Source organism: Garra rufa, chromosome 12 (genome assembly GCF_049309525.1).
Source record: "Garra rufa chromosome 12, GarRuf1.0, whole genome shotgun sequence".
Lineage (NCBI taxonomy): Eukaryota > Metazoa > Chordata > Actinopteri > Cypriniformes > Cyprinidae > Garra > Garra rufa.
Genome location: NC_133372.1, coordinates 23565713 through 23637801, shown reverse-complemented (window position 1 = coordinate 23637801; position 72089 = coordinate 23565713).

Sequence of the window (72089 nt, the reverse complement as noted above, 5' to 3'; positions counted from 1 at the left end):
ATGAATTATTATGTTAGAATCTCAAAGCTCTGAAAACAGCGTTTCTGCTCCGGACAAACCTGGTTTGATGCAATGTTACTGAAACTCTGTCAAACATTAAAAGTTTGTCATGTGCATGAATAAAATGCTGTTTGCAATGCAGTAATGCACATCTGAAGGTGTTAGAAGAGTTTTGCATAAATTATTATGTTAGAGTCTCAAAGCTCTGAAAACAGCGTTTCTGCTCCGGACAGACCTGGTTTGATGCAATATTACTGAAACTCTGTCAAACATTAAAAGTTTGTCATGTGCATGAATAAAATGCTGTTTGCAATGCAGTAATGCACATCTGAAGGTGTTAGAAGAGTTTTGCATGAATTATTATGTTAGAGTCTCAAAGCTCTGAAAACAGCGTTTCTGCTCCGGACAGACCTGGTTTGATGCAATATTACTGAAACTCTGTCAAACATTAAAAGTTTGTCATGTGCATGAATAAAATGCTGTTTGCAATGCAGTAATGCACATCTGAAGGTGTTAGTAGAGATTTGCATGAATTATTATGGTAGAGTTTCAAAGCTCTGAAAACAGCGTTTCTGCTCCGGACAAACCTGGTTTGATGCAATGTTACTGAAACTCTGTCAAACATTAAAAGTTTGTCATGTGCATGAATAAAATGCTGTTTGCAATGCAGTAATGCACATCTGAAGGTGTTAGAAGAGTTTTGCATGAATTATTATGTTAGAATCTCAAAGCTCTGAAAACAGCGTTTCTGCTCCGAACAAAACTTGTTTGATGCAATGTTACTGAAACTCTGTCAAACATTAAAAGTTTCTCATGTGCATGAATAAAATGCTGTTTGCAATGCAGTAATGCACATCTGAAGGTGTTAGAAGAGTTTTGCATGAATTATTATGTTAGAGTCTCAAAGCTCTGAAAACAGCGTTTCTGCTCCGGACAAACCTGGTTTGATGCAATGTTACTGAAACTCTGTCAAACATTAAAAGTTTCTCATGTGCATGAATAAAATGCTGTTTGCAATGCAGTAATGCACATCTGAAGGTGTTAGAAGAGTTTTGCATGAATTATTATGTTAGAGTCTCAAAGCTCTGAAAACAGCGTTTCTGCTCCGGACAGACCTGGTTTGATGCAATATTACTGAAACTCTGTCAAACATTAAAAGTTTGTCATGTGCATGAATAAAATGCTGTTTGCCATGCAGTAATGCACATCTGAAGGTGTTAGAAGAGTTCTCTTACGAGAGGTCTCTCCTACTGCGTAGCTTACGCTAGGGGAAAATCCTTTCCGCGAGAGATATTGAAGCCAAAAAATTATCCTTAATTTTGTATTAATGTAAAACGCGTTGCCGCGGTGAGCAGACATAGGCGAGGCGTACTGCGTGCCTATTGGCTGCTCCGCAGCAACTGCAGCACCAATCGAGCGAGGCTTGGCGCGATGTCAGCTCCAATGAGAGCATTTCGCGCCTGATACGTCATCTCCCGCCGAAAGTGGCGTGATCCCAGCCTATAAATATCGCTCGCAGGTAGCTACACTCTGATTTTTTCATCCTTCAAGCGAAGCTCACGCATCGCTGGAGCCGGAGAAGAAGCCGCCGTCGACTGCATGCATCTCAGCGGGACGAGCCATTGGAGCTGCTGGCCACGCCGCCTTCCGTGCCTTCCTGCTGCGCTTTCCGGCGCCTATATCCTTTATAATCTTTTATAATCTACAGTGTGTGTCGCCGCTGCTTTACACACTGTTTCTCTAAGAGAGCAAAGTGTCTTTTTAAAGATGCTTTCATACGGCTCGTGCAGATGCCAATGGCGACTCTGAGGACTTGCCTTGCCTTCTTCACTGAGACTGCTCCCCCGCCCGCGCGGTGTCGCGCCGTAAAAAGCGCTGTGCCCAGCGGGCCCCGGACCCTTCCTCCAGCCGACAAAGCTCGCCGGTTCGCCCGCCTGCTTCATCGACCTCGTCAGCCTCTGTTCCGGACGTAAAGCGGCCGCTGTATGCCACCGCTTCCATCGACGCCGCTGACGAGGGGGGCCATGAAGGAGGAAGAGGATTTCCGTTTCCCGCCAGAGCGGGAACGCGCATTCTGCTCAGACGCAGCGCTGCGTAGCATGGCCTCTCACCGTTGCTGAGAGGCACCCGTGGTTAACGGTTTCTGATGTTTTTCTCGTCCGGCCGCCGCCCCGCCAGACGCGGCCCGCGGCCCAGGATTGAGTTGAAACCTGAGCCTCCGAAATCGTCCTAGCAACTAGGAAAACGACGGTGTACGAGTCCCGCTGTTGCCGGTCCCCCACCAAAGTTATTCGCTCGTCCAGTCCCAGGAAATGTGACTGTTCCAGTGTTTTCTGCAGCCAACAAACCGGCTCCGTCGCCCGTTTGCCTGCACACAAAAGTCGTTCCCACGGCTACACAGATAAACTCCCAATAAAGTGTATTATCTGGTGTCCCGGCCACGGCCGATGGTGTTTCACGTGTTGTAAGAATATGCCCACTAACCAGTGCTCATCTCTACACACAAGCACAGTGCACATAAAATCGACTCAGATCGATTGCGCGTCACACGTGGTAAATGTGCCCGCTTCACAGTGCCTACAGACACCACATTATGCACTGTTGGTTTCTGTAAAAACGAAACCAACAGTGCATTAACTCTATGCTTTGGAGTGTTAAATGTGCCCGCTTCACAGTGCTCACAGACACCTCATTATGCACGTCAACCGGTTTCTGTAAAAACGAAACCAGGAGTGCGTTCGCTCTATGCAGGCGAACGCTGTTTGGAGTGTTGAACGCCGGTGCGCGAGTCCCGCGGCTGCCAGACTCCCACCGAAAGTATTCGCTCGCTCAGCTCCAAGAAATGTGGCTGTTCCAGCGTTATCCGCAGTCGTCAAGCCGGCGCTGCAGCCTGCTTGTCTGCACTCAAGAGCCGTTCTCACGGCTACCCAATTAAATCCTCAAAGGAGTGTATTTTCGGGTATTCCGGCCATAGCCGAAGGTGTTTTGTGTGTAGCTCGCATGCGCATACACATGAGCACATCCTGTCATACAAAACCCGCGCACATAAAGTCGACCCGAATCGGCTGCGCTTCACATGTGATAAATGTGCCCACCCCAGAGTGCCCACACATATCACATCAGGCAGGTCTTACGGTTTCTGTAAAAACGAACCGGACGACGCCCCGTCTACACGGCTAAAGGCTGCGCTGAGTGTGTTGAATGTGCCCGTTACTACGCAACCACATATATACACAAAGATAGCAGTCCCCACGGTCAGTGTACCCCGAGCCTCGAATGTCACAGTCACTCGTGCGTCACAACGCACCGAAGCGACTCCGTTATTGACAGATCGGAGCGCGCTTCGCACCTACCCCCTTGCGTTACAGGTAAATGCATGGGAAAAGCTCCCAGGGGTTTCACAATGGGTGCTGGACATTATTAAAGGAGGCTATTCGCTACAGTTTCACCGACTTCGCATGTGGTATATGTGCCCACCCCAGAGTGCCCACACATATTACATCAGGCAGGTCTTACGGTTTCTGTAAACCGGACGACGCCCAGTCTACGCGGCTAAAAGCTGCATCGAGTGTGTTAAATGTGCCCGTTACCACGCAACCACATATACACACAGAGAAAGCAGTCCCCGCGGTCAGCGTACCCCGAGCCTTGCATGTCACAGACACCGAAGCGGCTCCGTTAGTAACAGATCGGAGCGCGCTTCGCACCTACCCCCTCGCATTACATGCAGATGCATGGGAAAAACTCCCAGGGGTCTCAAAATGGGTGCTGGACATTATAAAGAGAGGCTATTCGCTCCAGTTTCGACGACGCCCTCGCCGTTACACGGCGCGCGTCGAGACCACGATAAAGGCAGATGCACACCTGCTACGAGCCGAAGTGACCACTAGATCTAAGGCAACTGAACAAAGCGCTAGTGAAGCGAAAGTTCAGAATGCTCACAACCAGGAAAATCCTCGCGCAAGTGTGCCGAGGAGACTGGTTTGTGTCAGTGGATCTGAAAGACGCGTATTTTCAAATACAGATAGCGTCGCGTCACAGGCGATTTTTGAGATTCGCCTTCGAGGGCCAAGCTTATCAGTACACAGTCCTGCCATTCGGTTTGTCCTTAGCACCCCGTATATTTACGAAGTGCATGGATGCAGCGCTCGCCCCGCTCAGACAGAAAGGCGTGCGAATACTGAATTATTTGGACGACTGGCTGATTTTAGCGCAATCTCACTCAATGCTCAGGGAACACACGACCATGTTACTCGATCACCTCGAGAACTTGGGTTTGAAAGTCAACTGGGAGAAAAGCTCGCTGAACCCCAGCCAGAATATCTCCTTCCTGGGCATAGAATTAGACTCGCTGGCAATGAAAGCGAAGCTTTCGTCAGTGCGCGCGCTGAGCGTTCAGAGCGCAGTGAGCGCGCTCTGCCGCAGCAAGTCTGCCCCGCTCAAGACCTTTCAAAGAGTGTTAGGTCTTATGGCTTCAGCATCATCAGTTCTACAGTTAGGGGTGCTTTGCATGCGCCCACTGCAGCTCTGGCTGAAAGCGCGCGTGCCGCGCCGAGCATGGGCGTCCGGTCGACTCCGTCTCACGATCGATCAGAGTTGCGTTACAGCCCTGATGCCGTGGAGAGCAGCCGACTGGTACCGAAAAGGTGTCACTCTAGAGAGACCCTCGAGGGTGAAAGTAGTGTCCACGGACGCGTCCACCTTGGGATGGGGGGCACTGCTAGAGGGCAGACCGGCGTTCGGCCTATGGTCAGAACGAGAGAAGTCACTGCACATCAACTGCCTCGAAATGATAGCAGTGGAGAATGCGCTGACATACTTTCTTCCCCTATTGAAGGGAAGTCATGTTTTAGTCCGCTCCGACAACACATCGGTAGTGGCTTACATAAATAAATATAAATGTAAACCATAAATAAATGTTCCGGCGGACGAATGGTCGCTGCACCCTCAGACGGTGCAGCTATTATGGAAAACATTCGGCAGAGCGGAGATAGATCTATTTGCATCTCAGGACAACGCTCATTGGACAACGCTCATTGCCCAGAATTCTTTTCCAAAGCCAAGGACGCGCTAGCCCATACGTGGCCCCGCCGTCCTCTTTATGCTTTTCCCCCAGTCTCTCTCCTACCTCAGGTGATAGAGAGGGTGAAAGAGGAAAGGTGTGCAATACTGCTGATAGCGCCGTTTTGGGGAAACCAGACTTGGTTCCCAGCGCTGATGCAGATGACGAGCATCGCACCGTGGCCAATACCTGTGAGGAGAGACCTCCTCTCGCAGGCGGGCGGTGCGATCTGGCACCCCCATCCCGAGCTGTGGTCCCTTCATGTCTGGGTCACCAGGGAATATATGATGAACTCCCCACAGGAGTGATATCAACGATCACACAGGCTAGAGCTCCATCTACTAGACGGCTCTATGCATCGAAGTGGTCGATATTTGCGGACTGGTGCACAGCCCGCGGATCCACACCCACAGACTGTGGTGTGACAGATGTACTTTCCTTCCTACAAGAGCTACTGGACAAGGGCAGGTCCCCGTCCACGCTCAAAGTTTATGTGGCGGCCATAGCAGCGTTCTCGAGGACAACGCTAGGTCAGTCAATAGGGAGGAACGATTTAATCATACGCTTCCTTAAAGGAGCCAAGAGGTTAAATCCACCCAGACCGCCTTCAGTCCCAACATGGGACCTTTCTGTGGTGTTGGACGCTATGAAGAGCGAACCATTTGAACCACTACAGGCGGCTGAATTAAAATGTCTGTCTCTTAAGGCTATATTCCTACTAGCGCTCGCTTCAGTGAAGCGCGTGGGAGACTTGCATGCGCTTTCCGTGGGCGCGACATGCATGGAGTTTGGACCCAACGACTCAAAAGTCATACTCAAACCCAAGCACGGATACGTGCCAAAGTCTATTAACACACCGTTTCGAGCACAGGTCATCGCACTGTCTGCTCTACCGGCTGTGGATGAAGAGGCTGACGCGAGACTCTTATGTCCAGTTAGAGCGCTAAGAGTCTATGTGTCACGCACGTCTGCTTTTAGACAGACAAAACAGCTGTTTGTTTCGTTTTACGGGCATTCTAAGGGAATGGCTGCGTCAAAACAGACTTTATCCAGATGGATAGTGGATGCTATTGCACTGGCGTACGAGTCCAAGGGCATGCAATGCCCGCTGGGTGTCAGAGCACATTCCACGAGGGGCGTGGCCTCGTCGTGGGCTTGGTCGAGTGGGATCGACTTGCAAGATTTTTGTACGGCGGCAGGCTGGGCCTCTCCGTCTACATTTATAAGATTCTACAACCTGGAGGTTCCTGCCCTACAGGCCAAATTGCTGTCGGTCTAGATATTAGCAGATATCTAGACCCACGTTCCAAGTTTATCCAGGCCGTTTACCTGCCCGGATACACCAGGAGCCAGTGTGTTTAGGGCACTAATCCCCTTATACGTTTAAGCACTGTATGAACCCCGGGCTACGGCCCTAGGGTCTGTGGTATCAGATCTTGGCATGCACGGCGTTTTACAGGGCGTTCCCCTAGCGTAAGCTACGCAGTAGGAGAGACCTCTCGTAAGAGAACGTACTCGGTTACTAACGTAACCTCGGTTCTCTCAGAGAGGGAACGAGTACTGCGTACCTTGCCGTGCAAGCGTGTGCTCTGGGCGCTTTTATGATGAAAAAACCAGAGTGTAGCTACCTGCGAGCGATATTTATAGGCTGCGATCACGCCACTTTCGGCGGGAGATGACGTATCAGGCGCGAAATGCTCTCATTGGAGCTGACATCGCGCCAAGCCTCGCTCGATAGGTGCTGCAGTTGCTGCGGAGCAGTCAATAGGCACGCAGTACGCCTCGCCTATGTCTGCTCACCGCGGCAACGCGTTTTACATTAATACAAAATTAAGGATAATTTTTTGGCTTCAATATCTCTCGTGGAAAGGATTTTCTCCTAGCGTAAGCTACGCAGTACTCGTTCCCTCTCTGAGAGAACCGAGGTTACGTTAGTAACCGAGTACGTTTTGCATAAATTATTATGTTAGAGTTTCAAAGCTCTGAAAACAGCGTTTCTGCTCAGGACAAACCTGGTTTGATGCAATGTTACTGAAACTCTGTCAAACATTAAAAGTGTGTCATGTGCATGAATAAAATGCTGTTTTCAATGCAGTAATGCACATCTGAAGGTGTTAGAAGAGTTTTGCATGAATTATTATGCTAGAGTCTCAAAGCTCTGAAAACAGCGTTTCTGCTCCGGACAAACCTGGTTTGATGCAATATTACTGAAACTCTGTCAAACATTAAAAGTTTGTCATGTGCATGAATAAAATGCTGTTTGCAATGCAGTAATGCACATCTGAAGGTGTTAGAAGAGTTTTGCATGAATTATTATGTTAGAGTCTCAAAGCTCTGAAAACAGCGTTTCTGCTCCGGACAAACCTGGTTTGATGCAATGTTACTGAAACTCTGTCAAACATTAAAAGTTTGTCAAGTGCATGAATAAAATGCTATTTGCAATGCAGTAATGCACATCTGAATGTGTTAGAAGAGTTTTGCATGAATTATTATGTTAGAGTTTCAAAGCTCTGAAAACAGCGTTTCTGCTCCGGACAGACCTGGTTTGATGCAATATTACTGAAACTCTGTCAAACATTAAAAGTTTGTCATGTGCATGAATAAAATGCTGTTTGCAATGCAGTAATGCACATCTGAAGGTGTTAGAAGAGTTTTGCATGAATTATTATGTTAGAGTTCCAAAGCTCTGAAAACAGCGTTTCTGCTCCGGACAAACCTGGTTTGATGCAATGTTACTGAAACTCTGTCAAACATTAAAAGTTTGTCATGTGCATGAATAAAATGCTGTTTGCAATGCAGTAATGCACATCTGAAGGTGTTAGAAGAGTTTTGCATGAATTATTATGTTAGAATCTCAAAGCTCTGAAAACAGCGTTTCTGCTCCGAACAAAACTTGTTTGATGCAATGTTACTGAAACTCTGTCAAACATTAAAAGTTTCTCATGTGCATGAATAAAATGCTGTTTGCAATGCAGTAATGCACATCTGAAGGTGTTAGAAGAGTTTTGCATGAATTATTATGTTAGAGTCTCAAAGCTCTGAAAACAGCGTTTCTGCTCCGGACAGACCTGGTTTGATGCAATATTACTGAAACTCTGTCAAACATTAAAAGTTTGTCATGTGCATGAATAAAATGCTGTTTGCAGCATGCACATCTGAAGGTGCACATCTGAAGGTGTTAGAAGAGTTTTGCATGAATTATTATGTTAGAGTCTCAAAGCTCTGAAAACAGCGTTTCTGCTCCGGACAGATCTGGTTTGATGCAATATTACTGAAACTCTGTCAAACATTAAAAGTTTGTCATGTGCATGAATAAAATGCTATTTGCAATGCAGTAATGCACATCTGAAGGTGTTAGAAGAGTTTTGCATGAATTATTATGTTAGAGTTTCAAAGCTCTGAAAACAGCGTTTCTGCTCCGGACAAACCTGGTTTGATGCAATGTTACTGAAACTCTGTCAAACATTAAAAGTTTGTCATGTTCATGAATAAAATGCTGTTTGCAATGCAGTAATGCACATCTGAAGGTGTTAGAAGAGTTTTGCATGAATTATTATGTTAGAGTCTCAAAGCTCTGAAAACAGCGTTTCTGCTCCGGAAAGACCTGGTTTGATGCAATATTACTGAAACTCTGTCAAACATTAAAAGTTTGTCATGTGCATGAATAAAATGCTGTTTGCAATGCAGTAATGCACATCTGAAGGTATTAGTAGAGATTTGCATGAATTATTATGGTAGAGTTTCAAAGCTCTGAAAACAGCGTTTCTGCTCCGGACAAACCTGGTTTGATGCAATGTTACTGAAACTCTGTCAAACATTAAAAGTTTGTCATGTGCATGAATAAAATGCTGTTTGCAATGCAGTAATGCACATCTGAAGGTGTTAGAAGAGTTTTGCATGAATTATTATGTTAGAATCTCAAAGCTCTGAAAACAGCGTTTCTGCTCCGGACAAACCTGGTTTGATGCAATGTTACTGAAACTCTGTCAAACATTAAAAGTTTGTCATGTGCATGAATAAAATGCTGTTTGCAATGCAGTAATGCACATCTGAAGGTATTAGTAGAGATTTGCATGAATTATTATGGTAGAGTTTCAAAGCTCTGAAAACAGCGTTTCTGCTCCGGACAAACCTGGTTTGATGCAATGTTACTGAAACTCTGTCAAACATTAAAAGTTTGTCATGTGCATGAATAAAATGCTGTTTGCAATGCAGTAATGCACATCTGAAGGTATTAGTAGAGATTTGCATGAATTATTATGGTAGAGTTTCAAAGCTCTGAAAACAGCGTTTCTGCTCCGGACAAACCTGGTTTGATGCAATGTTACTGAAACTCTGTCAAACATTAAAAGTTTGTCATGTGCATGAATAAAATGCTGTTTGCAATGCAGTAATGCACATCTGAAGGTGTTAGAAGAGTTTTGCATGAATTATTATGTTAGAATCTCAAAGCTCTGAAAACAGCGTTTCTGCTCCGGACAAACCTGGTTTGATGCAATGTTACTGAAACTCTGTCAAACATTAAAAGTTTGTCATGTGCATGAATAAAATGCTGTTTGCAATGCAGTAATGCACATCTGAAGGTGTTAGAAGAGTTTTGCATGAATTATTATGTTAGAGTCTCAAAGCTCTGAAAACAGCGTTTCTGCTCCGGACAGACCTGGTTTGATGCAATATTACTGAAACTCTGTCAAACATTAAAAGTTTGTCATGTGCATGAATAAAATGCTGTTTGCAATGCAGTAATGCACATCTGAAGGTATTAGTAGAGATTTGCATGAATTATTATGGTAGAGTTTCAAAGCTCTGAAAACAGCGTTTCTGCTCCGGACAAACCTGGTTTGATGCAATGTTACTGAAACTCTGTCAAACATTAAAAGTTTGTCATGTGCATGAATAAAATGCTGTTTGCAATGCAGTAATGCACATCTGAAGGTGTTAGAAGAGTTTTGCATGAATTATTATGTTAGAATCTCAAAGCTCTGAAAACAGCGTTTCTGCTCCGGACAAACCTGGTTTGATGCAATGTTACTGAAACTCTGTCAAACATTAAAAGTTTGTCATGTGCATGAATAAAATGCTGTTTGCAATGCAGTAATGCACATCTGAAGGTGTTAGAAGAGTTTTGCATAAATTATTATGTTAGAGTCTCAAAGCTCTGAAAACAGCGTTTCTGCTCCGGACAGACCTGGTTTGATGCAATATTACTGAAACTCTGTCAAACATTAAAAGTTTGTCATGTGCATGAATAAAATGCTGTTTGCAGCATGCACATCTGAAGGTGCACATCTGAAGGTGTTAGAAGAGTTTTGCATGAATTATTATGTTAGAGTCTCAAAGCTCTGAAAACAGCGTTTCTGCTCCGGACAGACCTGGTTTGATGCAATATTACTGAAACTCTGTCAAACATTAAAAGTTTGTCATGTGCATGAATAAAATGCTGTTTGCAATGCAGTAATGCACATCTGAAGGTGTTAGAAGAGTTTTGCATTAATTATTATGTTAGAGTTTCAAAGCTCTGAAAACAGCGTTACTGCTCCGGACAAACCTGGTTTGATGCAGTGTTCTGCCACCCCAATGCGCCTTGCATACGTTGACAGACAGATAACTCCTCTACCAATCACCACGCTGAAGCAGATACACAGTTTACTTCGTTTAATGGATGACTGGAAGTAGGGTAAAACTGAAAAGAACAAATTAAATTTTAGTACACTTAGAGAAAAAGGAATATTTCACATACTGTACACATGGCTAGTACAACATAAACACATTATGCGATAACACTGCATATAAGTCTGCACTGATGCATATAGAATAAAGTACTGTACTGAAATCTTACACATTCCAAACTGTATACTAAATAAATAGCAACATACTGCACCAAAATAACTGAATAACAATATGTAACCGCAACACAAGTCACACATTTGTGTATAACACAATTAACACATGGTGACGCACACCTGTATAAAGATTCATATGAAAGTCTGTAAATAACACAAAATACTATCAAATATAGTTGAATTACTCTTTAACATAAACTCACATACCAACGATACTTCCGAAAGACAAGAAATGTAGCAGATGGCTAAGGATGAAAGGAACCACAATAGCAGGCTGCTCTGTTCCATGCAATAGACTGAAGCTGGTCCTATATTGATGACATCATCAGCAAGTTGCAACTCTTAAAGGAGCCAGCACCTATTACTATAATGGCACACATGACAACACACTCCCCGTCTGGTATCACAAGATACCAAACCTACTACCGATAAACTAAGAGAGAAACACGCCAGTCTCTGAATTAGTCTGAAGGAATGAGCATTACCACTTCAGTTATGGGTCTGATGAAAAATTTTGACTCTTCTTTATCCATGACCCTGATCTCCACTTTTCGCACCCTTCCATCTTCACTTGGGAACACTCTAGAGATGCGCCCCAGGGGCCACTGGTTACGTTTGGACTGATGGTCTTTCATAATAACTACACTGCCCTCTGTGATGTCTTGCCTTTTCAATTGCCACTTCTTCCTAGGTTGTAATGTAGAGAGATATTGTTTTCGCCACCTGTCCCAGAAGGTGGAGGCCAGACTTTGTACCTGTTTCCACTGCTTTCTGTAAAGGTCGGCATGATCAAACTCTCCAGGTGGACAAGGACAAAGACCGTACTTATGAGTGAGCAACGTTGAGGGGGTGAGTATGAGAGGGTCCTCCGGGTCCATAGAAACCGGCACCAACGGTCTGGAATTTATTATTGCCGTCGCCTCCGCCATGAATGTTGTGAGAACCTCGTGTGTGATTCTTGATGGTCCCAGCTGCAGCATCATTGAGTCCAAAATCTTCCGAGTTATCCCAATCATCCGCTCCCAGACCCCACCCATGTGGGAAGCGTGAGGAGGGTTGAAAATCCATGAACATCCTTGTTCTGCAAGAAACTTTGTGATCTTAGTTTCATCCAAGTTGGAGGGCATGTCCAGTTCCCTGCACGCTCCTACGAAATTTGTCCCTCGGTCCGAGCGTATCTGCTTTACTGGACCACGAATGGCAATGAAGCGTCTCAGAGCGTTTATGAAACAGGATGTGTCCATAGACTCCATTACCTCGATATGGACAGCTCTGATGGTTAAACAGGTGAACAACACCGCCCATCTCTTGCTGTTCGCAAGTCCTCCTCTAGTACGGCGGGCAGAAATGGTCCAAGGACCAAACACATCGGTCCCTACGTAAGTAAATGGGGGTTCTGTGTTGACTCTGTCCACTGGCAGATCGGCCATCTTCTGTGTTTCAGTTCGTCCACGCAGTTTTCGGCAAATCACACATCCAAAGATAAGGGAACATATGCATCTTTTGGCTCCCACAATCCAAAAGCCTGCCAAACGAATGGCACCTTCCGTGAAGTGTCTCCCTTGGTGTTGAGATTGCTCGTGATAATGTCTCACTATCAAAACTGCAATGTGATGTCGTCGTGGAATGATGATGGGAGTGATTTCTTCAAATCCAGTGTTCACTCGAGGAATACGACCGCCGACTCTGATAAGTCCATTCTCATCTATGAAGGGATTCAATGTAAAAAGGGGACTGTTCTTTGGGATATTCCTGTTATCTTTGATGCATCTGAATTCCTCAGAGAAAACTTCCTGTTGCACAGCACGAATGATGGCTTTCTTGGCTCGGCTCAATTCGTCTACACTATATGGTGTCGAACAACGATGCCATCCTTTGCAATCTTTCCCATCGTTGACCAGCTCTCTTTTATAGGTCCGTACAATGTGTATTAGACATGCAATAGCACGAAGGAGCTCCTTCCAATTCGAGAAGCGCTGGAAACGTTCTGAGCCTAGCTGACTGTCCTTCGTTAAGGTGACAAATGTTGACACTTCAGGACGGACTTCGACATCTGTCATAGGGTCAACAAGATCAAACGGGCCTGAGGAGAGGTATGTCTGGTTCGGGCATGACAAGAATGGAGGACCGGTAAGCCATGTCGTGTCTTTCAGATAGGCTGCAGGTACAGATCTTGTTGCGTGGTCTGCTGGATTCTGATCACTTGCCACATAATGCCATTGCAGAGGGTTTGTGCTTCTTCTGATTCTTAGTACTCGGTTATTAACAAAGACGTGGAACCTGCGCTTCTCATTATGAATATAACCAAGTACCACTTTACTGTCTGAAAAGAAGTTCACACGGTCAAACTCTGTATCCATTTCAGACATTATAAGGTCAGCCATCTGCACAGCTAACACTGCACTGCAGAGCTCAAGTCGTGGGATGGTCAGCTCTGGCCGGGGAGCTAGCTTGGCTTTCCCCAAGATGAAGCTTATCTTGCAGCTCCCATCAGGATTTGAACTTCTGATATAAGCTACTGCAGCTATAGCCAAGACAGAAGCATCTGAGAAGATGCAAAGCTCTCTCTGTGAAACTTCAGAAGAGAAATCTTTTGTATAATGTCTTGGGATCTGGAGATGATGAAGCTCTTGAAGAGAGTCCTTCCATTGCTGCCAAGGTCCCATCTTCTCTGGAAGCAGAGGTGCATCCCAGTCGCATGACTCAGTTGTAAGCTCTCTTATCAGAGCTTTGCCACGGATGACAACTGGAGCTGCGAACCCAAAGGGGTCGTATAAGCCGTTTACAGTTGAGAGGACTCCACGACGGGTGAATGGCTTTGTGACACATGACAACTGAAACGTGAATGTGTCAGTGAGGAGATTCCAACTAACTCCAAGGGTACGTTGTACTGGCATTGCAACCTTGCCTAGGTCCATGTCTCTTAGATCACTAGCTTGGTCATCCAAAGGAAACGCATCCATAACCTCCTTGCTGTTGGAAGAGATTTTGTGAAGCTTCAGGTTGGAACGTGCCAAGGCTGCTTGGGTCCTTTTGAGGAGATCGATTGCGGCTGCTGCAGACGGTAGTGATCTTAAACCATCATCTACGTAGAAATCCCTTTCTACAAACCTCCCAACATCTGCTCCGAACTCTGACTCAGCCTCCTTTGCTGCTTGTCTGAGCCCGTAAATCGCAACAGCAGGAGAAGGACTGTTCCCGAAGATATGGACCTTCATCCTGTACTCGATGACGCTCTTCTCTGGGTCATTATCTTCAAACCAGAAGAATCTGAGGAGGTTCCTGTCCTCTGGCTTGACGAGGAAGCAATGGAACATTTGTTGAATATCTGAAGTGAATGCTACCGCTTCCTTTCTAAAGCGCAAGAGCACCCCAAGAAGTCTGTTGTTGAGATCCGGGCCCTTCAAAAGTACGTCGTTCAATGAAACCCCATTGTATTGACAGCTTGAATCGAAAACCACCCGAATCTGTTCCGGCTTCTTCGGGTGATAAACTCCGAAAAGCGGCAAGTACCAACACTCATCCTGCTGGTTAAGTGGTGGGGCAATCTCTGCGTGACCTTTTGTCAGTATCTTTTCCATGAATGCAAAGAAATGTTCTTTCATGATGGGTTTCTTGGCAAAAGAACGCAGCAGAGATTTGAAGCGATCTAGAGCCAGCATTTTGTTGTTTGGTAGGCGACGCCTCTGAGGTTTAAATGGAAGGGGGGCCACCCAGCTGTTTCTTTCATCTTTGTAGAAGCCTTCCTTCATTATATGGAGAAAAGTCAGATCTTCGATAGACAGAGCTAGCTTCTCGTCATCCTTTGTTATTTTGAAGACATCCAATTCTACTTGATGTTCATCTTCCCATTCAGGCCTTGACGCAACAGCCGTAGCTTGAAGACTTGAAAGTTCATCACAAACATTTTCTTTGATGTGATAAGTGTTAGGACATGGCTTAAAAAGCGATTGGCGACCATTATCTAAAGTGTTGGTGAAGAGAACATTCACTCTATCAGGCTTGTGCAATTTGCCTAGACAGACGTTGCCCACTATGACCCAACCAAGATCTAACTTCAGAGCGTAAGGGGCGTCACGGGGTCCATTGATGTGTTTCATCGCTTTATGTACCTTAATGATGTCTCTTCCCAACAGCATCATGATTGGAGCATCCGGGTCAACTTCCGGGATCTTCCCTGCAATATTCTTCAGATGTGGATGGTGAAGAGCAACTTGCGGTGTGGGTATCTCAGAGCGATCATCTGGGATGTCGTCACACTCAATTAAGGTGGGTAGAGAATGAATGACTTGACCATCGACTGACGCTACTTGAAACCCATGTGCTCTCCTTCCTGTCTTTTGGGAGACTCCAGCGCAAGTTTTGAGGTAATAGGAAGAACTGTCACAATCTACATTAAAAACATCAAAGAAACTTGATCTCACCAAAGATCGATTACTTTGGTCATCGATGATGGCGTAAACCTTGATTGCCTTCTCCCTTTGGCCACTTGGAAACACTGAAACAGGCAGATCTTGGAGCATGTTTTGCCACTTAAATCGCTACCGCAGACTTCTGTACATTTGGTAGACACATCATCTTCGGAAGAGTCTTTCTTCTCCCCGCCATACTCTTTAGTGAGTGTTTGAGCTCTAGCAGGCCTATCCACAGGTTTTGGATGCAGGAGAGAATGGTGTGCTTCACTGCCACATTCAATACATTTGACAAGTTTTTCGCAGTTCCTTGCAACATGTGTTGTTGATGATACACATTTAAAGCAAATCCCATTCTGCTTCAAAAAGGCCTTTCGTTCTTCAATGGATTTCTCTCTGAACCCACGACATTTGTTGAAAGGATGCGGTTTCTTATGTATAGGACAGAACTTTGTTAGGTCTATCTTGGGTCCTTGCGTTTCACCAGTCGTCAACCTTTGAGGAGAGACGTCTGTCTTGTGAACGGAGATGGATGCTCTGTTCATGTACCTGGGATGTTCTGGCCTTGAATGATCTGCTTGAAGGGAAAGGGCAAAGCTAGGATCATTTCGCATTCTGGCTTGTTCTACAACGAAGTTAACAAGTACTGAAAATGGAGGAAAGGGAACCCTATGTTGTTGTTTGAAAGTATAGCCCAGAGTCATCCACTTATCTTGTAGGTTGAAAGGCAGCTTTTGCACTATGCTGGCAATGCCACGAGCAGTGTCCAAGCACGCAAGACCGAGAAGCACTCCCTCAGATTTTGCTACTAGAAGTTCCATTAGAAGGTCTCCTAACTCCCGGAGTTTCTTCCATTCTTTATTCGAAATCTTTGGGAAAGTCTCCAGTCTCTTGAGTAGTGAGCTTTCAACAACTTCAGGTGCACCAAAACAATCGTCTAATCGTTCCCAAATCATTGAGAGGCCTCTGTCTGGGTTTTTTACATGCACCGCTCTGATGCGTTTCACTTGCTCTCCAGAATCTGTTCCTAACCACTTGACTAAGAGATCCATCTCCTCTTTAGCTGTGAGATTGAGATCTTTAGTAGCAGTAAAGAATGACGCTTTCCATGATCCGTAATTTTCAGGGCGGTCATCGAATTGTAATAGGCCTGTGGAAACTATTTCTCTTCTTGCCATGAACCTAACAAGGTCGGATATGTTCTGATTTGCATCAGTGTTCTCATGAGGAGTGCTTGTGTGAAATCGAACATGAGGAGGAGTTGGAGCACATGACTTGATCTCAGGGTAACTATGTGCATTTGTAACAATCTCTTGTGACTGCTTGTTAGAAGCATGCACTGGCAAACAGCTGGGATTATCAGGTGGCCTTACATGAGCAAAGTAAGGATCTTGTTTGTTCTTGACAGAAGGAGAGAGCTTTGTACTATGCGACAGCTTAGGATAATACTTATCAGGGTATGAAGAATATCTGTCAGCTTCATCAGATTGTTTATCCTGGATAAGTGGTTCGTTGATAATATTCTCTGAGACTTCCCAATGTCTTAAGTTTTCACCTGAATCGGGTGCCTCTAACTCATATGACAGCAGTAGTGGTATGCTCTCTTGAAACGGTTCGATTGGTGGGGGTGGTGGCCACCAGTCTTCTGAAACTACTAGTGGATTCAGCTGTTTGTTAGCTTGCAGTCTAGCTTGTTCTTGTACATACTCTTTAGTTCTTTGTGTAGTGACATGAGAACCTGAGGTGTGTTGACTGCTGGATTTTCGGCTTGATGCTTTGTCGCTGCCTAATGCTGTCGACAGTGCTTCGGCTTTGGCCACTGCCACCGCAGCTTCCCTTTCGACATCCAGCACTGCTAACTGTGCTTCTAAACATGCTCTCTCCGCATCCAAATGTGCCCTTTGCATCTTTATCTGCATCTCCTTTTCTGCATATTTAGCTTTAGCTTTAGCTTCTTCAGCTTCAGCCAGGGCAATAGCAACAGCAGAAATAACAGTCGAGCCCTTTGAGTTTTTGGAGAGCTTTGACTGATTAGACCAAGTCACTAGACTGCTTTGAGTTGGTGGATTTGAATCTTCCATAATGTAGAGGAAGCCTGTCTTCAAGTTATTTGATTATTCCCTTTTTGTCTCAGTCACATTGAGAAGAAACACTCTGACCTTCGTTGCTGTAGATCCGTCTGCGAGGAAGCCGTTGTTTTACTGTTCTGCCACCCCAATGCGCCTTGCATACGTTGACAGACAGATAACTCCTCTACCAATCACCACGCTGAAGCAGATACACAGTTTACTTCGTTTAATGGATGACTGGAAGTAGGGTAAAACTGAAAAGAACAAATTAAATTTTAGTACACTTAGAGAAAAAGGAATATTTCACATACTGTACACATGGCTAGTACAACATAAACACATTATGCGATAACACTGCATATAAGTCTGCACTGATGCATATAGAATAAAGTACTGTACTGAAATCTTACACATTCCAAACTGTATACTAAATAAATAGCAACATACTGCACCAAAATAACTGAATAACAATATGTAACCGCAACACAAGTCACACATTTGTGTATAACACAATTAACACATGGTGACGCACACCTGTATAAAGATTCATATGAAAGTCTGTAAATAACACAAAATACTATCAAATATAGTTGAATTACTCTTTAACATAAACTCACATACCAACGATACTTCCGAAAGACAAGAAATGTAGCAGATGGCTAAGGATGAAAGGAACCACAATAGCAGGCTGCTCTGTTCCATGCAATAGACTGAAGCTGGTCCTATATTGATGACATCATCAGCAAGTTGCAACTCTTAAAGGAGCCAGCACCTATTACTATAATGTCACACATGACAACACATGCAGTGTTACTGAAACTCTGTCAAACATTAAAAGTTTGTCATGTGCATGAATAAAATGCTGTTTGCAATGCAGTAATGCACATCTGAAGGTGTTAGAAGAGTTTTGCATGAATTATTATGTTAGAGTCTCAAAGCTCTGAAAGCAGCGTTTCTGCTCCGGACAGATCTGGTTTGATGCAATATTACTGAAACTCTGTCAAACATTAAAAGTTTGTCATGTGCATGAATAAAATGCTGTTTGCAATGCAGTAATGCACATCTGAAGGTGTTAGAAGAGTTTTGCATGAATTATTATGTTAGAGTCTCAAAGCTCAGAAAACAGCGTTTCTGCTCCGGACAAACCTGGTTTGATGCAATGTTACTGAAACTCTGTCAAACATTAAAAGTTTGTCATGTGCATGAATAAAATGCTGTTTGCAATGCAGTAATGCACATCTGAAGGTGTTAGAAGAGTTTTGCATGAATTATTATGTTAGAGTCTCAAAGCTCTGAAAACAGCGTTTCTGCTCCGGACAGACCTGGTTTGATGCAATATTACTGAAACTCTGTCAAACATTAAAAGTTTGTCATGTGCATGAATAAAATGCTGTTTGCAATGCAGTAATGCACATCTGAAGGTGTTAGTAGAGATTTGCATGAATTATTATGGTAGAGTTTCAAAGCTCTGAAAACAGCGTTTCTGCTCCGGACAAACCTGGTTTGATGCAATGTTACTGAAACTCTGTCAAACATTAAAAGTTTGTCATGTGCATGAATAAAATGCTGTTTGCAATGCAGTAATGCACATCTGAAGGTGTTAGAAGAGTTTTGCATGAATTATTATGTTAGAATCTCAAAGCTCTGAAAACAGCGTTTCTGCTCCGGACAAACCTGGTTTGATGCAATGTTACTGAAACTCTGTCAAACATTAAAAGTTTCTCATGTGCATGAATAAAATGCTGTTTGCAATGCAGTAATGCACATCTGAAGGTGTTAGAAGAGTTTTGCATGAATTATTATGTTAGAGTCTCAAAGCTCTGAAAACAGCGTTTCTGCTCCGGACAGACCTGGTTTGATGCAATATTACTGAAACTCTGTCAAACATTAAAAGTTTGTCATGTGCATGAATAAAATGCTGTTTGCCATGCAGTAATGCACATCTGAAGGTGTTAGAAGAGTTCTCTTACGAGAGGTCTCTCCTACTGCGTAGCTTACGCTAGGGGAAAATCCTTTCCGCGAGAGATATTGAAGCCAAAAAATTATCCTTAATTTTGTATTAATGTAAAACGCGTTGCCGCGGTGAGCAGACATAGGCGAGGCGTACTGCGTGCCTATTGGCTGCTCCGCAGCAACTGCAGCACCAATCGAGCGAGGCTTGGCGCGATGTCAGCTCCAATGAGAGCATTTCGCGCCTGATACGTCATCTCCCGCCGAAAGTGGCGTGATCCCAGCCTATAAATATCGCTCGCAGGTAGCTACACTCTGATTTTTTCATCCTTCAAGCGAAGCTCACGCATCGCTGGAGCCGGAGAAGAAGCCGCCGTCGACTGCATGCATCTCAGCGGGACGAGCCATTGGAGCTGCTGGCCACGCCGCCTTCCGTGCCTTCCTGCTGCGCTTTCCGGCGCCTATATCCTTTATAATCTTTTATAATCTACAGTGTGTGTCGCCGCTGCGATACACACTGTTTCTCTAAGAGAGCAAAGTGTCTTTTTAAAGATGCTTTCATACGGCTCGTGCAGATGCCAATGGCGACTCTGAGGACTTGCCTTGCCTTCTTCACTGAGACTGCTCCCCCGCCCGCGCGGTGTCGCGCCGTAAAAAGCGCTGTGCCCAGCGGGCCCCGGACCCTTCCTCCAGCCGACAAAGCTCGCCGGTTCGCCCGCCTGCTTCATCGACCTCGTCAGCCTCTGTTCCGGACGTAAAGCGGCCGCTGTATGCCACCGCTTCCATCGACGCCGCTGACGAGGGGGGCCATGAAGGAGGAAGAGGATTTCCGTTTCCCGCCAGAGCGGGAACGCGCATTCTGCTCAGACGCAGCGCTGCGTAGCATGGCCTCTCACCGTTGCTGAGAGGCACCCGTGGTTAACGGTTTCTGATGTTTTTCTCGTCCGGCCGCCGCCCCGCCAGACGCGGCCCGCGGCCCAGGATTGAGTTGAAACCTGAGCCTCCGAAATCGTCCTAGCAACTAGGAAAACGACGGTGTACGAGTCCCGCTGTTGCCGGTCCCCCACCAAAGTTATTCGCTCGTCCAGTCCCAGGAAATGTGACTGTTCCAGTGTTTTCTGCAGCCAACAAACCGGCTCCGTCGCCCGTTTGCCTGCACACAAAAGTCGTTCCCACGGCTACACAGATAAACTCCCAATAAAGTGTATTATCTGGTGTCCCGGCCACGGCCGATGGTGTTTCACGTGTTGTAAGAATATGCCCACTAACCAGTGCTCATCTCTACACACAAGCACAGCGCACATAAAATCGACTCAGATCGATTGCGCGTCACACGTGGTAAATGTGCCCGCTTCACAGTGCCTACAGACACCACATTATGCACTGTTGGTTTCTGTAAAAACGAAACCAACAGTGCATTAACTCTATGCTTTGGAGTGTTAAATGTGCCCGCTTCACAGTGCTCACAGACACCTCATTATGCACGTCAACCGGTTTCTGTAAAAACGAAACCAGGAGTGCGTTCGCTCTATGCAGGCGAACGCTGTTTGGAGTGTTGAACGCCGGTGCGCGAGTCCCGCGGCTGCCAGACTCCCACCGAAAGTATTCGCTCGCTCAGCTCCAAGAAATGTGGCTGTTCCAGCGTTATCCGCAGTCGTCAAGCCGGCGCTGCAGCCTGCTTGTCTGCACTCAAGAGCCGTTCTCACGGCTACCCAATTAAATCCTCAAAGGAGTGTATTTTCGGGTATTCCGGCCATAGCCGAAGGTGTTTTGTGTGTAGCTCGCATGCGCATACACATGAGCACATCCTGTCATACAAAACCCGCGCACATAAAGTCGACCCGAATCGGCTGCGCTTCACATGTGATAAATGTGCCCACCCCAGAGTGCCCACACATATCACATCAGGCAGGTCTTACGGTTTCTGTAAAAACGAACCGGACGACGCCCCGTCTACACGGCTAAAGGCTGCGCTGAGTGTGTTGAATGTGCCCGTTACTACGCAACCACATATATACACAAAGATAGCAGTCCCCACGGTCAGTGTACCCCGAGCCTCGAATGTCACAGTCACTCGTGCGTCACAACGCACCGAAGCGACTCCGTTATTGACAGATCGGAGCGCGCTTCGCACCTACCCCCTTGCGTTACAGGTAAATGCATGGGAAAAGCTCCCAGGGGTTTCACAATGGGTGCTGGACATTATTAAAGGAGGCTATTCGCTACAGTTTCACCGACTTCGCATGTGGTATATGTGCCCACCCCAGAGTGCCCACACATATTACATCAGGCAGGTCTTACGGTTTCTGTAAACCGGACGACGCCCAGTCTACGCGGCTAAAAGCTGCATCGAGTGTGTTAAATGTGCCCGTTACCACGCAACCACATATACACACAGAGAAAGCAGTCCCCGCGGTCAGCGTACCCCGAGCCTTGCATGTCACAGACACCGAAGCGGCTCCGTTAGTAACAGATCGGAGCGAGCTTCGCACCTACCCCCTCGCATTACATGCAGATGCATGGGAAAAACTCCCAGGGGTCTCAAAATGGGTGCTGGACATTATAAAGAGAGGCTATTCGCTCCAGTTTCGACGACGCCCTCGCCGTTACACGGCGCGCGTCGAGACCACGATAAAGGCAGATGCACACCTGCTACGAGCCGAAGTGACCACTAGATCTAAGGCAACTGAACAAAGCGCTAGTGAAGCGAAAGTTCAGAATGCTCACAACCAGGAAAATCCTCGCGCAAGTGTGCCGAGGAGACTGGTTTGTGTCAGTGGATCTGAAAGACGCGTATTTTCAAATACAGATAGCGTCGCGTCACAGGCGATTTTTGAGATTCGCCTTCGAGGGCCAAGCTTATCAGTACACAGTCCTGCCATTCGGTTTGTCCCTAGCACCCCGTATATTTACGAAGTGCATGGATGCAGCGCTCGCCCCGCTCAGACAGAAAGGCGTGCGAATACTGAATTATTTGGACGACTGGCTGATTTTAGCGCAATCTCACTCAATGCTCAGGGAACACACGACCATGTTACTCGATCACCTCGAGAACTTGGGTTTGAAAGTCAACTGGGAGAAAAGCTCGCTGAACCCCAGCCAGAATATCTCCTTCCTGGGCATAGAATTAGACTCGCTGGCAATGAAAGCGAAGCTTTCGTCAGTGCGCGCGCTGAGCGTTCAGAGCGCAGTGAGCGCGCTCTGCCGCAGCAAGTCTGCCCCGCTCAAGACCTTTCAAAGAGTGTTAGGTCTTATGGCTTCAGCATCATCAGTTCTACAGTTAGGGGTGCTTTGCATGCGCCCACTGCAGCTCTGGCTGAAAGCGCGCGTGCCGCGCCGAGCATGGGCGTCCGGTCGACTCCGTCTCACGATCGATCAGAGTTGCGTTACAGCCCTGATGCCGTGGAGAGCAGCCGACTGGTACCGAAAAGGTGTCACTCTAGAGAGACCCTCGAGGGTGAAAGTAGTGTCCACGGACGCGTCCACCTTGGGATGGGGGGCACTGCTAGAGGGCAGACCGGCGTTCGGCCTATGGTCAGAACGAGAGAAGTCACTGCACATCAACTGCCTCGAAATGATAGCAGTGGAGAATGCGCTGACATACTTTCTTCCCCTATTGAAGGGAAGTCATGTTTTAGTCCGCTCCGACAACACATCGGTAGTGGCTTACATAAATAAATATAAATGTAAACCATAAATAAATGTTCCGGCGGACGAATGGTCGCTGCACCCTCAGACGGTGCAGCTATTATGGAAAACATTCGGCAGAGCGGAGATAGATCTATTTGCATCTCAGGACAACGCTCATTGGACAACGCTCATTGCCCAGAATTCTTTTCCAAAGCCAAGGACGCGCTAGCCCATACGTGGCCCCGCCGTCCTCTTTATGCTTTTCCCCCAGTCTCTCTCCTACCTCAGGTGATAGAGAGGGTGAAAGAGGAAAGGTGTGCAATACTGCTGATAGCGCCGTTTTGGGGAAACCAGACTTGGTTCCCAGCGCTGATGCAGATGACGAGCATCGCACCGTGGCCAATACCTGTGAGGAGAGACCTCCTCTCGCAGGCGGGCGGTGCGATCTGGCACCCCCATCCCGAGCTGTGGTCCCTTCATGTCTGGGTCACCAGGGAATATATGATGAACTCCCCACAGGAGTGATATCAACGATCACACAGGCTAGAGCTCCATCTACTAGACGGCTCTATGCATCGAAGTGGTCGATATTTGCGGACTGGTGCACAGCCCGCGGATCCACACCCACAGACTGTGGTGTGACAGATGTACTTTCCTTCCTACAAGAGCTACTGGACAAGGGCAGGTCCCCGTCCACGCTCAAAGTTTATGTGGCGGCCATAGCAGCGTTCTCGAGGACAACGCTAGGTCAGTCAATAGGGAGGAACGATTTAATCATACGCTTCCTTAAAGGAGCCAAGAGGTTAAATCCACCCAGACCGCCTTCAGTCCCAACATGGGACCTTTCTGTGGTGTTGGACGCTATGAAGAGCGAACCATTTGAACCACTACAGGCGGCTGAATTAAAATGTCTGTCTCTTAAGGCTATATTCCTACTAGCGCTCGCTTCAGTGAAGCGCGTGGGAGACTTGCATGCGCTTTCCGTGGGCGCGACATGCATGGAGTTTGGACCCAACGACTCAAAAGTCATACTCAAACCCAAGCACGGATACGTGCCAAAGTCTATTAACACACCGTTTCGAGCACAGGTCATCGCACTGTCTGCTCTACCGGCTGTGGATGAAGAGGCTGACGCGAGACTCTTATGTCCAGTTAGAGCGCTAAGAGTCTATGTGTCACGCACGTCTGCTTTTAGACAGACAAAACAGCTGTTTGTTTCGTTTTACGGGCATTCTAAGGGAATGGCTGCGTCAAAACAGACTTTATCCAGATGGATAGTGGATGCTATTGCACTGGCGTACGAGTCCAAGGGCATGCAATGCCCGCTGGGTGTCAGAGCACATTCCACGAGGGGCGTGGCCTCGTCGTGGGCTTGGTCGAGTGGGATCGACTTGCAAGATTTTTGTACGGCGGCAGGCTGGGCCTCTCCGTCTACATTTATAAGATTCTACAACCTGGAGGTTCCTGCCCTACAGGCCAAATTGCTGTCGGTCTAGATATTAGCAGATATCTAGACCCACGTTCCAAGTTTATCCAGGCCGTTTACCTGCCCGGATACACCAGGAGCCAGTGTGTTTAGGGCACTAATCCCCTTATACGTTTAAGCACTGTATGAACCCCGGGCTACGGCCCTAGGGTCTATGGTATCAGATCTTGGCATGCACGGCGTTTTACAGGGCGTTCCCCTAGCGTAAGCTACGCAGTAGGAGAGACCTCTCGTAAGAGAACGTACTCGGTTACTAACGTAACCTCGGTTCTCTCAGAGAGGGAACGAGTACTGCGTACCTTGCCGTGCAAGCGTGTGCTCTGGGCGCTTTTATGATGAAAAAACCAGAGTGTAGCTACCTGCGAGCGATATTTATAGGCTGCGATCACGCCACTTTCGGCGGGAGATGACGTATCAGGCGCGATGTCAGCTCCAATGAGAGCATTTCGCGCCTGATACGTCATCTCCCGCCGAAAGTGGCGTGATCCCAGCCTATAAATATCGCTCGCAGGTAGCTACACTCTGATTTTTTCATCCTTCAAGCGAAGCTCACGCATCGCTGGAGCCGGAGAAGAAGCCGCCGTCGACTGCAAGCATCTCAGCGGGACGAGCCATTGGAGCTGCTGGCCACGCCGCCTTCCGTGCCTTCCTGCTGCGCTTTCCGGCGCCTATATCCTTTATAATCTTTTATAATCTACAGTGTGTGTCGCCGCTGCGATACACACTGTTTCTCTAAGAGAGCAAAGTGTCTTTTTAAAGATGCTTTCATACGGCTCGTGCAGATGCCAATGGCGACTCTGAGGACTTGCCTTGCCTTCTTCACTGAGACTGCTCCCCCGCCCGCGCGGTGTCGCGCCGTAAAAAGCGCTGTGCCCAGCGGGCCCCGGACCCTTCCTCCAGCCGACAAAGCTCGCCGGTTCGCCCGCCTGCTTCATCGACCTCGTCAGCCTCTGTTCCGGACGTAAAGCGGCCGCTGTATGCCACCGCTTCCATCGACGCCGCTGACGAGGGGGGCCATGAAGGAGGAAGAGGATTTCCGTTTCCCGCCAGAGCGGGAACGCGCATTCTGCTCAGACGCAGCGCTGCGTAGCATGGCCTCTCACCGTTGCTGAGAGGCACCCGTGGTTAACGGTTTCTGATGTTTTTCTCGTCCGGCCGCCGCCCCGCCAGACGCGGCCCGCGGCCCAGGATTGAGTTGAAACCTGAGCCTCCGAAATCGTCCTAGCAACTAGGAAAACGACGGTGTACGAGTCCCGCTGTTGCCGGTCCCCCACCAAAGTTATTCGCTCGTCCAGTCCCAGGAAATGTGACTGTTCCAGTGTTTTCTGCAGCCAACAAACCGGCTCCGTCGCCCGTTTGCCTGCACACAAAAGTCGTTCCCACGGCTACACAGATAAACTCCCAATAAAGTGTATTATCTGGTGTCCCGGCCACGGCCGATGGTGTTTCACGTGTTGTAAGAATATGCCCACTAACCAGTGCTCATCTCTACACACAAGCACAGCGCACATAAAATCGACTCAGATCGATTGCGCGTCACACGTGGTAAATGTGCCCGCTTCACAGTGCCTACAGACACCACATTATGCACTGTTGGTTTCTGTAAAAACGAAACCAACAGTGCATTAACTCTATGCTTTGGAGTGTTAAATGTGCCCGCTTCACAGTGCTCACAGACACCTCATTATGCACGTCAACCGGTTTCTGTAAAAACGAAACCAGGAGTGCGTTCGCTCTATGCAGGCGAACGCTGTTTGGAGTGTTGAACGCCGGTGCGCGAGTCCCGCGGCTGCCAGACTCCCACCGAAAGTATTCGCTCGCTCAGCTCCAAGAAATGTGGCTGTTCCAGCGTTATCCGCAGTCGTCAAGCCGGCGCTGCAGCCTGCTTGTCTGCACTCAAGAGCCGTTCTCACGGCTACCCAATTAAATCCTCAAAGGAGTGTATTTTCGGGTATTCCGGCCATAGCCGAAGGTGTTTTGTGTGTAGCTCGCATGCGCATACACATGAGCACATCCTGTCATACAAAACCCGCGCACATAAAGTCGACCCGAATCGGCTGCGCTTCACATGTGATAAATGTGCCCACCCCAGAGTGCCCACACATATCACATCAGGCAGGTCTTACGGTTTCTGTAAAAACGAACCGGACGACGCCCCGTCTACACGGCTAAAGGCTGCGCTGAGTGTGTTGAATGTGCCCGTTACTACGCAACCACATATATACACAAAGATAGCAGTCCCCACGGTCAGTGTACCCCGAGCCTCGAATGTCACAGTCACTCGTGCGTCACAACGCACCGAAGCGACTCCGTTATTGACAGATCGGAGCGCGCTTCGCACCTACCCCCTTGCGTTACAGGTAAATGCATGGGAAAAGCTCCCAGGGGTTTCACAATGGGTGCTGGACATTATTAAAGGAGGCTATTCGCTACAGTTTCACCGACTTCGCATGTGGTATATGTGCCCACCCCAGAGTGCCCACACATATTACATCAGGCAGGTCTTACGGTTTCTGTAAACCGGACGACGCCCAGTCTACGCGGCTAAAAGCTGCATCGAGTGTGTTAAATGTGCCCGTTACCACGCAACCACATATACACACAGAGAAAGCAGTCCCCGCGGTCAGCGTACCCCGAGCCTTGCATGTCACAGACACCGAAGCGGCTCCGTTAGTAACAGATCGGAGCGCGCTTCGCACCTACCCCCTCGCATTACATGCAGATGCATGGGAAAAACTCCCAGGGGTCTCAAAATGGGTGCTGGACATTATAAAGAGAGGCTATTCGCTCCAGTTTCGACGACGCCCTCGCCGTTACACGGCGCGCGTCGAGACCACGATAAAGGCAGATGCACACCTGCTACGAGCCGAAGTGACCACTAGATCTAAGGCAACTGAACAAAGCGCTAGTGAAGCGAAAGTTCAGAATGCTCACAACCAGGAAAATCCTCGCGCAAGTGTGCCGAGGAGACTGGTTTGTGTCAGTGGATCTGAAAGACGCGTATTTTCAAATACAGATAGCGTCGCGTCACAGGCGATTTTTGAGATTCGCCTTCGAGGGCCAAGCTTATCAGTACACAGTCCTGCCATTCGGTTTGTCCCTAGCACCCCGTATATTTACGAAGTGCATGGATGCAGCGCTCGCCCCGCTCAGACAGAAAGGCGTGCGAATACTGAATTATTTGGACGACTGGCTGATTTTAGCGCAATCTCACTCAATGCTCAGGGAACACACGACCATGTTACTCGATCACCTCGAGAACTTGGGTTTGAAAGTCAACTGGGAGAAAAGCTCGCTGAACCCCAGCCAGAATATCTCCTTCCTGGGCATAGAATTAGACTCGCTGGCAATGAAAGCGAAGCTTTCGTCAGTGCGCGCGCTGAGCGTTCAGAGCGCAGTGAGCGCGCTCTGCCGCAGCAAGTCTGCCCCGCTCAAGACCTTTCAAAGAGTGTTAGGTCTTATGGCTTCAGCATCATCAGTTCTACAGTTAGGGGTGCTTTGCATGCGCCCACTGCAGCTCTGGCTGAAAGCGCGCGTGCCGCGCCGAGCATGGGCGTCCGGTCGACTCCGTCTCACGATCGATCAGAGTTGCGTTACAGCCCTGATGCCGTGGAGAGCAGCCGACTGGTACCGAAAAGGTGTCACTCTAGAGAGACCCTCGAGGGTGAAAGTAGTGTCCACGGACGCGTCCACCTTGGGATGGGGGGCACTGCTAGAGGGCAGACCGGCGTTCGGCCTATGGTCAGAACGAGAGAAGTCACTGCACATCAACTGCCTCGAAATGATAGCAGTGGAGAATGCGCTGACATACTTTCTTCCCCTATTGAAGGGAAGTCATGTTTTAGTCCGCTCCGACAACACATCGGTAGTGGCTTACATAAATAAATATAAATGTAAACCATAAATAAATGTTCCGGCGGACGAATGGTCGCTGCACCCTCAGACGGTGCAGCTATTATGGAAAACATTCGGCAGAGCGGAGATAGATCTATTTGCATCTCAGGACAACGCTCATTGGACAACGCTCATTGCCCAGAATTCTTTTCCAAAGCCAAGGACGCGCTAGCCCATACGTGGCCCCGCCGTCCTCTTTATGCTTTTCCCCCAGTCTCTCTCCTACCTCAGGTGATAGAGAGGGTGAAAGAGGAAAGGTGTGCAATACTGCTGATAGCGCCGTTTTGGGGAAACCAGACTTGGTTCCCAGCGCTGATGCAGATGACGAGCATCGCACCGTGGCCAATACCTGTGAGGAGAGACCTCCTCTCGCAGGCGGGCGGTGCGATCTGGCACCCCCATCCCGAGCTGTGGTCCCTTCATGTCTGGGTCACCAGGGAATATATGATGAACTCCCCACAGGAGTGATATCAACGATCACACAGGCTAGAGCTCCATCTACTAGACGGCTCTATGCATCGAAGTGGTCGATATTTGCGGACTGGTGCACAGCCCGCGGATCCACACCCACAGACTGTGGTGTGACAGATGTACTTTCCTTCCTACAAGAGCTACTGGACAAGGGCAGGTCCCCGTCCACGCTCAAAGTTTATGTGGCGGCCATAGCAGCGTTCTCGAGGACAACGCTAGGTCAGTCAATAGGGAGGAACGATTTAATCATACGCTTCCTTAAAGGAGCCAAGAGGTTAAATCCACCCAGACCGCCTTCAGTCCCAACATGGGACCTTTCTGTGGTGTTGGACGCTATGAAGAGCGAACCATTTGAACCACTACAGGCGGCTGAATTAAAATGTCTGTCTCTTAAGGCTATATTCCTACTAGCGCTCGCTTCAGTGAAGCGCGTGGGAGACTTGCATGCGCTTTCCGTGGGCGCGACATGCATGGAGTTTGGACCCAACGACTCAAAAGTCATACTCAAACCCAAGCACGGATACGTGCCAAAGTCTATTAACACACCGTTTCGAGCACAGGTCATCGCACTGTCTGCTCTACCGGCTGTGGATGAAGAGGCTGACGCGAGACTCTTATGTCCAGTTAGAGCGCTAAGAGTCTATGTGTCACGCACGTCTGCTTTTAGACAGACAAAACAGCTGTTTGTTTCGTTTTACGGGCATTCTAAGGGAATGGCTGCGTCAAAACAGACTTTATCCAGATGGATAGTGGATGCTATTGCACTGGCGTACGAGTCCAAGGGCATGCAATGCCCGCTGGGTGTCAGAGCACATTCCACGAGGGGCGTGGCCTCGTCGTGGGCTTGGTCGAGTGGGATCGACTTGCAAGATTTTTGTACGGCGGCAGGCTGGGCCTCTCCGTCTACATTTATAAGATTCTACAACCTGGAGGTTCCTGCCCTACAGGCCAAATTGCTGTCGGTCTAGATATTAGCAGATATCTAGACCCACGTTCCAAGTTTATCCAGGCCGTTTACCTGCCCGGATACACCAGGAGCCAGTGTGTTTAGGGCACTAATCCCCTTATACGTTTAAGCACTGTATGAACCCCGGGCTACGGCCCTAGGGTCTATGGTATCAGATCTTGGCATGCACGGCGTTTTACAAGGCGTTCCCCTAGCGTAAGCTACGCAGTAGGAGAGACCTCTCGTAAGAGAACGTACTCGGTTACTAGCGTAACCTCGGTTCTCTCAGAGAGGGAACGAGTACTGCGTACCTTGCCGTGCAAGCGTGTGCTCTGGGCGCTTTTATGATGAAAAAACCAGAGTGTAGCTACCTGCGAGCGATATTTATAGGCTGCGATCACGCCACTTTCGGCGGGAGATGACGTATCAGGCGCGAAATGCTCTCATTGGAGCTGACATCGCGCCAAGCCTCGCTCGATAGGTGCTGCAGTTGCTGCGGAGCAGTCAATAGGCACGCAGTACGCCTCGCCTATGTCTGCTCACCGCGGCAACGCGTTTTACATTAATACAAAATTAAGGATAATTTTTTGGCTTCAATATCTCTCGCGGAAAGGATTTTCTCCTAGCGTAAGCTACGCAGTACTCGTTCCCTCTCTGAGAGAACCGAGGTTACGTTAGTAACCGAGTACGTTTTGCATGAATTATTATGTTAGAGTTTCAAAGCTCTGAAAACAGCGTTTCTGCTCAGGACAAACCTGGTTTGATGCAATGTTACTGAAACTCTGTCAAACATTAAAAGTGTGTCATGTGCATGAATAAAATGCTGTTTTCAATGCAGTAATGCACATCTGAAGGTGTTAGAAGAGTTTTGCATGAATTATTATGCTAGAGTCTCAAAGCTCTGAAAACAGCGTTTCTGCTCCGGACAAACCTGGTTTGATGCAATATTACTGAAACTCTGTCAAACATTAAAAGTTTGTCATGTGCATGAATAAAATGCTGTTTGCAATGCAGTAATGCACATCTGAAGGTGTTAGAAGAGTTTTGCATGAATTATTATGTTAGAGTCTCAAAGCTCTGAAAACAGCGTTTCTGCTCCGGACAAACCTGGTTTGATGCAATGTTACTGAAACTCTGTCAAACATTAAAAGTTTGTCAAGTGCATGAATAAAATGCTATTTGCAATGCAGTAATGCACATCTGAATGTGTTAGAAGAGTTTTGCATGAATTATTATGTTAGAGTTTCAAAGCTCTGAAAACAGCGTTTCTGCTCCGGACAGACCTGGTTTGATGCAATATTACTGAAACTCTGTCAAACATTAAAAGTTTGTCATGTGCATGAATAAAATGCTGTTTGCAATGCAGTAATGCACATCTGAAGGTGTTAGAAGAGTTTTGCATGAATTATTATGTTAGAGTTCCAAAGCTCTGAAAACAGCGTTTCTGCTCCGGACAAACCTGGTTTGATGCAATGTTACTGAAACTCTGTCAAACATTAAAAGTTTGTCATGTGCATGAATAAAATGCTGTTTGCAATGCAGTAATGCACATCTGAAGGTGTTAGAAGAGTTTTGCATGAATTATTATGTTAGAATCTCAAAGCTCTGAAAACAGCGTTTCTGCTCCGAACAAAACTTGTTTGATGCAATGTTACTGAAACTCTGTCAAACATTAAAAGTTTCTCATGTGCATGAATAAAATGCTGTTTGCAATGCAGTAATGCACATCTGAAGGTGTTAGAAGAGTTTTGCATGAATTATTATGTTAGAGTCTCAAAGCTCTGAAAACAGCGTTTCTGCTCCGGACAGACCTGGTTTGATGCAATATTACTGAAACTCTGTCAAACATTAAAAGTTTGTCATGTGCATGAATAAAATGCTGTTTGCAGCATGCACATCTGAAGGTGCACATCTGAAGGTGTTAGAAGAGTTTTGCATGAATTATTATGTTAGAGTCTCAAAGCTCTGAAAACAGCGTTTCTGCTCCGGACAGATCTGGTTTGATGCAATATTACTGAAACTCTGTCAAACATTAAAAGTTTGTCATGTGCATGAATAAAATGCTATTTGCAATGCAGTAATGCACATCTGAAGGTGTTAGAAGAGTTTTGCATGAATTATTATGTTAGAGTCTCAAAGCTCTGAAAACAGCGTTTCTGCTCCGGACAAACCTGGTTTGATGCAATATTACTGAAACTCTGTCAAACATTAAAAATTTGTCATGTGCATGAATAAAATGCTGTTTGCAATGCAGTAATGCACATCTGAAGGTGTTAGAAGAGTTTTGCATGAATTATTATGTTAGAGTTTCAAAGCTCTGAAAACAGCGTTTCTGCTCCGGACAAACCTGGTTTGATGCAATGTTACTGAAACTCTGTCAAACATTAAAAGTTTGTCATGTTCATGAATAAAATGCTGTTTGCAATGCAGTAATGCACATCTGAAGGTGTTAGAAGAGTTTTGCATGAATTATTATGTTAGAGTCTCAAAGCTCTGAAAACAGCGTTTCTGCTCCGGAAAGACCTGGTTTGATGCAATATTACTGAAACTCTGTCAAACATTAAAAGTTTGTCATGTGCATGAATAAAATGCTGTTTGCAATGCAGTAATGCACATCTGAAGGTATTAGTAGAGATTTGCATGAATTATTATGGTAGAGTTTCAAAGCTCTGAAAACAGCGTTTCTGCTCCGGACAAACCTGGTTTGATGCAATGTTACTGAAACTCTGTCAAACATTAAAAGTTTGTCATGTGCATGAATAAAATGCTGTTTGCAATGCAGTAATGCACATCTGAAGGTGTTAGAAGAGTTTTGCATGAATTATTATGTTAGAATCTCATAGCTCTGAAAACAGCGTTTCTGCTCCGGACAAACCTGGTTTGATGCAATGTTACTGAAACTCTGTCAAACATTAAAAGTTTGTCATGTGCATGAATAAAATGCTGTTTGCAATGCAGTAATGCACATCTGAAGGTATTAGTAGAGATTTGCATGAATTATTATGGTAGAGTTTCAAAGCTCTGAAAACAGCGTTTCTGCTCCGGACAAACCTGGTTTGATGCAATGTTACTGAAACTCTGTCAAACATTAAAAGTTTGTCATGTGCATGAATAAAATGCTGTTTGCAATGCAGTAATGCACATCTGAAGGTGTTAGAAGAGTTTTGCATGAATTATTATGTTAGAATCTCAAAGCTCTGAAAACAGCGTTTCTGCTCCGGACAAACCTGGTTTGATGCAATGTTACTGAAACTCTGTCAAACATTAAAAGTTTGTCATGTGCATGAATAAAATGCTGTTTGCAATGCAGTAATGCACATCTGAAGGTGTTAGAAGAGTTTTGCATGAATTATTATGTTAGAGTCTCAAAGCTCTGAAAACAGCGTTTCTGCTCCGGACAGACCTGGTTTGATGCAATATTACTGAAACTCTGTCAAACATTAAAAGTTTGTCATGTGCATGAATAAAATGCTGTTTGCAATGCAGTAATGCACATCTGAAGGTATTAGTAGAGATTTGCATGAATTATTATGGTAGAGTTTCAAAGCTCTGAAAACAGCGTTTCTGCTCCGGACAAACCTGGTTTGATGCAATGTTACTGAAACTCTGTCAAACATTAAAAGTTTGTCATGTGCATGAATAAAATGCTGTTTGCAATGCAGTAATGCACATCTGAAGGTGTTAGAAGAGTTTTGCATGAATTATTATGTTAGAATCTCAAAGCTCTGAAAACAGCGTTTCTGCTCCGGACAAACCTGGTTTGATGCAATGTTACTGAAACTCTGTCAAACATTAAAAGTTTGTCATGTGCATGAATAAAATGCTGTTTGCAATGCAGTAATGCACATCTGAAGGTGTTAGAAGAGTTTTGCATGAATTATTATGTTAGAGTCTCAAAGCTCTGAAAACAGCGTTTCTGCTCCGGACAGACCTGGTTTGATGCAATATTACTGAAACTCTGTCAAACATTAAAAGTTTGTCATGTGCATGAATAAAATGCTGTTTGCAATGCAGTAATGCACATCTGAAGGTATTAGTAGAGATTTGCATGAATTATTATGGTAGAGTTTCAAAGCTCTGAAAACAGCGTTTCTGCTCCGGACAAACCTGGTTTGATGCAATGTTACTGAAACTCTGTCAAACATTAAAAGTTTGTCATGTGCATGAATAAAATGCTGTTTGCAATGCAGTAATGCACATCTGAAGGTGTTAGAAGAGTTTTGCATGAATTATTATGTTAGAATCTCAAAGCTCTGAAAACAGCGTTTCTGCTCCGGACAAACCTGGTTTGATGCAATGTTACTGAAACTCTGTCAAACATTAAAAGTTTGTCATGTGCATGAATAAAATGCTGTTTGCAATGCAGTAATGCACATCTGAAGGTGTTAGAAGAGTTTTGCATAAATTATTATGTTAGAGTCTCAAAGCTCTGAAAACAGCGTTTCTGCTCCGGACAGACCTGGTTTGATGCAATATTACTGAAACTCTGTCAAACATTAAAAGTTTGTCATGTGCATGAATAAAATGCTGTTTGCAGCATGCACATCTGAAGGTGCACATCTGAAGGTGTTAGAAGAGTTTTGCATGAATTATTATGTTAGAGTCTCAAAGCTCTGAAAACAGCGTTTCTGCTCCGGACAGACCTGGTTTGATGCAATATTACTGAAACTCTGTCAAACATTAAAAGTTTGTCATGTGCATGAATAAAATGCTGTTTGCAATGCAGTAATGCACATCTGAAGGTGTTAGAAGAGTTTTGCATTAATTATTATGTTAGAGTTTCAAAGCTCTGAAAACAGCGTTACTGCTCCGGACAAACCTGGTTTGATGCAGTGTTCTGCCACCCCAATGCGCCTTGCATACGTTGACAGACAGATAACTCCTCTACCAATCACCACGCTGAAGCAGATACACAGTTTACTTCGTTTAATGGATGACTGGAAGTAGGGTAAAACTGAAAAGAACAAATTAAATTTTAGTACACTTAGAGAAAAAGGAATATTTCACATACTGTACACATGGCTAGTACAACATAAACACATTATGCGATAACACTGCATATAAGTCTGCACTGATGCATATAGAATAAAGTACTGTACTGAAATCTTACACATTCCAAACTGTATACTAAATAAATAGCAACATACTGCACCAAAATAACTGAATAACAATATGTAACCGCAACACAAGTCACACATTTGTGTATAACACAATTAACACATGGTGACGCACACCTGTATAAAGATTCATATGAAAGTCTGTAAATAACACAAAATACTATCAAATATAGTTGAATTACTCTTTAACATAAACTCACATACCAACGATACTTCCGAAAGACAAGAAATGTAGCAGATGGCTAAGGATGAAAGGAACCACAATAGCAGGCTGCTCTGTTCCATGCAATAGACTGAAGCTGGTCCTATATTGATGACATCATCAGCAAGTTGCAACTCTTAAAGGAGCCAGCACCTATTACTATAATGTCACACATGACAACACACTCCCCGTCTGGTATCACAAGATACCAAACCTACTACCGATAAACTAAGAGAGAAACACGCCAGTCTCTGAATTAGTCTGAAGGAATGAGCATTACCACTTCAGTTATGGGTCTGATGAAAAATTTTGACTCTTCTTTATCCATGACCCTGATCTCCACTTTTCGCACCCTTCCATCTTCACTTGGGAACACTCTAGAGATGCGCCCCAGGGGCCACTGGTTACGTTTGGACTGATGGTCTTTCATAATAACTACACTGCCCTCTGTGATGTCTTGCCTTTTCAATTGCCACTTCTTCCTAGGTTGTAATGTAGAGAGATATTGTTTTCGCCACCTGTCCCAGAAGGTGGAGGCCAGACTTTGTACCTGTTTCCACTGCTTTCTGTAAAGGTCGGCATGATCAAACTCTCCAGGTGGACAAGGACAAAGACCGTACTTATGAGTGAGCAACGTTGAGGGGGTGAGTATGAGAGGGTCCTCCGGGTCCATAGAAACCGGCACCAACGGTCTGGAATTTATTATTGCCGTCGCCTCCGCCATGAATGTTGTGAGAACCTCGTGTGTGATTCTTGATGGTCCCAGCTGCAGCATCATTGAGTCCAAAATCTTCCGAGTTATCCCAATCATCCGCTCCCAGACCCCACCCATGTGGGAAGCGTGAGGAGGGTTGAAAATCCATGAACATCCTTGTTCTGCAAGAAACTTTGTGATCTTAGTTTCATCCAAGTTGGAGGGCATGTCCAGTTCCCTGCACGCTCCTACGAAATTTGTCCCTCGGTCCGAGCGTATCTGCTTTACTGGACCACGAATGGCAATGAAGCGTCTCAGAGCGTTTATGAAACAGGATGTGTCCATAGACTCCATTACCTCGATATGGACAGCTCTGATGGTTAAACAGGTGAACAACACCGCCCATCTCTTGCTGTTCGCAAGTCCTCCTCTAGTACGGCGGGCAGAAATGGTCCAAGGACCAAACACATCGGTCCCTACGTAAGTAAATGGGGGTTCTGTGTTGACTCTGTCCACTGGCAGATCGGCCATCTTCTGTGTTTCAGTTCGTCCACGCAGTTTTCGGCAAATCACACATCCAAAGATAAGGGAACATATGCATCTTTTGGCTCCCACAATCCAAAAGCCTGCCAAACGAATGGCACCTTCCGTGAAGTGTCTCCCTTGGTGTTGAGATTGCTCGTGATAATGTCTCACTATCAAAACTGCAATGTGATGTCGTCGTGGAATGATGATGGGAGTGATTTCTTCAAATCCAGTGTTCACTCGAGGAATACGACCGCCGACTCTGATAAGTCCATTCTCATCTATGAAGGGATTCAATGTAAAAAGGGGACTGTTCTTTGGGATATTCCTGTTATCTTTGATGCATCTGAATTCCTCAGAGAAAACTTCCTGTTGCACAGCACGAATGATGGCTTTCTTGGCTCGGCTCAATTCGTCTACACTATATGGTGTCGAACAACGATGCCATCCTTTGCAATCTTTCCCATCGTTGACCAGCTCTCTTTTATAGGTCCGTACAATGTGTATTAGACATGCAATAGCACGAAGGAGCTCCTTCCAATTCGAGAAGCGCTGGAAACGTTCTGAGCCTAGCTGACTGTCCTTCGTTAAGGTGACAAATGTTGACACTTCAGGACGGACTTCGACATCTGTCATAGGGTCAACAAGATCAAACGGGCCTGAGGAGAGGTATGTCTGGTTCGGGCATGACAAGAATGGAGGACCGGTAAGCCATGTCGTGTCTTTCAGATAGGCTGCAGGTACAGATCTTGTTGCGTGGTCTGCTGGATTCTGATCACTTGCCACATAATGCCATTGCAGAGGGTTTGTGCTTCTTCTGATTCTTAGTACTCGGTTATTAACAAAGACGTGGAACCTGCGCTTCTCATTATGAATATAACCAAGTACCACTTTACTGTCTGAAAAGAAGTTCACACGGTCAAACTCTGTATCCATTTCAGACATTATAAGGTCAGCCATCTGCACAGCTAACACTGCACTGCAGAGCTCAAGTCGTGGGATGGTCAGCTCTGGCCGGGGAGCTAGCTTGGCTTTCCCCAAGATGAAGCTTATCTTGCAGCTCCCATCAGGATTTGAACTTCTGATATAAGCTACTGCAGCTATAGCCAAGACAGAAGCATCTGAGAAGATGCAAAGCTCTCTCTGTGAAACTTCAGAAGAGAAATCTTTTGTATAATGTCTTGGGATCTGGAGATGATGAAGCTCTTGAAGAGAGTCCTTCCATTGCTGCCAAGGTCCCATCTTCTCTGGAAGCAGAGGTGCATCCCAGTCGCATGACTCAGTTGTAAGCTCTCTTATCAGAGCTTTGCCACGGATGACAACTGGAGCTGCGAACCCAAAGGGGTCGTATAAGCCGTTTACAGTTGAGAGGACTCCACGACGGGTGAATGGCTTTGTGACACATGACAACTGAAACGTGAATGTGTCAGTGAGGAGATTCCAACTAACTCCAAGGGTACGTTGTACTGGCATTGCAACCTTGCCTAGGTCCATGTCTCTTAGATCACTAGCTTGGTCATCCAAAGGAAACGCATCCATAACCTCCTTGCTGTTGGAAGAGATTTTGTGAAGCTTCAGGTTGGAACGTGCCAAGGCTGCTTGGGTCCTTTTGAGGAGATCGATTGCGGCTGCTGCAGACGGTAGTGATCTTAAACCATCATCTACGTAGAAATCCCTTTCTACAAACCTCCCAACATCTGCTCCGAACTCTGACTCAGCCTCCTTTGCTGCTTGTCTGAGCCCGTAAATCGCAACAGCAGGAGAAGGACTGTTCCCGAAGATATGGACCTTCATCCTGTACTCGATGACGCTCTTCTCTGGGTCATTATCTTCAAACCAGAAGAATCTGAGGAGGTTCCTGTCCTCTGGCTTGACGAGGAAGCAATGGAACATTTGTTGAATATCTGAAGTGAATGCTACCGCTTCCTTTCTAAAGCGCAAGAGCACCCCAAGAAGTCTGTTGTTGAGATCCGGGCCCTTCAAAAGTACGTCGTTCAATGAAACCCCATTGTATTGACAGCTTGAATCGAAAACCACCCGAATCTGTTCCGGCTTCTTCGGGTGATAAACTCCGAAAAGCGGCAAGTACCAACACTCATCCTGCTGGTTAAGTGGTGGGGCAATCTCTGCGTGACCTTTTGTCAGTATCTTTTCCATGAATGCAAAGAAATGTTCTTTCATGATGGGTTTCTTGGCAAAAGAACGCAGCAGAGATTTGAAGCGATCTAGAGCCAGCATTTTGTTGTTTGGTAGGCGACGCCTCTGAGGTTTAAATGGAAGGGGGGCCACCCAGCTGTTTCTTTCATCTTTGTAGAAGCCTTCCTTCATTATATGGAGAAAAGTCAGATCTTCGATAGACAGAGCTAGCTTCTCGTCATCCTTTGTTATTTTGAAGACATCCAATTCTACTTGATGTTCATCTTCCCATTCAGGCCTTGACGCAACAGCCGTAGCTTGAAGACTTGAAAGTTCATCACAAACATTTTCTTTGATGTGATAAGTGTTAGGACATGGCTTAAAAAGCGATTGGCGACCATTATCTAAAGTGTTGGTGAAGAGAACATTCACTCTATCAGGCTTGTGCAATTTGCCTAGACAGACGTTGCCCACTATGACCCAACCAAGATCTAACTTCAGAGCGTAAGGGGCGTCACGGGGTCCATTGATGTGTTTCATCGCTTTATGTACCTTAATGATGTCTCTTCCCAACAGCATCATGATTGGAGCATCCGGGTCAACTTCCGGGATCTTCCCTGCAATATTCTTCAGATGTGGATGGTGAAGAGCAACTTGCGGTGTGGGTATCTCAGAGCGATCATCTGGGATGTCGTCACACTCAATTAAGGTGGGTAGAGAATGAATGACTTGACCATCGACTGACGCTACTTGAAACCCATGTGCTCTCCTTCCTGTCTTTTGGGAGACTCCAGCGCAAGTTTTGAGGTAATAGGAAGAACTGTCACAATCTACATTAAAAACATCAAAGAAACTTGATCTCACCAAAGATCGATTACTTTGGTCATCGATGATGGCGTAAACCTTGATTGCCTTCTCCCTTTGGCCACTTGGAAACACTGAAACAGGCAGATCTTGGAGCATGTTTTGCCACTTAAATCGCTACCGCAGACTTCTGTACATTTGGTAGACACATCATCTTCGGAAGAGTCTTTCTTCTCCCCGCCATACTCTTTAGTGAGTGTTTGAGCTCTAGCAGGCCTATCCACAGGTTTTGGATGCAGGAGAGAATGGTGTGCTTCACTGCCACATTCAATACATTTGACAAGTTTTTCGCAGTTCCTTGCAACATGTGTTGTTGATGATACACATTTAAAGCAAATCCCATTCTGCTTCAAAAAGGCCTTTCGTTCTTCAATGGATTTCTCTCTGAACCCACGACATTTGTTGAAAGGATGCGGTTTCTTATGTATAGGACAGAACTTTGTTAGGTCTATCTTGGGTCCTTGCGTTTCACCAGTCGTCAACCTTTGAGGAGAGACGTCTGTCTTGTGAACGGAGATGGATGCTCTGTTCATGTACCTGGGATGTTCTGGCCTTGAATGATCTGCTTGAAGGGAAAGGGCAAAGCTAGGATCATTTCGCATTCTGGCTTGTTCTACAACGAAGTTAACAAGTACTGAAAATGGAGGAAAGGGAACCCTATGTTGTTGTTTGAAAGTATAGCCCAGAGTCATCCACTTATCTTGTAGGTTGAAAGGCAGCTTTTGCACTATGCTGGCAATGCCACGAGCAGTGTCCAAGCACGCAAGACCGAGAAGCACTCCCTCAGATTTTGCTACTAGAAGTTCCATTAGAAGGTCTCCTAACTCCCGGAGTTTCTTCCATTCTTTATTCGAAATCTTTGGGAAAGTCTCCAGTCTCTTGAGTAGTGAGCTTTCAACAACTTCAGGTGCACCAAAACAATCGTCTAATCGTTCCCAAATCATTGAGAGGCCTCTGTCTGGGTTTTTTACATGCACCGCTCTGATGCGTTTCACTTGCTCTCCAGAATCTGTTCCTAACCACTTGACTAAGAGATCCATCTCCTCTTTAGCTGTGAGATTGAGATCTTTAGTAGCAGTAAAGAATGACGCTTTCCATGATCCGTAATTTTCAGGGCGGTCATCGAATTGTAATAGGCCTGTGGAAACTATTTCTCTTCTTGCCATGAACCTAACAAGGTCGGATATGTTCTGATTTGCATCAGTGTTCTCATGAGGAGTGCTTGTGTGAAATCGAACATGAGGAGGAGTTGGAGCACATGACTTGATCTCAGGGTAACTATGTGCATTTGTAACAATCTCTTGTGACTGCTTGTTAGAAGCATGCACTGGCAAACAGCTGGGATTATCAGGTGGCCTTACATGAGCAAAGTAAGGATCTTGTTTGTTCTTGACAGAAGGAGAGAGCTTTGTACTATGCGACAGCTTAGGATAATACTTATCAGGGTATGAAGAATATCTGTCAGCTTCATCAGATTGTTTATCCTGGATAAGTGGTTCGTTGATAATATTCTCTGAGACTTCCCAATGTCTTAAGTTTTCACCTGAATCGGGTGCCTCTAACTCATATGACAGCAGTAGTGGTATGCTCTCTTGAAACGGTTCGATTGGTGGGGGTGGTGGCCACCAGTCTTCTGAAACTACTAGTGGATTCAGCTGTTTGTTAGCTTGCAGTCTAGCTTGTTCTTGTACATACTCTTTAGTTCTTTGTGTAGTGACATGAGAACCTGAGGTGTGTTGACTGCTGGATTTTCGGCTTGATGCTTTGTCGCTGCCTAATGCTGTCGACAGTGCTTCGGCTTTGGCCACTGCCACCGCAGCTTCCCTTTCGACATCCAGCACTGCTAACTGTGCTTCTAAACATGCTCTCTCCGCATCCAAATGTGCCCTTTGCATCTTTATCTGCATCTCCTTTTCTGCATATTTAGCTTTAGCTTTAGCTTCTTCAGCTTCAGCCAGGGCAATAGCAACAGCAGAAATAACAGTCGAGCCCTTTGAGTTTTTGGAGAGCTTTGACTGATTAGACCAAGTCACTAGACTGCTTTGAGTTGGTGGATTTGAATCTTCCATAATGTAGAGGAAGCCTGTCTTCAAGTTATTTGATTATTCCCTTTTTGTCTCAGTCACATTGAGAAGAAACACTCTGACCTTCGTTGCTGTAGATCCGTCTGCGAGGAAGCCGTTGTTTTACTGTTCTGCCACCCCAATGCGCCTTGCATACGTTGACAGACAGATAACTCCTCTACCAATCACCACGCTGAAGCAGATACACAGTTTACTTCGTTTAATGGATGACTGGAAGTAGGGTAAAACTGAAAAGAACAAATTAAATTTTAGTACACTTAGAGAAAAAGGAATATTTCACATACTGTACACATGGCTAGTACAACATAAACACATTATGCGATAACACTGCATATAAGTCTGCACTGATGCATATAGAATAAAGTACTGTACTGAAATCTTACACATTCCAAACTGTATACTAAATAAATAGCAACATACTGCACCAAAATAACTGAATAACAATATGTAACCGCAACACAAGTCACACATTTGTGTATAACACAATTAACACATGGTGACGCACACCTGTATAAAGATTCATATGAAAGTCTGTAAACAACACAAAATACTATCAAATATAGTTGAATTACTCTTTAACATAAACTCACATACCAACGATACTTCCGAAAGACAAGAAATGTAGCAGATGGCTAAGGATGAAAGGAACCACAATAGCAGGCTGCTCTGTTCCATGCAATAGACTGAAGCTGGTCCTATATTGATGACATCATCAGCAAGTTGCAACTCTTAAAGGAGCCAGCACCTATTACTATAATGTCACACATGACAACACATGCAGTGTTACTGAAACTCTGTCAAACATTAAAAGTTTGTCATGTGCATGAATAAAATGCTGTTTGCAATGCAGTAATGCACATCTGAAGGTGTTAGAAGAGTTTTGCATGAATTATTATGTTAGAGTCTCAAAGCTCTGAAAGCAGCGTTTCTGCTCCGGACAGATCTGGTTTGATGCAATATTACTGAAACTCTGTCAAACATTAAAAGTTTGTCATGTGCATGAATAAAATGCTGTTTGCAATGCAGTAATGCACATCTGAAGGTGTTAGAAGAGTTTTGCATGAATTATTATGTTAGAGTTTCAAAGCTCTGAAAACAGCGTTTCTGCTACGGACAAACCTGGTTTGATGCAATGTTACTGAAACTCTGTCAAACATTAAAAGTTTGTCATGTGCATGAATAAAATGCTGTTTGCAATGCAGTAATGCACATCTGAAGGTGTTAGAAGAGTTTTGCATGAATTATTATGTTAGAGTCTCAAAGCTCAGAAAACAGCGTTTCTGCTCCGGACAAACCTGGTTTGATGCAATGTTACTGAAACTCTGTCAAACATTAAAAGTTTGTCATGTGCATGAATAAAATGCTGTTTGCAATGCAGTAATGCACATCTGAAGGTGTTAGAAGAGTTTTGCATGAATTATTATGTTAGAGTCTCAAAGCTCTGAAAACAGCGTTTCTGCTCCGGACAGACCTGGTTTGATGCAATATTACTGAAACTCTGTCAAACATTAAAAGTTTGTCATGTGCATGAATAAAATGCTGTTTGCAATGCAGTAATGCACATCTGAAGGTGTTAGTAGAGATTTGCATGAATTATTATGGTAGAGTTTCAAAGCTCTGAAAACAGCGTTTCTGCTCCGGACAAACCTGGTTTGATGCAATGTTACTGAAACTCTGTCAAACATTAAAAGTTTGTCATGTGCATGAATAAAATGCTGTTTGCAATGCAGTAATGCACATCTGAAGGTGTTAGAAGAGTTTTGCATGAATTATTATGTTAGAATCTCAAAGCTCTGAAAACAGCGTTTCTGCTCCGAACAAAACTTGTTTGATGCAATGTTACTGAAACTCTGTCAAACATTAAAAGTTTCTCATGTGCATGAATAAAATGCTGTTTGCAATGCAGTAATGCACATCTGAAGGTGTTAGAAGAGTTTTGCATGAATTATTATGTTAGAGTCTCAAAGCTCTGAAAACAGCGTTTCTGCTCCGGACAGACCTGGTTTGATGCAATATTACTGAAACTCTGTCAAACATTAAAAGTTTGTCATGTGCATGAATAAAATGCTGTTTGCAATGCAGTAATGCACATCTGAAGGTGTTAGTAGAGATTTGCATGAATTATTATGGTAGAGTTTCAAAGCTCTGAAAACAGCGTTTCTGCTCCGGACAAACCTGGTTTGATGCAATGTTACTGAAACTCTGTCAAACATTAAAAGTTTGTCATGTGCATGAATAAAATGCTGTTTGCAATGCAGTAATGCACATCTGAAGGTGTTAGAAGAGTTTTGCATGAATTATTATGTTAGAATCTCAAAGCTCTGAAAACAGCGTTTCTGCTCCGGACAAACCTGGTTTGATGCAATGTTACTGAAACTCTGTCAAACATTAAAAGTTTCTCATGTGCATGAATAAAATGCTGTTTGCAATGCAGTAATGCACATCTGAAGGTGTTAGAAGAGTTTTGCATGAATTATTATGTTAGAGTCTCAAAGCTCTGAAAACAGCGTTTCTGCTCCGGACAGACCTGGTTTGATGCAATATTACTGAAACTCTGTCAAACATTAAAAGTTTGTCATGTGCATGAATAAAATGCTGTTTGCCATGCAGTAATGCACATCTGAAGGTGTTAGAAGAGTTCTCTTACGAGAGGTCTCTCCTACTGCGTAGCTTACGCTAGGGGAAAATCCTTTCCGCGAGAGATATTGAAGCCAAAAAATTATCCTTAATTTTGTATTAATGTAAAACGCGTTGCCGCGGTGAGCAGACATAGGCGAGGCGTACTGCGTGCCTATTGGCTGCTCCGCAGCAACTGCAGCACCAATCGAGCGAGGCTTGGCGCGATGTCAGCTCCAATGAGAGCATTTCGCGCCTGATACGTCATCTCCCGCCGAAAGTGGCGTGATCCCAGCCTATAAATATCGCTCGCAGGTAGCTACACTCTGATTTTTTCATCCTTCAAGCGAAGCTCACGCATCGCTGGAGCCGGAGAAGAAGCCGCCGTCGACTGCATGCATCTCAGCGGGACGAGCCATTGGAGCTGCTGGCCACGCCGCCTTCCGTGCCTTCCTGCTGCGCTTTCCGGCGCCTATATCCTTTATAATCTTTTATAATCTACAGTGTGTGTCGCCGCTGCGATACACACTGTTTCTCTAAGAGAGCAAAGTGTCTTTTTAAAGATGCTTTCATACGGCTCGTGCAGATGCCAATGGCGACTCTGAGGACTTGCCTTGCCTTCTTCACTGAGACTGCTCCCCCGCCCGCGCGGTGTCGCGCCGTAAAAAGCGCTGTGCCCAGCGGGCCCCGGACCCTTCCTCCAGCCGACAAAGCTCGCCGGTTCGCCCGCCTGCTTCATCGACCTCGTCAGCCTCTGTTCCGGACGTAAAGCGGCCGCTGTATGCCACCGCTTCCATCGACGCCGCTGACGAGGGGGGCCATGAAGGAGGAAGAGGATTTCCGTTTCCCGCCAGAGCGGGAACGCGCATTCTGCTCAGACGCAGCGCTGCGTAGCATGGCCTCTCACCGTTGCTGAGAGGCACCCGTGGTTAACGGTTTCTGATGTTTTTCTCGTCCGGCCGCCGCCCCGCCAGACGCGGCCCGCGGCCCAGGATTGAGTTGAAACCTGAGCCTCCGAAATCGTCCTAGCAACTAGGAAAACGACGGTGTACGAGTCCCGCTGTTGCCGGTCCCCCACCAAAGTTATTCGCTCGTCCAGTCCCAGGAAATGTGACTGTTCCAGTGTTTTCTGCAGCCAACAAACCGGCTCCGTCGCCCGTTTGCCTGCACACAAAAGTCGTTCCCACGGCTACACAGATAAACTCCCAATAAAGTGTATTATCTGGTGTCCCGGCCACGGCCGATGGTGTTTCACGTGTTGTAAGAATATGCCCACTAACCAGTGCTCATCTCTACACACAAGCACAGCGCACATAAAATCGACTCAGATCGATTGCGCGTCACACGTGGTAAATGTGCCCGCTTCACAGTGCCTACAGACACCACATTATGCACTGTTGGTTTCTGTAAAAACGAAACCAACAGTGCATTAACTCTATGCTTTGGAGTGTTAAATGTGCCCGCTTCACAGTGCTCACAGACACCTCATTATGCACGTCAACCGGTTTCTGTAAAAACGAAACCAGGAGTGCGTTCGCTCTATGCAGGCGAACGCTGTTTGGAGTGTTGAACGCCGGTGCGCGAGTCCCGCGGCTGCCAGACTCCCACCGAAAGTATTCGCTCGCTCAGCTCCAAGAAATGTGGCTGTTCCAGCGTTATCCGCAGTCGTCAAGCCGGCGCTGCAGCCTGCTTGTCTGCACTCAAGAGCCGTTCTCACGGCTACCCAATTAAATCCTCAAAGGAGTGTATTTTCGGGTATTCCGGCCATAGCCGAAGGTGTTTTGTGTGTAGCTCGCATGCGCATACACATGAGCACATCCTGTCATACAAAACCCGCGCACATAAAGTCGACCCGAATCGGCTGCGCTTCACATGTGATAAATGTGCCCACCCCAGAGTGCCCACACATATCACATCAGGCAGGTCTTACGGTTTCTGTAAAAACGAACCGGACGACGCCCCGTCTACACGGCTAAAGGCTGCGCTGAGTGTGTTGAATGTGCCCGTTACTACGCAACCACATATATACACAAAGATAGCAGTCCCCACGGTCAGTGTACCCCGAGCCTCGAATGTCACAGTCACTCGTGCGTCACAACGCACCGAAGCGACTCCGTTATTGACAGATCGGAGCGCGCTTCGCACCTACCCCCTTGCGTTACAGGTAAATGCATGGGAAAAGCTCCCAGGGGTTTCACAATGGGTGCTGGACATTATTAAAGGAGGCTATTCGCTACAGTTTCACCGACTTCGCATGTGGTATATGTGCCCACCCCAGAGTGCCCACACATATTACATCAGGCAGGTCTTACGGTTTCTGTAAACCGGACGACGCCCAGTCTACGCGGCTAAAAGCTGCATCGAGTGTGTTAAATGTGCCCGTTACCACGCAACCACATATACACACAGAGAAAGCAGTCCCCGCGGTCAGCGTACCCCGAGCCTTGCATGTCACAGACACCGAAGCGGCTCCGTTAGTAACAGATCGGAGCGCGCTTCGCACCTACCCCCTCGCATTACATGCAGATGCATGGGAAAAACTCCCAGGGGTCTCAAAATGGGTGCTGGACATTATAAAGAGAGGCTATTCGCTCCAGTTTCGACGACGCCCTCGCCGTTACACGGCGCGCGTCGAGACCACGATAAAGGCAGATGCACACCTGCTACGAGCCGAAGTGACCACTAGATCTAAGGCAACTGAACAAAGCGCTAGTGAAGCGAAAGTTCAGAATGCTCACAACCAGGAAAATCCTCGCGCAAGTGTGCCGAGGAGACTGGTTTGTGTCAGTGGATCTGAAAGACGCGTATTTTCAAATACAGATAGCGTCGCGTCACAGGCGATTTTTGAGATTCGCCTTCGAGGGCCAAGCTTATCAGTACACAGTCCTGCCATTCGGTTTGTCCCTAGCACCCCGTATATTTACGAAGTGCATGGATGCAGCGCTCGCCCCGCTCAGACAGAAAGGCGTGCGAATACTGAATTATTTGGACGACTGGCTGATTTTAGCGCAATCTCACTCAATGCTCAGGGAACACACGACCATGTTACTCGATCACCTCGAGAACTTGGGTTTGAAAGTCAACTGGGAGAAAAGCTCGCTGAACCCCAGCCAGAATATCTCCTTCCTGGGCATAGAATTAGACTCGCTGGCAATGAAAGCGAAGCTTTCGTCAGTGCGCGCGCTGAGCGTTCAGAGCGCAGTGAGCGCGCTCTGCCGCAGCAAGTCTGCCCCGCTCAAGACCTTTCAAAGAGTGTTAGGTCTTATGGCTTCAGCATCATCAGTTCTACAGTTAGGGGTGCTTTGCATGCGCCCACTGCAGCTCTGGCTGAAAGCGCGCGTGCCGCGCCGAGCATGGGCGTCCGGTCGACTCCGTCTCACGATCGATCAGAGTTGCGTTACAGCCCTGATGCCGTGGAGAGCAGCCGACTGGTACCGAAAAGGTGTCACTCTAGAGAGACCCTCGAGGGTGAAAGTAGTGTCCACGGACGCGTCCACCTTGGGATGGGGGGCACTGCTAGAGGGCAGACCGGCGTTCGGCCTATGGTCAGAACGAGAGAAGTCACTGCACATCAACTGCCTCGAAATGATAGCAGTGGAGAATGCGCTGACATACTTTCTTCCCCTATTGAAGGGAAGTCATGTTTTAGTCCGCTCCGACAACACATCGGTAGTGGCTTACATAAATAAATATAAATGTAAACCATAAATAAATGTTCCGGCGGACGAATGGTCGCTGCACCCTCAGACGGTGCAGCTATTATGGAAAACATTCGGCAGAGCGGAGATAGATCTATTTGCATCTCAGGACAACGCTCATTGGACAACGCTCATTGCCCAGAATTCTTTTCCAAAGCCAAGGACGCGCTAGCCCATACGTGGCCCCGCCGTCCTCTTTATGCTTTTCCCCCAGTCTCTCTCCTACCTCAGGTGATAGAGAGGGTGAAAGAGGAAAGGTGTGCAATACTGCTGATAGCGCCGTTTTGGGGAAACCAGACTTGGTTCCCAGCGCTGATGCAGATGACGAGCATCGCACCGTGGCCAATACCTGTGAGGAGAGACCTCCTCTCGCAGGCGGGCGGTGCGATCTGGCACCCCCATCCCGAGCTGTGGTCCCTTCATGTCTGGGTCACCAGGGAATATATGATGAACTCCCCACAGGAGTGATATCAACGATCACACAGGCTAGAGCTCCATCTACTAGACGGCTCTATGCATCGAAGTGGTCGATATTTGCGGACTGGTGCACAGCCCGCGGATCCACACCCACAGACTGTGGTGTGACAGATGTACTTTCCTTCCTACAAGAGCTACTGGACAAGGGCAGGTCCCCGTCCACGCTCAAAGTTTATGTGGCGGCCATAGCAGCGTTCTCGAGGACAACGCTAGGTCAGTCAATAGGGAGGAACGATTTAATCATACGCTTCCTTAAAGGAGCCAAGAGGTTAAATCCACCCAGACCGCCTTCAGTCCCAACATGGGACCTTTCTGTGGTGTTGGACGCTATGAAGAGCGAACCATTTGAACCACTACAGGCGGCTGAATTAAAATGTCTGTCTCTTAAGGCTATATTCCTACTAGCGCTCGCTTCAGTGAAGCGCGTGGGAGACTTGCATGCGCTTTCCGTGGGCGCGACATGCATGGAGTTTGGACCCAACGACTCAAAAGTCATACTCAAACCCAAGCACGGATACGTGCCAAAGTCTATTAACACACCGTTTCGAGCACAGGTCATCGCACTGTCTGCTCTACCGGCTGTGGATGAAGAGGCTGACGCGAGACTCTTATGTCCAGTTAGAGCGCTAAGAGTCTATGTGTCACGCACGTCTGCTTTTAGACAGACAAAACAGCTGTTTGTTTCGTTTTACGGGCATTCTAAGGGAATGGCTGCGTCAAAACAGACTTTATCCAGATGGATAGTGGATGCTATTGCACTGGCGTACGAGTCCAAGGGCATGCAATGCCCGCTGGGTGTCAGAGCACATTCCACGAGGGGCGTGGCCTCGTCGTGGGCTTGGTCGAGTGGGATCGACTTGCAAGATTTTTGTACGGCGGCAGGCTGGGCCTCTCCGTCTACATTTATAAGATTCTACAACCTGGAGGTTCCTGCCCTACAGGCCAAATTGCTGTCGGTCTAGATATTAGCAGATATCTAGACCCACGTTCCAAGTTTATCCAGGCCGTTTACCTGCCCGGATACACCAGGAGCCAGTGTGTTTAGGGCACTAATCCCCTTATACGTTTAAGCACTGTATGAACCCCGGGCTACGGCCCTAGGGTCTATGGTATCAGATCTTGGCATGCACGGCGTTTTACAAGGCGTTCCCCTAGCGTAAGCTACGCAGTAGGAGAGACCTCTCGTAAGAGAACGTACTCGGTTACTAGCGTAACCTCGGTTCTCTCAGAGAGGGAACGAGTACTGCGTACCTTGCCGTGCAAGCGTGTGCTCTGGGCGCTTTTATGATGAAAAAACCAGAGTGTAGCTACCTGCGAGCGATATTTATAGGCTGCGATCACGCCACTTTCGGCGGGAGATGACGTATCAGGCGCGAAATGCTCTCATTGGAGCTGACATCGCGCCAAGCCTCGCTCGATAGGTGCTGCAGTTGCTGCGGAGCAGTCAATAGGCACGCAGTACGCCTCGCCTATGTCTGCTCACCGCGGCAACGCGTTTTACATTAATACAAAATTAAGGATAATTTTTTGGCTTCAATATCTCTCGCGGAAAGGATTTTCTCCTAGCGTAAGCTACGCAGTACTCGTTCCCTCTCTGAGAGAACCGAGGTTACGTTAGTAACCGAGTACGTTTTGCATGAATTATTATGTTAGAGTTTCAAAGCTCTGAAAACAGCGTTTCTGCTCAGGACAAACCTGGTTTGATGCAATGTTACTGAAACTCTGTCAAACATTAAAAGTGTGTCATGTGCATGAATAAAATGCTGTTTTCAATGCAGTAATGCACATCTGAAGGTGTTAGAAGAGTTTTGCATGAATTATTATGCTAGAGTCTCAAAGCTCTGAAAACAGCGTTTCTGCTCCGGACAAACCTGGTTTGATGCAATATTACTGAAACTCTGTCAAACATTAAAAGTTTGTCATGTGCATGAATAAAATGCTGTTTGCAATGCAGTAATGCACATCTGAAGGTGTTAGAAGAGTTTTGCATGAATTATTATGTTAGAGTCTCAAAGCTCTGAAAACAGCGTTTCTGCTCCGGACAAACCTGGTTTGATGCAATGTTACTGAAACTCTGTCAAACATTAAAAGTTTGTCAAGTGCATGAATAAAATGCTATTTGCAATGCAGTAATGCACATCTGAATGTGTTAGAAGAGTTTTGCATGAATTATTATGTTAGAGTTTCAAAGCTCTGAAAACAGCGTTTCTGCTCCGGACAGACCTGGTTTGATGCAATATTACTGAAACTCTGTCAAACATTAAAAGTTTGTCATGTGCATGAATAAAATGCTGTTTGCAATGCAGTAATGCACATCTGAAGGTGTTAGAAGAGTTTTGCATGAATTATTATGTTAGAGTTCCAAAGCTCTGAAAACAGCGTTTCTGCTCCGGACAAACCTGGTTTGATGCAATGTTACTGAAACTCTGTCAAACATTAAAAGTTTGTCATGTGCATGAATAAAATGCTGTTTGCAATGCAGTAATGCACATCTGAAGGTGTTAGAAGAGTTTTGCATGAATTATTATGTTAGAATCTCAAAGCTCTGAAAACAGCGTTTCTGCTCCGAACAAAACTTGTTTGATGCAATGTTACTGAAACTCTGTCAAACATTAAAAGTTTCTCATGTGCATGAATAAAATGCTGTTTGCAATGCAGTAATGCACATCTGAAGGTGTTAGAAGAGTTTTGCATGAATTATTATGTTAGAGTCTCAAAGCTCTGAAAACAGCGTTTCTGCTCCGGACAGACCTGGTTTGATGCAATATTACTGAAACTCTGTCAAACATTAAAAGTTTGTCATGTGCATGAATAAAATGCTGTTTGCAGCATGCACATCTGAAGGTGCACATCTGAAGGTGTTAGAAGAGTTTTGCATGAATTATTATGTTAGAGTCTCAAAGCTCTGAAAACAGCGTTTCTGCTCCGGACAGATCTGGTTTGATGCAATATTACTGAAACTCTGTCAAACATTAAAAGTTTGTCATGTGCATGAATAAAATGCTATTTGCAATGCAGTAATGCACATCTGAAGGTGTTAGAAGAGTTTTGCATGAATTATTATGTTAGAGTCTCAAAGCTCTGAAAACAGCGTTTCTGCTCCGGACAAACCTGGTTTGATGCAATATTACTGAAACTCTGTCAAACATTAAAAATTTGTCATGTGCATGAATAAAATGCTGTTTGCAATGCAGTAATGCACATCTGAAGGTGTTAGAAGAGTTTTGCATGAATTATTATGTTAGAGTTTCAAAGCTCTGAAAACAGCGTTTCTGCTCCGGACAAACCTGGTTTGATGCAATGTTACTGAAACTCTGTCAAACATTAAAAGTTTGTCATGTTCATGAATAAAATGCTGTTTGCAATGCAGTAATGCACATCTGAAGGTGTTAGAAGAGTTTTGCATGAATTATTATGTTAGAGTCTCAAAGCTCTGAAAACAGCGTTTCTGCTCCGGAAAGACCTGGTTTGATGCAATATTACTGAAACTCTGTCAAACATTAAAAGTTTGTCATGTGCATGAATAAAATGCTGTTTGCAATGCAGTAATGCACATCTGAAGGTATTAGTAGAGATTTGCATGAATTATTATGGTAGAGTTTCAAAGCTCTGAAAACAGCGTTTCTGCTCCGGACAAACCTGGTTTGATGCAATGTTACTGAAACTCTGTCAAACATTAAAAGTTTGTCATGTGCATGAATAAAATGCTGTTTGCAATGCAGTAATGCACATCTGAAGGTGTTAGAAGAGTTTTGCATGAATTATTATGTTAGAATCTCATAGCTCTGAAAACAGCGTTTCTGCTCCGGACAAACCTGGTTTGATGCAATGTTACTGAAACTCTGTCAAACATTAAAAGTTTGTCATGTGCATGAATAAAATGCTGTTTGCAATGCAGTAATGCACATCTGAAGGTATTAGTAGAGATTTGCATGAATTATTATGGTAGAGTTTCAAAGCTCTGAAAACAGCGTTTCTGCTCCGGACAAACCTGGTTTGATGCAATGTTACTGAAACTCTGTCAAACATTAAAAGTTTGTCATGTGCATGAATAAAATGCTGTTTGCAATGCAGTAATGCACATCTGAAGGTGTTAGAAGAGTTTTGCATGAATTATTATGTTAGAATCTCAAAGCTCTGAAAACAGCGTTTCTGCTCCGGACAAACCTGGTTTGATGCAATGTTACTGAAACTCTGTCAAACATTAAAAGTTTGTCATGTGCATGAATAAAATGCTGTTTGCAATGCAGTAATGCACATCTGAAGGTGTTAGAAGAGTTTTGCATGAATTATTATGTTAGAGTCTCAAAGCTCTGAAAACAGCGTTTCTGCTCCGGACAGACCTGGTTTGATGCAATATTACTGAAACTCTGTCAAACATTAAAAGTTTGTCATGTGCATGAATAAAATGCTGTTTGCAATGCAGTAATGCACATCTGAAGGTATTAGTAGAGATTTGCATGAATTATTATGGTAGAGTTTCAAAGCTCTGAAAACAGCGTTTCTGCTCCGGACAAACCTGGTTTGATGCAATGTTACTGAAACTCTGTCAAACATTAAAAGTTTGTCATGTGCATGAATAAAATGCTGTTTGCAATGCAGTAATGCACATCTGAAGGTGTTAGAAGAGTTTTGCATGAATTATTATGTTAGAATCTCAAAGCTCTGAAAACAGCGTTTCTGCTCCGGACAAACCTGGTTTGATGCAATGTTACTGAAACTCTGTCAAACATTAAAAGTTTGTCATGTGCATGAATAAAATGCTGTTTGCAATGCAGTAATGCACATCTGAAGGTGTTAGAAGAGTTTTGCATGAATTATTATGTTAGAGTCTCAAAGCTCTGAAAACAGCGTTTCTGCTCCGGACAGACCTGGTTTGATGCAATATTACTGAAACTCTGTCAAACATTAAAAGTTTGTCATGTGCATGAATAAAATGCTGTTTGCAATGCAGTAATGCACATCTGAAGGTATTAGTAGAGATTTGCATGAATTATTATGGTAGAGTTTCAAAGCTCTGAAAACAGCGTTTCTGCTCCGGACAAACCTGGTTTGATGCAATGTTACTGAAACTCTGTCAAACATTAAAAGTTTGTCATGTGCATGAATAAAATGCTGTTTGCAATGCAGTAATGCACATCTGAAGGTGTTAGAAGAGTTTTGCATGAATTATTATGTTAGAATCTCAAAGCTCTGAAAACAGCGTTTCTGCTCCGGACAAACCTGGTTTGATGCAATGTTACTGAAACTCTGTCAAACATTAAAAGTTTGTCATGTGCATGAATAAAATGCTGTTTGCAATGCAGTAATGCACATCTGAAGGTGTTAGAAGAGTTTTGCATAAATTATTATGTTAGAGTCTCAAAGCTCTGAAAACAGCGTTTCTGCTCCGGACAGACCTGGTTTGATGCAATATTACTGAAACTCTGTCAAACATTAAAAGTTTGTCATGTGCATGAATAAAATGCTGTTTGCAGCATGCACATCTGAAGGTGCACATCTGAAGGTGTTAGAAGAGTTTTGCATGAATTATTATGTTAGAGTCTCAAAGCTCTGAAAACAGCGTTTCTGCTCCGGACAGACCTGGTTTGATGCAATATTACTGAAACTCTGTCAAACATTAAAAGTTTGTCATGTGCATGAATAAAATGCTGTTTGCAATGCAGTAATGCACATCTGAAGGTGTTAGAAGAGTTTTGCATTAATTATTATGTTAGAGTTTCAAAGCTCTGAAAACAGCGTTACTGCTCCGGACAAACCTGGTTTGATGCAGTGTTCTGCCACCCCAATGCGCCTTGCATACGTTGACAGACAGATAACTCCTCTACCAATCACCACGCTGAAGCAGATACACAGTTTACTTCGTTTAATGGATGACTGGAAGTAGGGTAAAACTGAAAAGAACAAATTAAATTTTAGTACACTTAGAGAAAAAGGAATATTTCACATACTGTACACATGGCTAGTACAACATAAACACATTATGCGATAACACTGCATATAAGTCTGCACTGATGCATATAGAATAAAGTACTGTACTGAAATCTTACACATTCCAAACTGTATACTAAATAAATAGCAACATACTGCACCAAAATAACTGAATAACAATATGTAACCGCAACACAAGTCACACATTTGTGTATAACACAATTAACACATGGTGACGCACACCTGTATAAAGATTCATATGAAAGTCTGTAAATAACACAAAATACTATCAAATATAGTTGAATTACTCTTTAACATAAACTCACATACCAACGATACTTCCGAAAGACAAGAAATGTAGCAGATGGCTAAGGATGAAAGGAACCACAATAGCAGGCTGCTCTGTTCCATGCAATAGACTGAAGCTGGTCCTATATTGATGACATCATCAGCAAGTTGCAACTCTTAAAGGAGCCAGCACCTATTACTATAATGTCACACATGACAACACACTCCCCGTCTGGTATCACAAGATACCAAACCTACTACCGATAAACTAAGAGAGAAACACGCCAGTCTCTGAATTAGTCTGAAGGAATGAGCATTACCACTTCAGTTATGGGTCTGATGAAAAATTTTGACTCTTCTTTATCCATGACCCTGATCTCCACTTTTCGCACCCTTCCATCTTCACTTGGGAACACTCTAGAGATGCGCCCCAGGGGCCACTGGTTACGTTTGGACTGATGGTCTTTCATAATAACTACACTGCCCTCTGTGATGTCTTGCCTTTTCAATTGCCACTTCTTCCTAGGTTGTAATGTAGAGAGATATTGTTTTCGCCACCTGTCCCAGAAGGTGGAGGCCAGACTTTGTACCTGTTTCCACTGCTTTCTGTAAAGGTCGGCATGATCAAACTCTCCAGGTGGACAAGGACAAAGACCGTACTTATGAGTGAGCAACGTTGAGGGGGTGAGTATGAGAGGGTCCTCCGGGTCCATAGAAACCGGCACCAACGGTCTGGAATTTATTATTGCCGTCGCCTCCGCCATGAATGTTGTGAGAACCTCGTGTGTGATTCTTGATGGTCCCAGCTGCAGCATCATTGAGTCCAAAATCTTCCGAGTTATCCCAATCATCCGCTCCCAGACCCCACCCATGTGGGAAGCGTGAGGAGGGTTGAAAATCCATGAACATCCTTGTTCTGCAAGAAACTTTGTGATCTTAGTTTCATCCAAGTTGGAGGGCATGTCCAGTTCCCTGCACGCTCCTACGAAATTTGTCCCTCGGTCCGAGCGTATCTGCTTTACTGGACCACGAATGGCAATGAAGCGTCTCAGAGCGTTTATGAAACAGGATGTGTCCATAGACTCCATTACCTCGATATGGACAGCTCTGATGGTTAAACAGGTGAACAACACCGCCCATCTCTTGCTGTTCGCAAGTCCTCCTCTAGTACGGCGGGCAGAAATGGTCCAAGGACCAAACACATCGGTCCCTACGTAAGTAAATGGGGGTTCTGTGTTGACTCTGTCCACTGGCAGATCGGCCATCTTCTGTGTTTCAGTTCGTCCACGCAGTTTTCGGCAAATCACACATCCAAAGATAAGGGAACATATGCATCTTTTGGCTCCCACAATCCAAAAGCCTGCCAAACGAATGGCACCTTCCGTGAAGTGTCTCCCTTGGTGTTGAGATTGCTCGTGATAATGTCTCACTATCAAAACTGCAATGTGATGTCGTCGTGGAATGATGATGGGAGTGATTTCTTCAAATCCAGTGTTCACTCGAGGAATACGACCGCCGACTCTGATAAGTCCATTCTCATCTATGAAGGGATTCAATGTAAAAAGGGGACTGTTCTTTGGGATATTCCTGTTATCTTTGATGCATCTGAATTCCTCAGAGAAAACTTCCTGTTGCACAGCACGAATGATGGCTTTCTTGGCTCGGCTCAATTCGTCTACACTATATGGTGTCGAACAACGATGCCATCCTTTGCAATCTTTCCCATCGTTGACCAGCTCTCTTTTATAGGTCCGTACAATGTGTATTAGACATGCAATAGCACGAAGGAGCTCCTTCCAATTCGAGAAGCGCTGGAAACGTTCTGAGCCTAGCTGACTGTCCTTCGTTAAGGTGACAAATGTTGACACTTCAGGACGGACTTCGACATCTGTCATAGGGTCAACAAGATCAAACGGGCCTGAGGAGAGGTATGTCTGGTTCGGGCATGACAAGAATGGAGGACCGGTAAGCCATGTCGTGTCTTTCAGATAGGCTGCAGGTACAGATCTTGTTGCGTGGTCTGCTGGATTCTGATCACTTGCCACATAATGCCATTGCAGAGGGTTTGTGCTTCTTCTGATTCTTAGTACTCGGTTATTAACAAAGACGTGGAACCTGCGCTTCTCATTATGAATATAACCAAGTACCACTTTACTGTCTGAAAAGAAGTTCACACGGTCAAACTCTGTATCCATTTCAGACATTATAAGGTCAGCCATCTGCACAGCTAACACTGCACTGCAGAGCTCAAGTCGTGGGATGGTCAGCTCTGGCCGGGGAGCTAGCTTGGCTTTCCCCAAGATGAAGCTTATCTTGCAGCTCCCATCAGGATTTGAACTTCTGATATAAGCTACTGCAGCTATAGCCAAGACAGAAGCATCTGAGAAGATGCAAAGCTCTCTCTGTGAAACTTCAGAAGAGAAATCTTTTGTATAATGTCTTGGGATCTGGAGATGATGAAGCTCTTGAAGAGAGTCCTTCCATTGCTGCCAAGGTCCCATCTTCTCTGGAAGCAGAGGTGCATCCCAGTCGCATGACTCAGTTGTAAGCTCTCTTATCAGAGCTTTGCCACGGATGACAACTGGAGCTGCGAACCCAAAGGGGTCGTATAAGCCGTTTACAGTTGAGAGGACTCCACGACGGGTGAATGGCTTTGTGACACATGACAACTGAAACGTGAATGTGTCAGTGAGGAGATTCCAACTAACTCCAAGGGTACGTTGTACTGGCATTGCAACCTTGCCTAGGTCCATGTCTCTTAGATCACTAGCTTGGTCATCCAAAGGAAACGCATCCATAACCTCCTTGCTGTTGGAAGAGATTTTGTGAAGCTTCAGGTTGGAACGTGCCAAGGCTGCTTGGGTCCTTTTGAGGAGATCGATTGCGGCTGCTGCAGACGGTAGTGATCTTAAACCATCATCTACGTAGAAATCCCTTTCTACAAACCTCCCAACATCTGCTCCGAACTCTGACTCAGCCTCCTTTGCTGCTTGTCTGAGCCCGTAAATCGCAACAGCAGGAGAAGGACTGTTCCCGAAGATATGGACCTTCATCCTGTACTCGATGACGCTCTTCTCTGGGTCATTATCTTCAAACCAGAAGAATCTGAGGAGGTTCCTGTCCTCTGGCTTGACGAGGAAGCAATGGAACATTTGTTGAATATCTGAAGTGAATGCTACCGCTTCCTTTCTAAAGCGCAAGAGCACCCCAAGAAGTCTGTTGTTGAGATCCGGGCCCTTCAAAAGTACGTCGTTCAATGAAACCCCATTGTATTGACAGCTTGAATCGAAAACCACCCGAATCTGTTCCGGCTTCTTCGGGTGATAAACTCCGAAAAGCGGCAAGTACCAACACTCATCCTGCTGGTTAAGTGGTGGGGCAATCTCTGCGTGACCTTTTGTCAGTATCTTTTCCATGAATGCAAAGAAATGTTCTTTCATGATGGGTTTCTTGGCAAAAGAACGCAGCAGAGATTTGAAGCGATCTAGAGCCAGCATTTTGTTGTTTGGTAGGCGACGCCTCTGAGGTTTAAATGGAAGGGGGGCCACCCAGCTGTTTCTTTCATCTTTGTAGAAGCCTTCCTTCATTATATGGAGAAAAGTCAGATCTTCGATAGACAGAGCTAGCTTCTCGTCATCCTTTGTTATTTTGAAGACATCCAATTCTACTTGATGTTCATCTTCCCATTCAGGCCTTGACGCAACAGCCGTAGCTTGAAGACTTGAAAGTTCATCACAAACATTTTCTTTGATGTGATAAGTGTTAGGACATGGCTTAAAAAGCGATTGGCGACCATTATCTAAAGTGTTGGTGAAGAGAACATTCACTCTATCAGGCTTGTGCAATTTGCCTAGACAGACGTTGCCCACTATGACCCAACCAAGATCTAACTTCAGAGCGTAAGGGGCGTCACGGGGTCCATTGATGTGTTTCATCGCTTTATGTACCTTAATGATGTCTCTTCCCAACAGCATCATGATTGGAGCATCCGGGTCAACTTCCGGGATCTTCCCTGCAATATTCTTCAGATGTGGATGGTGAAGAGCAACTTGCGGTGTGGGTATCTCAGAGCGATCATCTGGGATGTCGTCACACTCAATTAAGGTGGGTAGAGAATGAATGACTTGACCATCGACTGACGCTACTTGAAACCCATGTGCTCTCCTTCCTGTCTTTTGGGAGACTCCAGCGCAAGTTTTGAGGTAATAGGAAGAACTGTCACAATCTACATTAAAAACATCAAAGAAACTTGATCTCACCAAAGATCGATTACTTTGGTCATCGATGATGGCGTAAACCTTGATTGCCTTCTCCCTTTGGCCACTTGGAAACACTGAAACAGGCAGATCTTGGAGCATGTTTTGCCACTTAAATCGCTACCGCAGACTTCTGTACATTTGGTAGACACATCATCTTCGGAAGAGTCTTTCTTCTCCCCGCCATACTCTTTAGTGAGTGTTTGAGCTCTAGCAGGCCTATCCACAGGTTTTGGATGCAGGAGAGAATGGTGTGCTTCACTGCCACATTCAATACATTTGACAAGTTTTTCGCAGTTCCTTGCAACATGTGTTGTTGATGATACACATTTAAAGCAAATCCCATTCTGCTTCAAAAAGGCCTTTCGTTCTTCAATGGATTTCTCTCTGAACCCACGACATTTGTTGAAAGGATGCGGTTTCTTATGTATAGGACAGAACTTTGTTAGGTCTATCTTGGGTCCTTGCGTTTCACCAGTCGTCAACCTTTGAGGAGAGACGTCTGTCTTGTGAACGGAGATGGATGCTCTGTTCATGTACCTGGGATGTTCTGGCCTTGAATGATCTGCTTGAAGGGAAAGGGCAAAGCTAGGATCATTTCGCATTCTGGCTTGTTCTACAACGAAGTTAACAAGTACTGAAAATGGAGGAAAGGGAACCCTATGTTGTTGTTTGAAAGTATAGCCCAGAGTCATCCACTTATCTTGTAGGTTGAAAGGCAGCTTTTGCACTATGCTGGCAATGCCACGAGCAGTGTCCAAGCACGCAAGACCGAGAAGCACTCCCTCAGATTTTGCTACTAGAAGTTCCATTAGAAGGTCTCCTAACTCCCGGAGTTTCTTCCATTCTTTATTCGAAATCTTTGGGAAAGTCTCCAGTCTCTTGAGTAGTGAGCTTTCAACAACTTCAGGTGCACCAAAACAATCGTCTAATCGTTCCCAAATCATTGAGAGGCCTCTGTCTGGGTTTTTTACATGCACCGCTCTGATGCGTTTCACTTGCTCTCCAGAATCTGTTCCTAACCACTTGACTAAGAGATCCATCTCCTCTTTAGCTGTGAGATTGAGATCTTTAGTAGCAGTAAAGAATGACGCTTTCCATGATCCGTAATTTTCAGGGCGGTCATCGAATTGTAATAGGCCTGTGGAAACTATTTCTCTTCTTGCCATGAACCTAACAAGGTCGGATATGTTCTGATTTGCATCAGTGTTCTCATGAGGAGTGCTTGTGTGAAATCGAACATGAGGAGGAGTTGGAGCACATGACTTGATCTCAGGGTAACTATGTGCATTTGTAACAATCTCTTGTGACTGCTTGTTAGAAGCATGCACTGGCAAACAGCTGGGATTATCAGGTGGCCTTACATGAGCAAAGTAAGGATCTTGTTTGTTCTTGACAGAAGGAGAGAGCTTTGTACTATGCGACAGCTTAGGATAATACTTATCAGGGTATGAAGAATATCTGTCAGCTTCATCAGATTGTTTATCCTGGATAAGTGGTTCGTTGATAATATTCTCTGAGACTTCCCAATGTCTTAAGTTTTCACCTGAATCGGGTGCCTCTAACTCATATGACAGCAGTAGTGGTATGCTCTCTTGAAACGGTTCGATTGGTGGGGGTGGTGGCCACCAGTCTTCTGAAACTACTAGTGGATTCAGCTGTTTGTTAGCTTGCAGTCTAGCTTGTTCTTGTACATACTCTTTAGTTCTTTGTGTAGTGACATGAGAACCTGAGGTGTGTTGACTGCTGGATTTTCGGCTTGATGCTTTGTCGCTGCCTAATGCTGTCGACAGTGCTTCGGCTTTGGCCACTGCCACCGCAGCTTCCCTTTCGACATCCAGCACTGCTAACTGTGCTTCTAAACATGCTCTCTCCGCATCCAAATGTGCCCTTTGCATCTTTATCTGCATCTCCTTTTCTGCATATTTAGCTTTAGCTTTAGCTTCTTCAGCTTCAGCCAGGGCAATAGCAACAGCAGAAATAACAGTCGAGCCCTTTGAGTTTTTGGAGAGCTTTGACTGATTAGACCAAGTCACTAGACTGCTTTGAGTTGGTGGATTTGAATCTTCCATAATGTAGAGGAAGCCTGTCTTCAAGTTATTTGATTATTCCCTTTTTGTCTCAGTCACATTGAGAAGAAACACTCTGACCTTCGTTGCTGTAGATCCGTCTGCGAGGAAGCCGTTGTTTTACTGTTCTGCCACCCCAATGCGCCTTGCATACGTTGACAGACAGATAACTCCTCTACCAATCACCACGCTGAAGCAGATACACAGTTTACTTCGTTTAATGGATGACTGGAAGTAGGGTAAAACTGAAAAGAACAAATTAAATTTTAGTACACTTAGAGAAAAAGGAATATTTCACATACTGTACACATGGCTAGTACAACATAAACACATTATGCGATAACACTGCATATAAGTCTGCACTGATGCATATAGAATAAAGTACTGTACTGAAATCTTACACATTCCAAACTGTATACTAAATAAATAGCAACATACTGCACCAAAATAACTGAATAACAATATGTAACCGCAACACAAGTCACACATTTGTGTATAACACAATTAACACATGGTGACGCACACCTGTATAAAGATTCATATGAAAGTCTGTAAACAACACAAAATACTATCAAATATAGTTGAATTACTCTTTAACATAAACTCACATACCAACGATACTTCCGAAAGACAAGAAATGTAGCAGATGGCTAAGGATGAAAGGAACCACAATAGCAGGCTGCTCTGTTCCATGCAATAGACTGAAGCTGGTCCTATATTGATGACATCATCAGCAAGTTGCAACTCTTAAAGGAGCCAGCACCTATTACTATAATGTCACACATGACAACACATGCAGTGTTACTGAAACTCTGTCAAACATTAAAAGTTTGTCATGTGCATGAATAAAATGCTGTTTGCAATGCAGTAATGCACATCTGAAGGTGTTAGAAGAGTTTTGCATGAATTATTATGTTAGAGTCTCAAAGCTCTGAAAGCAGCGTTTCTGCTCCGGACAGATCTGGTTTGATGCAATATTACTGAAACTCTGTCAAACATTAAAAGTTTGTCATGTGCATGAATAAAATGCTGTTTGCAATGCAGTAATGCACATCTGAAGGTGTTAGAAGAGTTTTGCATGAATTATTATGTTAGAGTTTCAAAGCTCTGAAAACAGCGTTTCTGCTACGGACAAACCTGGTTTGATGCAATGTTACTGAAACTCTGTCAAACATTAAAAGTTTGTCATGTGCATGAATAAAATGCTGTTTGCAATGCAGTAATGCACATCTGAAGGTGTTAGAAGAGTTTTGCATGAATTATTATGTTAGAGTCTCAAAGCTCAGAAAACAGCGTTTCTGCTCCGGACAAACCTGGTTTGATGCAATGTTACTGAAACTCTGTCAAACATTAAAAGTTTGTCATGTGCATGAATAAAATGCTGTTTGCAATGCAGTAATGCACATCTGAAGGTGTTAGAAGAGTTTTGCATGAATTATTATGTTAGAGTCTCAAAGCTCTGAAAACAGCGTTTCTGCTCCGGACAGACCTGGTTTGATGCAATATTACTGAAACTCTGTCAAACATTAAAAGTTTGTCATGTGCATGAATAAAATGCTGTTTGCAATGCAGTAATGCACATCTGAAGGTGTTAGTAGAGATTTGCATGAATTATTATGGTAGAGTTTCAAAGCTCTGAAAACAGCGTTTCTGCTCCGGACAAACCTGGTTTGATGCAATGTTACTGAAACTCTGTCAAACATTAAAAGTTTGTCATGTGCATGAATAAAATGCTGTTTGCAATGCAGTAATGCACATCTGAAGGTGTTAGAAGAGTTTTGCATGAATTATTATGTTAGAATCTCAAAGCTCTGAAAACAGCGTTTCTGCTCCGAACAAAACTTGTTTGATGCAATGTTACTGAAACTCTGTCAAACATTAAAAGTTTCTCATGTGCATGAATAAAATGCTGTTTGCAATGCAGTAATGCACATCTGAAGGTGTTAGAAGAGTTTTGCATGAATTATTATGTTAGAGTCTCAAAGCTCTGAAAACAGCGTTTCTGCTCCGGACAGACCTGGTTTGATGCAATATTACTGAAACTCTGTCAAACATTAAAAGTTTGTCATGTGCATGAATAAAATGCTGTTTGCAATGCAGTAATGCACATCTGAAGGTGTTAGTAGAGATTTGCATGAATTATTATGGTAGAGTTTCAAAGCTCTGAAAACAGCGTTTCTGCTCCGGACAAACCTGGTTTGATGCAATGTTACTGAAACTCTGTCAAACATTAAAAGTTTGTCATGTGCATGAATAAAATGCTGTTTGCAATGCAGTAATGCACATCTGAAGGTGTTAGAAGAGTTTTGCATGAATTATTATGTTAGAATCTCAAAGCTCTGAAAACAGCGTTTCTGCTCCGGACAAACCTGGTTTGATGCAATGTTACTGAAACTCTGTCAAACATTAAAAGTTTCTCATGTGCATGAATAAAATGCTGTTTGCAATGCAGTAATGCACATCTGAAGGTGTTAGAAGAGTTTTGCATGAATTATTATGTTAGAGTCTCAAAGCTCTGAAAACAGCGTTTCTGCTCCGGACAGACCTGGTTTGATGCAATATTACTGAAACTCTGTCAAACATTAAAAGTTTGTCATGTGCATGAATAAAATGCTGTTTGCCATGCAGTAATGCACATCTGAAGGTGTTAGAAGAGTTCTCTTACGAGAGGTCTCTCCTACTGCGTAGCTTACGCTAGGGGAAAATCCTTTCCGCGAGAGATATTGAAGCCAAAAAATTATCCTTAATTTTGTATTAATGTAAAACGCGTTGCCGCGGTGAGCAGACATAGGCGAGGCGTACTGCGTGCCTATTGGCTGCTCCGCAGCAACTGCAGCACCAATCGAGCGAGGCTTGGCGCGATGTCAGCTCCAATGAGAGCATTTCGCGCCTGATACGTCATCTCCCGCCGAAAGTGGCGTGATCCCAGCCTATAAATATCGCTCGCAGGTAGCTACACTCTGATTTTTTCATCCTTCAAGCGAAGCTCACGCATCGCTGGAGCCGGAGAAGAAGCCGCCGTCGACTGCATGCATCTCAGCGGGACGAGCCATTGGAGCTGCTGGCCACGCCGCCTTCCGTGCCTTCCTGCTGCGCTTTCCGGCGCCTATATCCTTTATAATCTTTTATAATCTACAGTGTGTGTCGCCGCTGCGATACACACTGTTTCTCTAAGAGAGCAAAGTGTCTTTTTAAAGATGCTTTCATACGGCTCGTGCAGATGCCAATGGCGACTCTGAGGACTTGCCTTGCCTTCTTCACTGAGACTGCTCCCCCGCCCGCGCGGTGTCGCGCCGTAAAAAGCGCTGTGCCCAGCGGGCCCCGGACCCTTCCTCCAGCCGACAAAGCTCGCCGGTTCGCCCGCCTGCTTCATCGACCTCGTCAGCCTCTGTTCCGGACGTAAAGCGGCCGCTGTATGCCACCGCTTCCATCGACGCCGCTGACGAGGGGGGCCATGAAGGAGGAAGAGGATTTCCGTTTCCCGCCAGAGCGGGAACGCGCATTCTGCTCAGACGCAGCGCTGCGTAGCATGGCCTCTCACCGTTGCTGAGAGGCACCCGTGGTTAACGGTTTCTGATGTTTTTCTCGTCCGGCCGCCGCCCCGCCAGACGCGGCCCGCGGCCCAGGATTGAGTTGAAACCTGAGCCTCCGAAATCGTCCTAGCAACTAGGAAAACGACGGTGTACGAGTCCCGCTGTTGCCGGTCCCCCACCAAAGTTATTCGCTCGTCCAGTCCCAGGAAATGTGACTGTTCCAGTGTTTTCTGCAGCCAACAAACCGGCTCCGTCGCCCGTTTGCCTGCACACAAAAGTCGTTCCCACGGCTACACAGATAAACTCCCAATAAAGTGTATTATCTGGTGTCCCGGCCACGGCCGATGGTGTTTCACGTGTTGTAAGAATATGCCCACTAACCAGTGCTCATCTCTACACACAAGCACAGCGCACATAAAATCGACTCAGATCGATTGCGCGTCACACGTGGTAAATGTGCCCGCTTCACAGTGCCTACAGACACCACATTATGCACTGTTGGTTTCTGTAAAAACGAAACCAACAGTGCATTAACTCTATGCTTTGGAGTGTTAAATGTGCCCGCTTCACAGTGCTCACAGACACCTCATTATGCACGTCAACCGGTTTCTGTAAAAACGAAACCAGGAGTGCGTTCGCTCTATGCAGGCGAACGCTGTTTGGAGTGTTGAACGCCGGTGCGCGAGTCCCGCGGCTGCCAGACTCCCACCGAAAGTATTCGCTCGCTCAGCTCCAAGAAATGTGGCTGTTCCAGCGTTATCCGCAGTCGTCAAGCCGGCGCTGCAGCCTGCTTGTCTGCACTCAAGAGCCGTTCTCACGGCTACCCAATTAAATCCTCAAAGGAGTGTATTTTCGGGTATTCCGGCCATAGCCGAAGGTGTTTTGTGTGTAGCTCGCATGCGCATACACATGAGCACATCCTGTCATACAAAACCCGCGCACATAAAGTCGACCCGAATCGGCTGCGCTTCACATGTGATAAATGTGCCCACCCCAGAGTGCCCACACATATCACATCAGGCAGGTCTTACGGTTTCTGTAAAAACGAACCGGACGACGCCCCGTCTACACGGCTAAAGGCTGCGCTGAGTGTGTTGAATGTGCCCGTTACTACGCAACCACATATATACACAAAGATAGCAGTCCCCACGGTCAGTGTACCCCGAGCCTCGAATGTCACAGTCACTCGTGCGTCACAACGCACCGAAGCGACTCCGTTATTGACAGATCGGAGCGCGCTTCGCACCTACCCCCTTGCGTTACAGGTAAATGCATGGGAAAAGCTCCCAGGGGTTTCACAATGGGTGCTGGACATTATTAAAGGAGGCTATTCGCTACAGTTTCACCGACTTCGCATGTGGTATATGTGCCCACCCCAGAGTGCCCACACATATTACATCAGGCAGGTCTTACGGTTTCTGTAAACCGGACGACGCCCAGTCTACGCGGCTAAAAGCTGCATCGAGTGTGTTAAATGTGCCCGTTACCACGCAACCACATATACACACAGAGAAAGCAGTCCCCGCGGTCAGCGTACCCCGAGCCTTGCATGTCACAGACACCGAAGCGGCTCCGTTAGTAACAGATCGGAGCGCGCTTCGCACCTACCCCCTCGCATTACATGCAGATGCATGGGAAAAACTCCCAGGGGTCTCAAAATGGGTGCTGGACATTATAAAGAGAGGCTATTCGCTCCAGTTTCGACGACGCCCTCGCCGTTACACGGCGCGCGTCGAGACCACGATAAAGGCAGATGCACACCTGCTACGAGCCGAAGTGACCACTAGATCTAAGGCAACTGAACAAAGCGCTAGTGAAGCGAAAGTTCAGAATGCTCACAACCAGGAAAATCCTCGCGCAAGTGTGCCGAGGAGACTGGTTTGTGTCAGTGGATCTGAAAGACGCGTATTTTCAAATACAGATAGCGTCGCGTCACAGGCGATTTTTGAGATTCGCCTTCGAGGGCCAAGCTTATCAGTACACAGTCCTGCCATTCGGTTTGTCCCTAGCACCCCGTATATTTACGAAGTGCATGGATGCAGCGCTCGCCCCGCTCAGACAGAAAGGCGTGCGAATACTGAATTATTTGGACGACTGGCTGATTTTAGCGCAATCTCACTCAATGCTCAGGGAACACACGACCATGTTACTCGATCACCTCGAGAACTTGGGTTTGAAAGTCAACTGGGAGAAAAGCTCGCTGAACCCCAGCCAGAATATCTCCTTCCTGGGCATAGAATTAGACTCGCTGGCAATGAAAGCGAAGCTTTCGTCAGTGCGCGCGCTGAGCGTTCAGAGCGCAGTGAGCGCGCTCTGCCGCAGCAAGTCTGCCCCGCTCAAGACCTTTCAAAGAGTGTTAGGTCTTATGGCTTCAGCATCATCAGTTCTACAGTTAGGGGTGCTTTGCATGCGCCCACTGCAGCTCTGGCTGAAAGCGCGCGTGCCGCGCCGAGCATGGGCGTCCGGTCGACTCCGTCTCACGATCGATCAGAGTTGCGTTACAGCCCTGATGCCGTGGAGAGCAGCCGACTGGTACCGAAAAGGTGTCACTCTAGAGAGACCCTCGAGGGTGAAAGTAGTGTCCACGGACGCGTCCACCTTGGGATGGGGGGCACTGCTAGAGGGCAGACCGGCGTTCGGCCTATGGTCAGAACGAGAGAAGTCACTGCACATCAACTGCCTCGAAATGATAGCAGTGGAGAATGCGCTGACATACTTTCTTCCCCTATTGAAGGGAAGTCATGTTTTAGTCCGCTCCGACAACACATCGGTAGTGGCTTACATAAATAAATATAAATGTAAACCATAAATAAATGTTCCGGCGGACGAATGGTCGCTGCACCCTCAGACGGTGCAGCTATTATGGAAAACATTCGGCAGAGCGGAGATAGATCTATTTGCATCTCAGGACAACGCTCATTGGACAACGCTCATTGCCCAGAATTCTTTTCCAAAGCCAAGGACGCGCTAGCCCATACGTGGCCCCGCCGTCCTCTTTATGCTTTTCCCCCAGTCTCTCTCCTACCTCAGGTGATAGAGAGGGTGAAAGAGGAAAGGTGTGCAATACTGCTGATAGCGCCGTTTTGGGGAAACCAGACTTGGTTCCCAGCGCTGATGCAGATGACGAGCATCGCACCGTGGCCAATACCTGTGAGGAGAGACCTCCTCTCGCAGGCGGGCGGTGCGATCTGGCACCCCCATCCCGAGCTGTGGTCCCTTCATGTCTGGGTCACCAGGGAATATATGATGAACTCCCCACAGGAGTGATATCAACGATCACACAGGCTAGAGCTCCATCTACTAGACGGCTCTATGCATCGAAGTGGTCGATATTTGCGGACTGGTGCACAGCCCGCGGATCCACACCCACAGACTGTGGTGTGACAGATGTACTTTCCTTCCTACAAGAGCTACTGGACAAGGGCAGGTCCCCGTCCACGCTCAAAGTTTATGTGGCGGCCATAGCAGCGTTCTCGAGGACAACGCTAGGTCAGTCAATAGGGAGGAACGATTTAATCATACGCTTCCTTAAAGGAGCCAAGAGGTTAAATCCACCCAGACCGCCTTCAGTCCCAACATGGGACCTTTCTGTGGTGTTGGACGCTATGAAGAGCGAACCATTTGAACCACTACAGGCGGCTGAATTAAAATGTCTGTCTCTTAAGGCTATATTCCTACTAGCGCTCGCTTCAGTGAAGCGCGTGGGAGACTTGCATGCGCTTTCCGTGGGCGCGACATGCATGGAGTTTGGACCCAACGACTCAAAAGTCATACTCAAACCCAAGCACGGATACGTGCCAAAGTCTATTAACACACCGTTTCGAGCACAGGTCATCGCACTGTCTGCTCTACCGGCTGTGGATGAAGAGGCTGACGCGAGACTCTTATGTCCAGTTAGAGCGCTAAGAGTCTATGTGTCACGCACGTCTGCTTTTAGACAGACAAAACAGCTGTTTGTTTAGTTTTACGGGCATTCTAAGGGAATGGCTGCGTCAAAACAGACTTTATCCAGATGGATAGTGGATGCTATTGCACTGGCGTACGAGTCCAAGGGCATGCAATGCCCGCTGGGTGTCAGAGCACATTCCACGAGGGGCGTGGCCTCGTCGTGGGCTTGGTCGAGTGGGATTGACTTGCAAGATTTTTGTACGGCGGCAGGCTGGGCCTCTCCGTCTACATTTATAAGATTCTACAACCTGGAGGTTCCTGCCCTACAGGCCAAATTGCTGTCGGTCTAGATATTAGCAGATATCTAGACCCACGTTCCAAGTTTATCCAGGCCGTTTACCTGCCCGGATACACCAGGAGCCAGTGTGTTTAGGGCACTAATCCCCTTATACGTTTAAGCACTGTATGAACCCCGGGCTACGGCCCTAGGGTCTATGGTATCAGATCTTGGCATGCACGGCGTTTTACAGGGCGTTCCCCTAGCGTAAGCTACGCAGTAGGAGAGACCTCTCGTAAGAGAACGTACTCGGTTACTAACGTAACCTCGGTTCTCTCAGAGAGGGAACGAGTACTGCGTACCTTGCCGTGCAAGCGTGTGCTCTGGGCGCTTTTATGATGAAAAAACCAGAGTGTAGCTACCTGCGAGCGATATTTATAGGCTGCGATCACGCCACTTTCGGCGGGAGATGACGTATCAGGCGCGAAATGCTCTCATTGGAGCTGACATCGCGCCAAGCCTCGCTCGATAGGTGCTGCAGTTGCTGCGGAGCAGTCAATAGGCACGCAGTACGCCTCGCCTATGTCTGCTCACCGCGGCAACGCGTTTTACATTAATACAAAATTAAGGATAATTTTTTGGCTTCAATATCTCTCGCGGAAAGGATTTTCCCCTAGCGTAAGCTACGCAGTACTCGTTCCCTCTCTGAGAGAACCGAGGTTACGTTAGTAACCGAGTACGTTTTGCATGAATTATTATGTTAGAGTTTCAAAGCTCTGAAAACAGCGTTTCTGCTCCGGACAAACCTGGTTTGATGCAATATTACTGAAACTCTGTCAAACATTAAAAGTTTGTCATGTGCATGAATAAAATGCTGTTTGCAATGCAGTAATGCACATCTGAAGGTGTTAGAAGAGTTTTGCATGAATTATTATGTTAGAGTCTCAAAGCTCTGAAAACAGCGTTTCTGCTCCGGACAAACCTGGTTTGATGCAATGTTACTGAAACTCTGTCAAACATTAAAAGTTTGTCAAGTGCATGAATAAAATGCTATTTGCAATGCAGTAATGCACATCTGAATGTGTTAGAAGAGTTTTGCTATGAATATTATGTTAGAGTTTCAAAGCTCTGAAAACAGCGTTTCTGCTCCGGACAAACCTGGTTTGATGCAATGTTACTGAAACTCTGTCAAACATTAAAAGTTTGTCATGTGCATGAATAAAATGCTGTTTGCAATGCAGTAATGCACATCTGAAGGTGTTAGAAGAGTTTTGCATGAATTATTATGTTAGAGTCTCAAAGCTCTGAAAACATCGTTTCTGCTCAGGACAAACCTGGTTTGATGCAATGTTACTGAAACTCTGTCAAACATTAAAAGTTTGTCATGTGCATGAATAAAATGCTGTTTGCAATGCAGTAATGCACATCTGAAGGTGTTAGAAGAGTTTTGCATGAATTATTATGTTAGAGTCTCAAAGCTCTGAAAACAGCGTTTCTGCTCCGGACAGACCTGGTTTGATGCAATATTACTGAAACTCTGTCAAACATTAAAAGTTTGTCATGTGCATGAATAAAATGCTGTTTGCAATGCAGTAATGCACATCTGAAGGTGTTAGAAGAGTTTTGCATGAATTATTATGTTAGAGTCTCAAAGCTCTGAAAACAGCGTTTCTGCTCCGGACAAACCTGGTTTGATGCAATGTTACTGAAACTCTGTCAAACATTAAAAGTTTGTCATGTGCATGAATAAAATGCTGTTTGCAATGCAGTAATGCACATCTGAAGGTGTTAGAAGAGTTTTGCATGAATTATTATGTTAGAATCTCAAAGCTCTGAAAACAGCGTTTCTGCTCCGAACAAAACTTGTTTGATGCAATGTTACTGAAACTCTGTCAAACATTAAAAGTTTCTCATGTGCATGAATAAAATGCTGTTTGCAATGCAGTAATGCACATCTGAAGGTGTTAGAAGAGTTTTGCATGAATTATTATGTTAGAGTCTCAAAGCTCTGAAAACAGCGTTTCTGCTCCGGACAGACCTGGTTTGATGCAATATTACTGAAACTCTGTCAAACATTAAAAGTTTGTCATGTGCATGAATAAAATGCTGTTTGCAGCATGCACATCTGAAGGTGCACATCTGAAGGTGTTAGAAGAGTTTTGCATGAATTATTATGTTAGAGTCTCAAAGCTCTGAAAACAGCGTTTCTGCTCCGGACAAACCTGGTTTGATGCAATGTTACTGAAACTCTGTCAAACATTAAAAGTTTGTCATGTGCATGAATAAAATGCTGTTTTCAATGCAGTAATGCACATCTGAAGGTGTTAGAAGAGTTTTGCATGAATTATTATGTTAGAGTCTCAAAGCTCTGAAAACAGCGTTTCTGCTCCGGACAAACCTGGTTTGATGCAATGTTACTGAAACTCTGTCAAACATTAAAAGTTTGTCATGTGCATGAATAAAATGCTGTTTGCAATGCAGTAATGCACATCTGAAGGTGTTAGAAGAGTTTTGCATGAATTATTATGTTAGAGTCTCAAAGCTCTGAAAACAGCGTTTCTGCTCAGGACAAACCTGGTTTGATGCAATGTTACTGAAACTCTGTCAAACATTAAAAGTTTGTCATGTGCATGAATAAAATGCTGTTTGCAATGCAGTAATGCACATCTGAAGGTGTAAGAAGAGTTTTGCATGAATTATTATGTTAGAGTCTCAAAGCTCTGAAAACAGCGTTTCTGCTCCGGACAGACCTGGTTTGATGCAATATTACTGAAACTCTGTCAAACATTAAAAGTTTGTCATGTGCATGAATAAAATGCTGTTTGCAATGCAGTAATGCACATCTGAAGGTGTTAGAAGAGTTTTGCATGAATTATTATGTTAGAGTTTCAAAGCTCTGAAAACAGCGTTTCTGCTCCGGACAAACCTGGTTTGATGCAATGTTACTGAAACTCTGTCAAACATTAAAAGTTTGTTATGTGCATGAATAAAATGCTATTTGCAATACAGTAATGCACATCTGAAGGTGTTAGAAGAGTTTTGCATGAATTATTATGTTAGAGTTTCAAAGCTCTGAAAACAGCGTTTCTGCTCCGGACAAACCTGGTTTGATGCAATGTTACTGAAACTCTGTCAAACTTAAAAAATTGTCAAGTGCATGAATAAAATGCTGTTTGCAATGCAGTAATGCACATCTGAAGGTGTTAGAAGAATTTTGCATGAATTATTATGTTAGAGTCTCAAAGCTCTGAAAACAGCGTTTCTGCTCCGGACAAACCTGGTTTGATGCAATGTTACTGAAACTCTGTCAAACATTAAAAGTTTGTCATGTGCATGAATAAAATGCTGTTTGCAATGCAGTAATGCACATCTGAAGGTGTTAGAAGAGTTTTGCATGAATTATTATGTTAGAATCTCAAAGCTCTGAAAACAGCGTTTCTGCTCCGAACAAAACTTGTTTGATGCAATGTTACTGAAACTCTGTCAAACATTAAAAGTTTCTCATGTGCATGAATAAAATGCTGTTTGCAATGCAGTAATGCACATCTGAAGGTGTTAGAAGAGTTTTGCATGAATTATTATGTTAGAGTCTCAAAGCTCTGAAAACAGCGTTTCTGCTCCGGACAGACCTGGTTTGATGCAATATTACTGAAACTCTGTCAAACATTAAA